This window comes from Bidens hawaiensis, unplaced genomic scaffold, assembly GCF_021521415.1.
Source record: "Bidens hawaiensis isolate Kalapana, Puna unplaced genomic scaffold, B.hawaiensis_p1.1 tig00022155_1, whole genome shotgun sequence".
NCBI classification, from domain to species: Eukaryota; Viridiplantae; Streptophyta; class Magnoliopsida; order Asterales; family Asteraceae; genus Bidens; species Bidens hawaiensis.
In genome coordinates this window covers 217,265-287,821 of record NW_027493433.1, presented here as the reverse complement: position 1 = coordinate 287,821, position 70,557 = coordinate 217,265, and the positions used below count along the sequence as shown (strand labels likewise).

The 70,557-nt window shown below is 34.8% G+C and overlaps 8 protein-coding genes and 1 pseudogene across 9 annotated transcripts; 2 read left to right on the top strand and 7 right to left on the bottom strand.

Annotated features, from left to right (window-relative positions):
• Positions 1 to 12,543: 12,543 nt before the first annotated feature.
• On the bottom strand, positions 12,544 to 22,052 carry LOC143564760 (uncharacterized). The gene is made up of 24 exons (XM_077051944.1): positions 21,944 to 22,052; positions 19,617 to 19,740; positions 19,478 to 19,540; positions 19,204 to 19,305; positions 18,944 to 19,115; positions 18,728 to 18,826; positions 17,707 to 17,850; positions 17,541 to 17,580; positions 17,378 to 17,435; positions 17,209 to 17,291; positions 16,246 to 16,344; positions 15,906 to 16,140; positions 15,605 to 15,675; positions 14,948 to 15,053; positions 14,707 to 14,849; positions 14,461 to 14,619; positions 14,283 to 14,386; positions 14,033 to 14,208; positions 13,708 to 13,897; positions 13,524 to 13,623; positions 13,284 to 13,452; positions 13,094 to 13,176; positions 12,911 to 12,987; positions 12,544 to 12,848 (listed from the first exon to the last, which is right to left on the bottom strand). Exons 1-24 carry the CDS (start codon positions 21,989 to 21,991, stop codon positions 12,677 to 12,679), a joined length of 2,817 nt encoding a protein of 938 aa, XP_076908059.1. The 5' UTR covers positions 21,992 to 22,052; the 3' UTR covers positions 12,544 to 12,676.
• A 4,331-nt stretch (positions 22,053 to 26,383) lies between these two features.
• Positions 26,384 to 28,665, top strand: LOC143564759 (serine/threonine-protein kinase STY13-like). Its single transcript, XM_077051943.1, has 2 exons — positions 26,384 to 27,337; positions 28,271 to 28,665. Exons 1-2 carry the CDS (start codon positions 26,442 to 26,444, stop codon positions 28,608 to 28,610), a joined length of 1,236 nt encoding a protein of 411 aa, XP_076908058.1. The 5' UTR covers positions 26,384 to 26,441; the 3' UTR covers positions 28,611 to 28,665.
• A 2,584-nt stretch (positions 28,666 to 31,249) lies between these two features.
• Positions 31,250 to 33,844, bottom strand: LOC143564766 (protein FAR1-RELATED SEQUENCE 5-like; annotated as a pseudogene).
• Positions 33,845 to 35,292: 1,448 nt separating this feature from the next.
• Positions 35,293 to 39,794, bottom strand: LOC143564758 (YTH domain-containing protein ECT2-like). 2 transcript variants are annotated; one of them, XM_077051941.1, is made up of 8 exons: positions 39,649 to 39,794; positions 38,302 to 38,339; positions 38,050 to 38,218; positions 37,889 to 37,971; positions 37,349 to 37,819; positions 36,679 to 37,257; positions 36,382 to 36,594; positions 35,293 to 35,810 (listed from the first exon to the last, which is right to left on the bottom strand). In XM_077051941.1, the coding sequence occupies exons 1-8, from the start codon at positions 39,719 to 39,721 to the stop codon at positions 35,586 to 35,588; spliced, it is 1,851 nt and encodes a 616-aa protein (XP_076908056.1). In that variant the 5' UTR covers positions 39,722 to 39,794; the 3' UTR covers positions 35,293 to 35,585. The 2 variants fall into 2 exon arrangements, with proteins under 2 accessions (XP_076908056.1, XP_076908057.1); XM_077051942.1 differs by having other exon boundaries at positions 38,302 to 38,336.
• Positions 39,795 to 43,144: 3,350 nt separating this feature from the next.
• On the bottom strand, positions 43,145 to 44,276 carry LOC143564747 (beta-amyrin 28-monooxygenase-like). Its single transcript, XM_077051932.1, has 3 exons — positions 44,195 to 44,276; positions 43,832 to 43,872; positions 43,145 to 43,462 (listed from the first exon to the last, which is right to left on the bottom strand). The coding sequence occupies exons 1-3, from the start codon at positions 44,274 to 44,276 to the stop codon at positions 43,163 to 43,165; spliced, it is 423 nt and encodes a 140-aa protein (XP_076908047.1). The 3' UTR covers positions 43,145 to 43,162.
• A 3,172-nt stretch (positions 44,277 to 47,448) lies between these two features.
• LOC143564746 (beta-amyrin 28-monooxygenase-like) lies at positions 47,449 to 50,795 on the bottom strand. Its single transcript, XM_077051931.1, has 3 exons — positions 49,925 to 50,795; positions 48,415 to 48,602; positions 47,449 to 47,749 (listed from the first exon to the last, which is right to left on the bottom strand). Exons 1-3 carry the CDS (start codon positions 50,670 to 50,672, stop codon positions 47,450 to 47,452), a joined length of 1,236 nt encoding a protein of 411 aa, XP_076908046.1. The 5' UTR covers positions 50,673 to 50,795; the 3' UTR covers position 47,449.
• Positions 50,796 to 54,205: 3,410 nt separating this feature from the next.
• On the bottom strand, positions 54,206 to 56,231 carry LOC143564745 (prefoldin subunit 1-like). The gene is made up of 6 exons (XM_077051930.1): positions 56,189 to 56,231; positions 56,052 to 56,105; positions 54,895 to 55,000; positions 54,801 to 54,807; positions 54,578 to 54,662; positions 54,206 to 54,431 (listed from the first exon to the last, which is right to left on the bottom strand). Exons 1-6 carry the CDS (start codon positions 56,210 to 56,212, stop codon positions 54,318 to 54,320), a joined length of 390 nt encoding a protein of 129 aa, XP_076908045.1. The 5' UTR covers positions 56,213 to 56,231; the 3' UTR covers positions 54,206 to 54,317.
• Positions 56,232 to 59,495: 3,264 nt separating this feature from the next.
• On the top strand, positions 59,496 to 63,210 carry LOC143564757 (putative serine/threonine-protein kinase PBL17). The gene is made up of 5 exons (XM_077051940.1): positions 59,496 to 59,765; positions 60,980 to 61,115; positions 61,670 to 61,806; positions 61,896 to 62,019; positions 62,683 to 63,210. Exons 1-5 carry the CDS (start codon positions 59,595 to 59,597, stop codon positions 63,114 to 63,116), a joined length of 1,002 nt encoding a protein of 333 aa, XP_076908055.1. The 5' UTR covers positions 59,496 to 59,594; the 3' UTR covers positions 63,117 to 63,210.
• Positions 63,211 to 63,924: 714 nt separating this feature from the next.
• Positions 63,925 to 68,958, bottom strand: LOC143564756 (TORTIFOLIA1-like protein 2). The gene is made up of 7 exons (XM_077051939.1): positions 68,256 to 68,958; positions 67,673 to 67,867; positions 67,506 to 67,608; positions 66,866 to 67,446; positions 64,938 to 65,543; positions 64,082 to 64,247; positions 63,925 to 64,006 (listed from the first exon to the last, which is right to left on the bottom strand). The coding sequence occupies exons 1-7, from the start codon at positions 68,904 to 68,906 to the stop codon at positions 63,999 to 64,001; spliced, it is 2,310 nt and encodes a 769-aa protein (XP_076908054.1). The 5' UTR covers positions 68,907 to 68,958; the 3' UTR covers positions 63,925 to 63,998.
• Positions 68,959 to 70,557: the final 1,599 nt, after the last annotated feature.

The following is a 70,557-nucleotide window of genomic DNA, read 5'->3' as shown; positions in this document are numbered from 1 at the left end:
AGGGGTTAGACCCTTGGAAGATGGTTCTTCTGATAACCTGCAAAACAGACACCGTGAGCTCGTCACTGAGAAGGGGGGGGGGGGGTTCCTCATTGGCGCCATCCGTGCAGATTGTGGGTGAACATTGATAACATGATCATGAATCATGTTGGTGATATAAATATCCCAATAAGACCATATACAAAGATGTATCTTCGAAGATGTTGCCGAAGATGCATCAGGTATGGTAGCGGGTACAAGTGATGCATCTCCTGTGATAACAAGGCAAAATAGCAAGAAAAATAAAATGTTCATGGGTGGAAGCCAATATTATGAACACATACAAATAAAGTTGCATTATATTTATACACACTATACACACCAAAATGGTAGCATGTTTCTCATAACTATTTAGAATCAAAACGTCGTAGTATCAAGAAAAATAATATCTTCATAAGTAGAAACAAGTAAATGAATTACTTTTTTTTAACAGCCAAGGAATAAAAGCCGGGCTACACGGGGTAACTCAATGGCAAAAGACAACCCATACACCCACGATCGCAAAAAACAATGGGTAGCCCTGGCCCATCATCTCCAGTTTCGGAAAACCTTGTTGTCCGAAAGGCCCAATGTGGAAAACCCGGTTGTGATTGGATTCCAATTTGAGACCTCTGGCCTCCTGCCCAAATCTTCACTTCCCCTCCAATATTAGTTGAAAATGTAAGAATATCTCTCGAAAACTCCTAAAACGTTGATCTAGATCTAAAAACGAACTTAAAAGCTAGATCTTGCGTTATAGCTTAGATTAGTAGTGTTTGGTGTAGCTCCCTATAATCCAATCCTCGGCGCGACTCATCATGCCTCAAGAGGCAACCTAAACGTTCTACTCGAACATGTATATGTATTTCCTTGACCATTATCATTACAATTGGAGCTCGTATAACTAACGGGTAGGATTGACCCAAATCACTGTAGACATAGATAATCATAAAAATATCCTTTTACAAACCTAAATTAACAAAATAACCCTTGCATATACGTCTCACACCATCCACCTGTGAGTGCCCTCAATGCAGGCCGGCAATGAGGTAGGGCTGGGTGGTTGACCGACCCCGGCACGATACCCCAATAGGCCTGATTTTGTTTTTTTTTAAATCGCATATATTGTTTTTGAAAAAAAAAATATGTATTTTTAATGTTTAAACCCAATTACTCAACTAATTTAATACCCAAACTTTTTTCCGCCTTCCGCCCAAAGAAATTTCACGTTCCCCGAGACGGCCCTGCCTCCATGCTACAAATGAGATAGACAAGAGGTTTGAAAATATTTTGGGATTGAGTTTTAAAACACCTTATTGGCTTATTAAGGTAAAAGGTGTATGACAATCACAAAAATCTGTTTTTTTAGCTTTTTGAAAAGGTTAAAAAACATTTTTCTAAAAGCTCCAAATCCTATTTTTTAAAAATGGTTTTTTGAAAAAACTAATAAGACAATAAACTTTTTCAAACTCAATCCCGAACATGCTCTAACAATTATTCATGTATCCATATGAATGCCTATAAAAAAAGAAATTAATAAAATGAAAGTTCATAACATCTTGGAATTTATAAAATCTTGATTCAGATAGTCAAGAATGATGGAAAATACATAGTTTCCTTAATTTGCAGCTTTATAAATAAAGCACGCATCACATTACTCATGACCAATCATGTAATTTCTGTGCTCCTTCCGGAAATTTATCAGGATGTCTTGTCACATAAAATCCATCTTCTTTGACAAACCAATCAGTTGTGATGTTTATATCGAAATTCCTTTCCGTTTGAGCAATAGGACTCACCTAAACGATAGTAATAAACATCAAAAAAAGCTCTCCTTGAATTCCAGTAGAAATGAGCATAGAACCGAGTTCTTAAAAAGGGGTGCAAGCAAAAGCTCCAGTTTGTCTGATTGCCAAATGCAAGGTGATGGTATCCAAGATCGTCATCCGCTGATTGCGGGTGAACAGTGATCTCACCATGAATCAAGTTGTGTATGTAAACACTCCGATAAGGCAATAAGCAAACCTTTATGTTTGAATCCGACATTGGAGATGATGCCGGAGATGCATCGGGTTTGAGAACGGTACAGGAGATGCATCTTGTGTGATAACGTGGCAAAATAGCAAGAAAAGTAAGATCTTCATGGTTAAGTAAATGAATTGTGAACATATATGAAGACAAATGAATTATACTTGTACACCAAAAAGACAGCATGTTTCTCATAATTAATTAGAATTAAAACAGTCAGTATATATGATGTATATTGACACAATTAACATAACGGTATTATAAGGTAATTAATTACTTTAGAGCAATTAATTATTCATGTAATTAATAAGCAACAATGTAACAGTTTTTTTTTTTTTTTTTTACATAATAATGTAAAAAGAATATTTATGCAACACCCTAGACCACTAGATTAAAGGCCGTTTGGTAATCTAATCAAGTACACTTGACTAAATCATCATTATATTATCATCATCTTACTACTCAGTATATCTCATCAATAGCAAAGCTATATGTGGTAGAGTCTGAGGAAGGTAAAATCAAAGATGTAGACAACCTTACCTCTATCCCATAGGAATAGAGAGGCTGCTTCTGGTGAGACCCCCGGTTCGATAGTAGTTTTGCATCAAGCCTTGGGCATAAGACACATAACACTCAGCCATCGGGACACCGGACAATTGGTGCATGTACCTTTGTCTTTCGGCTATCAACGCCACCACATGATGCCTGATTAACCTTCCGCCACTTTTAACGTTATTTTCATGAGATTAATAAAATAACGTCAAAAGTAGTGCAATTTCACTTTTGTCCATCCGAGATTTCACACATATATACACTTCAGTAAATATGTAAACAAATATAGCCTATGCATTAACATTTGAGGCACAAGCTGTCAAGCATGCCATTTCCCTTTTTTTTTACCAAATAGATTTAATTGGGCTAATTGAAGCTTGCGAATTAGACTAATCAATCAGTTGACAATAACAAACATTACTGAAGGTTCAATTTTGAATCAGAAAACATATTAGATCATCTGCAAATTGAATGAACTAGTTTAAGTGTGATTAGAACGTGATTGCCAATGATGAGCGTAATATAAATCAATGAGTGCAAGGGTATGCTGAATTACACTATGTAGAATTACGATTTGTTGAACCTAAAACTAATTACGCTATGACCAAAAGTAATCATCATTGAGCATAATTCAATCCATGTATTCAATTGTGAACGACCTACAAAAGTTTATTAGTTCCGAACAAAGCGTAACAGCTTGATTCTATTGCAATTGAGCGTAAATATATCAGCAACAATTTACAATAATTGATTCACGACTGAGCGGAATTCAATCACATAATTGAAGCTTAAATTGAAATTACAATAATGATCGAATTGGTTGTTCTGTAATTCATAGTTGAGCTCAGCGACGTTCGATTTTGGTTTTGTTTCAATATTTCAATTGATTTATTCATCAATACAATGAAATTAAATCGAGGAATTAGATTTATTAACAGGGGGGTACAAATAGTTGATTTGTAATCGATGAATTAGATTGCGCCAATGAATTAGATTTAGGTTAATTACGAATCTGTCACCGCGGAAAATTGAAATCGACGCTTAATAGGGTCACGTACGTATTGTATGATAAGCGGTTATTGTGTGTTATCCTACCTCGTAACCAATTTAACATAACGGTATTATAAGGTAAATAATTATCCAACTTCTTCTTCTTCTTCTTCTTCTTCTTAAAGCTAAACGCGTCATCCTTTCTTATTTGTTTTATACCTTTTTTAAAGAAATCATATACAAAATTTAGATTTCCTTCATAAGGGCCTTCTCTTTGGTATGTGTGCTGATGTAGCGGGACTTCAGTCGATATTGGTTGAGTTTTATCATATTAAAAAATTGTGGGGTTGATTGTGTAACTTATAAATGGAACTTGATGATGGCCTAATTGAAAAGTTGTGTGGTTAATTTGTAACTTAATGAATTTGTGGGGGTATCATATGTAAAAAAAGAAAGAAAAAATGAAAGAACAAAAAAACTTATGGGGTTGTTTGTGTAACATAGTAGAACTTTACGGTTACCATTTTAAAAGATTGTAGGGTTAATTCATCATCATCATCATCATCGTACTCAGTATATCCCACCAATAGCAAAGCTATGGTAGGGTCTGAGGAGGGTAAGATGTAGACAGCCTTACCTCTACCCCATGGGGATAGAGAGGCTGCTTCCGGTGAGACCCCCGGCTCGATAGTAGTTTTGCTCAAGCCTTGGACATATTACATAAGGCACATAGCACTCAATCATCGGGACGCCGGCTGATTGGTGCATGTACCCTTGTCTTTCGGCTATCAACGCCACCACATGATGCCTGATTAACCTTTCATCACTTTTAACGTTATTTTCACAAAATTAGTAAAATAACGTCAAAATTAGTGCAATTTTAGTAAAATAACATCAAAATTACGTCAAAATAACGTCAAAAATTAGTGCAATTTTAGTGCAAAATTAGTAAAATAACGTCAAAATTAGTGCAAAATTAGTGCAATTTTAGTGCACTAATTTTAGTGCAAAATTATGACCAAAATTACGTCAAAATAACGTCAAAAATTAGTGCAATTTTAGTGCAAAATTAGTAAAATAACGTCAAAATTAGTGCAATTTTAGTGCAATTTTGACGTCAAAATAACGTCAAAATTAGTGCAATTTTAGTGCAAAATTAGTAAAATAACGTCAAAATTGTAGGGTTAATTATGCGACTTATTTAAACTTGTCGAGTACCATATACAAAAATGTGTTGATACAATATAATATATAGCTTCTTTAACTTGTTTTGTCAATGTACAATACGGCATTGCATTAACATGATATTACATTACTCATGATTACTTACGACCAATTATGTAGCTTGGTCGCTTTTAATGGAAAAATTTCAGGATGTCTTGTTATATAAAATCCATATTCTTTGACCATCCAACTACACGTTTGTTTTTTTAGTAATGTCCTGTCTATTTGAGCAATACATCTCACCTAGATGAAAGTAATAAACATCAAAAAAGCTGTCTTTGAATTCCAATAAAAATGAGCATAGAACCGAGTTTTTAAAAAAGCTTGCAAGCAGAAGTCCCAGTCTGTTTGATTGCCAAATGCAAGTCGATATCCAAGATCGTCATCGGATGACTGTGGGTGAACAATGATATCACCATGAATCAAGTTGGTGATAGAAACACCCCAAAAAGACATTAAACAAACCTTTATGTTTGAATCGGACATCGGAGATGATGCCAGAGATGCATCGGGTTTGAGAGCGGGTATAGGAGATGCATCTCAAGTGATAACATGGCAAAATAGCAAGAAAAGTAAGATCTTCATGGTTAAGTAAATGAGTTGTGAACTTATATGAAGACAATGTGTTCTATTTGTACACCAAAAAGATAGCATATTTCTAGTAACTATTTAGAATTAAAACAGTCATAGTATATAATAATGTATTCACTATTGACTCAATTAACATAACGGTTTTATAAGGTATTTAATTACTTTAAGAATAAGAAAAAAAGGTATTAATTATTATTAATGCAATTAATAAGCAACAATATGTAACATTTTTTTTTTCTAAATGAATTATATAGGATAGGATGGTGTCAATGAGCTTTAGTTTAACTAGTATTAGGGGAAGTGAAAATATAAGCTGGAGACTATAAGGTCTCAAGTTCGAATTCGATCCCAACTGAGTTTTACCGCAGTGGGCCTTTGGGCGGCCGGTTTTCCTCGGAACAAAAGATTGTAGGCTTGGGTTACCTAGCGCTATTTGAGATCGCAGACATATGGGCTCGCCTCTTGCCATTGGATTACTCTGGATGGGTAAAGCTAAAATAAAAAGGAAAACAAAAATAAGAAGTGTGAGAAAGATTTATGACCAAATTAAAAATAATAAAAAAAAATCATAACTCAAAATATAAATAAAAAACGAAAAAAACATTAAAAACTAAAATGTTTCCCCTATCATTACCGTTCGAAAAAAAATTGACGAAAAGACACAATACCGAGATCAAAAACATAATGACAAAAATAAACAAAAGACACAATTATAACTAAAAAAGACACAATAGATCGCAAAATATAACACAATACTGTTGTCAGGTCGGATTATGGAGATCAGTCTTCTTCATTGTACCAGATACCAGCAGCAAATGATCCGTTTTACGGAACCCAGTCTTCATCGTGCCACGGGCAAAACGAGCATGCTGGGGTAAACCTAAATGATGATATGAGGATGCTGGGGTAAACCCAAATGACGAAGATGATTACGACGATAACTACATACGCGATGCGACAGTTTTGTATAAAACAGATGATGTAAGACACCGTGTGTTTTGTTTAAGTTAATATTATTTATTTGTACCTTATTTAAAAAATAGCGTAAAACTGTTTTAGATTTTTTAGACTCGCCAGGAGTTGAAGCAATGGGTCAAAAATAAAGGACAGGAGCATGGGTGTGTTGTTGTGGTCTAGAGGTCAAGGAAAAACTGTGTGGACCCTGCATGCAATCGTGGAGGAGAACCGAAAATAAAGGCCACGATTAGACGTACCGGCATCATTAAAAAATGCTGTTCGTTTAAGATCCTAGGCATGTATGACTCGAGGGGTGCATGTTGGAGGGTTGAAGTGGTAAACGAGACTCACAATCACGATCCGGTTGAATTTGAGGAGGGGTGCACAGATCTATTATATTATTTCAGGCCGCGTGCGTCGGGTACGGCGGAGATACCGATGAGGGTGCCATGATCCGACACGTCACGTGCGGAGATTTCTTTCCGCATGTTCGGGCTGGACGTCCACCTCTCCATGGAGGAGTTCGCGGTGGCTCTGGGCTTATACACAGAGGAGGAGGTACACCTCCCGATCTACACGCAGAGCATCCACCATATGCCGGACAACGACCTACGGGTATGGTGGAGCGCCATCAGCGATGAGGCGTTCGGGATATGCGAAGGCCAAGGTCTCGGCCATTAGGGACCCGCTGCACAGATACGTTCCTAAAGTGTATTTGTATTGTATTATATAATACTATATTATGTTATAAATTATATTATATTTTATAATATAATATTATTTTGATTTTATATAATATAATATAATCAGTGTTGTAAAAGTCGGATTCCAAGGTCCTCGGACATCAACCTTGCCGCTTTTTCCCAACTCGGCCACCATTACTCGCCAAGGTCCAACTCGGTCAAAAGTCGGAGTACTCGGGATTACTCGGCCTCCAAGGTCTACTCGGCCACCAATTTTTTTTTTTTTTTTTTTGTAAAATGCTAAAAATAACAACAAAACATGAATTTTTTGAATTATGTTTTTTTTTTCATATGAATTATGTTTATTTTAAAGTGAATTATGCTTGTCTTAACATATATATAATATCCAATAATTATTTTATGTTATTTTTATCTTGTCCGAGTACAAGTCGAGTACTCCCCGAGTACTCCGAGTACTCCCTCCAAGGGGGTTAGCCACCTAGCGAGTTTTACAACATTGAAGATAATATAATATAATATAATATTATATTATATTATATTATACAGGTATCTACACAGGCTGGTTGCAACGTCCGTCTCGGGTCGCAATCAGGGCGCGGAGCACTGCAGCCTCCGCGACCTGTTTTTATTTTACGTGTCTGCTGACTGGCACGACCTGCAACCTCGCTAGGGCGTTTGCAGACTACTTTGCCAGTTATTACCACAAGCAGACACGAGGGTCCTTGATGGGTGGCACGTACGTCACCAAGCTTGCGATCTCTCTAGGCCATGGAGACCTGATAGACAGGCTGGCTATCCCACCAACCCCTCCGCGCCCGCTGGACTGCAATCGTTGCACCAGCATGCACATTGTGCATTCGTTCGACGGGCCCAACGGCCCGTACAACCGACTGGTGGCCGGGTTGGGGGCACGTGCCCCTTACGTCCCGGTGCCTTTGGTCCAGCCTCCCCCCGCTCGCAGCAGCGGAGGTGCATATCGTCGATCAGCCTGTCAACGCGGGGGAGGGTGCCAGTGGAGATTTGTGACGGACATGAGGATCCGGACGCACATGAGGTACGTTTTAATATATTATCGTTTTACGGTTTCTTTTAATTCGTCTTTTAAACATATTTTTATTGTTTTGTTGTTAGCCGCCGCCATAGCACGTTCCACGCACATATCGCGCGGTGCGTTTGGATCCCGCCACCGACGCCAGGTTGCGGGGCGGTCACTCCGCACGAGGCAAGGGATGATGCAGATGGCGTGCCAGATTAGCTGGACGGTTTGCTATCTGGCGGCGCAACAGTCAGGAGAGCACTACCCCGTGCCCCCGCCACCCCCTCCCAGTTTTGACCACAAGGCGAGCACGTCTGGCGTCAGACGCGGACGGAGCGACAACGTGGACGTCGCTCGTGAGGGATCGGGGCCAGGCGCCGGGCAGACGACGATGTCGGTGACGCAGAGTTTAGGGCCCCCGACAACTTTGGCTTCGGGGACTTTATGTAGATTTTTAAGTGTTATTTGTTGTATTTACTTTGATTTGTATATTGTATTTATATAATACTTGTGTTGGTGTATATATGTGTTAATTGTTTTAACCGAACTTTTACCAAACGATCTGACTACAAGATGCAATTATTAATTAATATTAAAAACAATTTATTTTTTTATTAATATAATATAAAAAAACAAGTTATTTATTTTATCAATTTATTATTAAAAACATAAAAAACAAAATGACACACAACTTTACATGCAATTTTTCAACTTACTCGATATGAACCGAGTATACTCACCACTTAAACAAGACAAAACTTTCGGGTTTCCATATTTTGACCCTATCGATGAATATTTAAGCTTGTTGGATTGTTGAGATGATGGTCACTTACCATTGCTTAGTGACAATTGATATGTGTTGAAGTGAAGGCAACTATGGTTGGTGGTGGTGGCCGACGGTCAAGACAGTTGGAGTTTGAAGAAATCAAGAGGAGTTTCGAGATGCCGATAACGAAAGCAGCCAATAAATTGAATGTTGGTTTGACAATGTTTAAGAAAAGATGTAGGAAGCTTAACACAAAGAGATGGCCTCATAGAAAGCTAAGAGCATTAAGTCACTAATTCAAAATGTTAAGGTAAGTTGTTATAATAGTATATTGAAAGTTCGTTTGACAGTGTCAATTTTCCCAAATAAGCCCTGCAACTAAACGCCCTTTGCCAAATTTCAAATCTCTAACAACAATAATAAATAATAAATAAATAAATAATATTATTAATAATAATAATAATGATAAATAACAATAATAATAACAAAATAAAATAAAACAAAAAAAACATAATAAGACAAATTTTTGTGGGTTTTTCTAGAAAACCCATCAATACGCCGCGTATAATCCTATACGCGACGTATTGAGGGGTTTTCTAGCAAAACCCCTCGATGTCTCCAGAATTTCCGTTAATTAATGCATCCATTTTATTTATTATTTTTATTTAATTAATAACTATTGAATAGAGAACTTACATAAACTTTGCATATTTACACACCTGGTTTCGGGTGGGGTCATGTTATTCTATAAAGGAAGGTAAAATAAAAAGGATGAGAAGGATTTGAAGTAAAAAAAACCCTTAAAAAATTAATAAAATTAATAGAAAAAAATCATAACTCAAATTTTAATACAAAAACGAAAATTGTAAAAACACAAAAATGTTTCCACCGTCTTTCTCTCGTTCTAAAAAAAAGACACAATGTTGAATGAAAAAGAACATTGTGTCTTTTTGTTTATCCTTGTATTTTGTGTTATTTCGTCATTGATTGTGTTTTTTTTTCTTGACATTGTGTCTTCTTTTCTTGATATTGTGTTATATTACTCAACATTTTGTTATATTTTGTTCGTCATTGTGTTATGTTTTACGATCTATTGTGTCTTTTTTGGTTTATCATTGTGTTGTTTGTTCATTTTCGGCATTGTGTCTTTTCATCGTGTTTTTTTTCTGGATCGGGAGTGACGGGGGAAACATTTTGTTATTTTTTTTATTTATATATTGAGTTATGATTTTTTTAATTATTTTTTTTTTTTTGAATTTGTTTTGAAGGGTTTTTTGTATGGCCACAAATCCTTCTCGCGTTTCTTATTTTTGTCTCCCTTTGCATTTTAACTTTACCTGTTCTAGATGATCAAAAGTCATCTATATATAGGTGTCTTAATAAATGTGTGTATTCTCATTCTAAACACCATGAAGAGATTGTATTTCTTCATATTTCTTCTTGTTAGGACAACAAATGCATCTTTAGCTACAACAATCGGTCCAAAAGACTTTTGTGTGACGACTTCTTGCAGAGTTTTATCATGAACAAGATGCAAGATTCTTTCACAGTTCATCCGCAATCAGCAAATGACAATCTTGGAAACCATACACTTGCACCAGGTGAGAATTATGACTGGAGCTTCTGTCTGCGGATCACATTTAGTACTCTTTTCTATGCTCATTTCTACTGGAATTCAACAACGGCTTTTTTTGATGTTTATAAATATCGTCTAGCTGAAAACTATTGCAAAAATAAAAAGAAATTTCTTAAAGATCACATGTGTTATTGGATTGTCAAAGAAGATGGATTTTATTTGACAAGGTATCCTGATAAGTTTCCAGATGGAGCACAGAAGTTACATGATTGGTCATGAGTAATCGATGTAATGTAATGTACTACTAGAAAAAATATATATGAATAAATATAGTTGATGAAAACTATATATCTAACACGTTTCTTGAAAATTTCAAGGCCAGATACCATAAAGAAAACAAAATACTTGTTTTTTCTTGTATGAGTTTATTAACAATTTTTTACACATAAAAAACTAACATATCTTTCGTTCCTTCTCACAAAAGTTCTTTAACAATAATTCTTATAAAATTACACCATAAAAACAAGTATTTTGTTCTCTTCGATTTAAGTATGGTATTGCTATATATATTTTTTTAATTAAAAATTAACATGTTACGTGATTACCCATGTATGTGATATTGGCCATAACATGGACACCTATATATATATAGGTTGTGTATTCAATAAAAAGTTAATGCTACATTAATAGTAAAGATGCTAGACCCCCAATATTGCATATCTTTGTAAAATCAAACATTACATTACAATTATATTACAATTGCATTACAATTACATAACAATTACATTACATGCATTGTATCATGTCGTTCATGATACTAATGCGGTGTGTTCACAATTCCTCTCCTGATTCCATCAAATATATAGTCCTCAAACGAGGATCTGAAAATCGATACAAAAGATAACAAGTGATTGAACAAATATTCGAAAATGAGGAGAAACTCACTTAGCCTTTGTTTTTTCAAACATAGGGATGGAAATTGGATGGGTGTTAAACTGTTAATACCCGTCATGTGTTTTGTCATTTAATTATTCGTCACGTATTTGCCCGTTAATTACCGATCGGATATCAGATATACCCGCTAGTTTATTAAAAGTAGCTAGTTGGGATTTTCAAATTCATTTCTTGAATTTTTATATAATTTTTGAAACAAGCTCTAGTTTAGAACTGTTTCCAGGTACCGTCAAAACATTACAAAACAACAAAGAAAATTACATCTTTTGGTGCTTAATTGTCGCCGTCGTTATTTGGTGTTTCTTTGTCGTCGCCTGGGTCTTCGTGAGTGAGTTCTTCATAGCCAAGTGGTATCGATTTTCGTCGTGCTATTGTAATTGTTATTTGAGAACAGTTTTAGAGCACTTTTAGAATTTAAGAGAATAGAGTGTTCCAATGTTGTGATTAAACCAACACATTCAATATCTTTTTGTACTGCAGCTTTTTAAGAAAATCGAGAGTAGTATCATACCGTACTGGTACCGAACCAAGCATTTATAGTACCGGCACTGAATTTTTAAGAAAATTGGGACCAGAAATTATGGATCGATACCGAGCTCATCCCTACATAATATACTCTAAATCCATGGTATACCCAATGGGCAATTACCCGTTAATACTCGACGAATTTTGAGATTTCCTAAACCCATCTGAAACCCTACCCATTGTCATCCATAGATGACACCATATACTCTTCTAAGGGTTTCTTGCCATGATCTTGAGTGACCATACGGTTTCTTAAGATGACAATGGGTCGGGTTTGTGACAGGTTAAAGTAACGCACAGCCGTGTGTTACACAAAAATCATTTTCACATTATACTACAAGTGTGGATCTAAAGGGCACCTACCTCGCATCGGAAGTGAGCCTACGACAAGCCACCCATGTGGACTAATTCTAAGCTCGCATGTTTCATACGAGTCGCTTATCTTTTTTTACCCATTACACAACTTGAGATAGTTCAAATGAACTCATTAAGCAAACAAATGTTACTTCATTACTGGAGAAATTTCATAATTTCATGTAAACATATATATCACAAACCATTTTCAAAACAAATATATGAAACTATATCGCGATTCAATAGCCGGTAATTATTGTTCAATAAAAACATAAATATAACTTACTCGTGAATAGAGGCCTTTTTATATCATCTAAACAATTAAATAAAGTATCCAAAATTTACTAAAATAACAAGTATAGTCTGAAACTAAATAAAGGAGGATTACCTAAAATGTAAACTCAGTTAATCTTAGCCTTGGGCCGTCTTGGCTTTAACACGAACCATAGAACAAACAGGACAACCAAGAATGCAGGAATCGTGGTCAAGTCAAACTCGACTTTGACTTTTCTCTGCTTGGTGCAGTGAATCTGGTGCATGCCGGTTACTGTAGTGTTCACGTACTCCACAAACCTACAACATATAATATATCAATATTATGTTCATATAAAAAATCTTACCGTGAAATGACTAACCCTTTGGAAGCATCTTCCAGACTGGTTAAAAGTCTCAATGCATCCACAAAACGCAGTTCTCCCGTAACTGTTGAAATCTGAAGAATAATATATAGATAGATATCGTTTAATTATCACAAATTAAAAGAGCAATGTTATAACTTATAATATACAGATAGAACTTTATAAGATATAATGACTTACACTTTTCCAACGGTTAACAACATAGTTATATTTATCCACCAAATGTCGTTCGTGCATCCGAAAGGACTTAAAACTTTGTTCAGCTAGCATTTTGTTAAGAAGCATAAAACCTCAAAGCTTTTGGTTTCGGTTACGGTTATTTAATCATTTATATATTCAATCTAGTGAAACTATCAGCAGAAAAGGATACATGTGCGTTCCATCTTTAACCGGTTGATTGCTGAGTTGACTAGCTGTATAGTCTCCTCGAGAGTTGTAAGCATATAGCTGCGTGCAATTGAATCCAACTGAAACTGTGAAATATGCCACCCTTGAGAAGTGACTGAAAACGGGTTGCATCCGACAGACCACGCCCAGTCCTGAAACGTAACCACCATAAATTATTGCAAAATTAAAAACTGATTTAAAAGGTCAACATATGGAATGATACCTCGATTGCAGACTCATGAGCTTGGCTATAAACAAGATGAAGTGGAAGCAACCCAGCAATATGTTCAGAAACAGCAGCCACTGCAGCTTGTATTGGCCTCCTGAAAGTATTGCAAATATTCAATAATTAGGATTAGCGATTAAATTAATGTCCATAAAAATGTATAAGATTGCAGCAAATTGACCTCAAGTTCCACAACAGAGATTGACTGTTGCATTGTAGATGGCTTTCCCATGATGATGCCTCGGATTGGACAACAATAACCATATCCGAGAGTGCCTTTGCCTGATAATGTTTGTCCACTAATAATGGCTCCCCGTGTATGAACCAGAAAATTGGAACTTCTAACGTAGACCTACCATGGGCATGCGACCCTACCAAAAAAAAAGAAAAAAAAAAGGATTGCTTAATTTACATCACTGAAATAGCACGTAAATTACAAGCTGCGAGTTTAGAGGTTTCTGTGACAGAAGCTAAAAGCATCTAATAAATATCAATAGAATGAGAACCTTTAAGAGACCCATGATCACTTAGCCTCTGCAACTGATGTTGTAAAATAGAAGAATCAAGATATGAACGAACTTTTCTCCGGAATGTTCCATTAACAAGCAACATAGGTACAGCAGAGGCTCTTCTAGCAACAGAAAACGCCATTGCCAATGCGGGATCTTCTGAAAGTGGTAACCTACAAATCATACATATATCACATACACGTATATGCATATACATACATCATATATATGATGAAGATGAGCATACATGTGTTGACTGAACATAGGTTTCTGAGAAGGTAACAGTAAAGAAGAAAGTGCTTCGGTGATAGCATTTATATCCACAGGCAAAGACTTGATATTCCTGACTTTCTGCATTTCAAAAACAAAATTATAGATTAATTTGTATACATTATCATTTTTTTGTTCTATGAAAATAAACTCGCCTCCTGTGTAATGAAAAATAACTGGAAGGATACTTTCTCATAATGGTGGAACGCCCCGTCAGCAAGAGAAGGTGATATTATGTGCCTCATAGATCCCCATAATGTTGCACCCATATGTGCAAGAAAAGTGTCACGTGCAACCGTGTAGTTGTGGGTATCCTGAAATAAAAAGCTTAGGATACAAATATGATATCCTATTAAAATAAAAAAACTTAGGACACAAATATTATGTGTAACCAAGCATACCTCATAAGAAATGTCACTGAACAAATTCCAGCTTTCCATTCGTCTTAGAGCATCTATAGCCTTTTGTTTATGGCTTTCTTCAGAATCATCGTTTTCAAATGACTCAAGTTCCGTTTTTAAGTCATGCATTCTCTCATCAAGCTCTACATTAATTTTCAGTGAGTATATTGAACAAAATATTAACAAAAAGAATAATTACGAACATATAAAGTATAAAAATAGTTCATGTTATGTAGAATACCTTCACAAAGAGAGAGCTTTACCCTTCTTCCCCAACAATGCTTGAAAGAAAACAGCTCGTATATGTCTATCTCTGCTAAAAGGATATCTATGGCTTGATGATCTTTCTAGAAAATTCATGAAAAGTAGATGTTAGGCTAATAATACTCTTAAAAAGAAACTTTATTTCAACTAAAAAAGCATTCAGCCACGAATCTATATACTTCTGTAACAATCTTTAAAACATATTTATTCTTATCCATGTAATTACTTTATATAAACATAAAAAAAAGTAAGTAGATAAACATAAATTAATGTATCCAAAATCAAGTGTGTCTAGGCCTGTAAACGAAGCGAACAAAACATGTTCATGCACATGATCGTTCGTAACTTAAACTAGATTAAATTGTAACGGGAATAAAATTTTTAAATGAGTATATTAATGAACATAAACGAACAAAACGTAAGTCGTAAACTAACAAGTAACCAACATAAACGATTTTAAATGAGAACTTGAATGAACGAACAAGGAGCATTCATGTCCCATTTGCTTATTAAATAAATGAACATAAACAAACTTCCAGTCAAGCGACTCATCAATGGTCATTAAATGTTTGGTTCCTATACAGACCTAATTATATCATTAATAACATGAGAAGATTGAAGTTAAGATGCATACATCCCCAAATGAAGCAAACTTCTCCTGAATCACATCTTGCAAGTGATCTTCAGCCTCTTCTTCTGAAACTTCTGAAATGCACAAGAAAAACGCAAAACTGATAAATTAGACGTTATGAAGGTTTTATCAGTTTTTGAACAAAATGGCATCAGCAAATGAAGTACAAATGTTATGAACTTATGATCTTGGACCATGTAAGATGAATATATTACTCAGCACTTCTATGGATTAAAGGCCATTGACATGTCAGCAAAATGATAAAATGACAAAACGTAGCTACAATAAGGTAGTAATTTAGTACCTGCAATTGCGCCAATGGTTTTTTCCACATTAGGTAATGTGAGTTCGGTACGCACACCTTCGCCACCAACAGCGGGTCCCCAGGAGAAAGGACCCGCACTTAGATCGATAAATGCCCATCTGTCTTTTCCGATCCATGTATCTGTAAGACAGTCTGCATGGAGCCCGTTCAAATCACCAGATTTCAAATTCTCTTTTAAGCGAAGCTTCATGTCCTCGTTTTTCCCATTTAACAACTTTAAACAAAACATACATAGTACAAAATTAGCTTGCAGTTATTATTGATTTTCAGATAACGTGCCCTGTATAAAAATTGTGTATTTATGATATAAATGACAAACCTGGATAACTTTTGATTGAATGATATCGGTCACGTCTTTCTTTTGGTATAGGCTCTCGACATTGTTCAAAGCATTTAGGCAACTATGATACCATTCTATCTGAATTGTAAAGAATAAAATAAAACAACTCAATTACAAAACTTTGCTTTTATTTAGGCCTGTAAATGAACCGAGCGTTCAGTGAACTGTGCAGCAGGAAGTGAGTTTAGGTTCGTTTGGTTAATAAACGAGCGAGCATGAACAATTTTTTTGTTCAGTTGTTAAAATAAAGAACATGAACACGTCTCCTTCGTTTGTTTATGGTTGTTCATTGACGCTTATTTATGCTCATTCGTTTATGTTCATTTATGTTTGTCCGTTTGCGTGTATTTAAGTTTGTTTATATGATTCTATTAAACTTTTCAGACCCACTACAGTTTAGTCTAGTTTTATTATTTTTAGGCCTGACAGATTGATGTTCACGTGTAATTTTAATTCGTATTCGCTCACTTATGTTTGTCCATCTATGTTCATTTGTTTATGTTTGTGAACCCTTCGTTTATTTTTGTGAACGGTTCATTTATACTATTAACAAACAAACAAAAACAAAACACGCACAAGCTAATTTTCTCAATGAATGAAAGCGTTTGTTTAATTGTTCATTTTCAATCATTTGCTTGGTTAAAGTTAAAGAACGAACACAAACATGTCCCTTTTGTGTTCGTTCAGTTCATTTGCAAGCCTACTTTTATGTTATTCTTTTATTTTAAAAGGTAAACAACTGTGAAAAAAGAGTTTGCTAACCACTTTAGCTTTTAATAAAGTGTAAATGGATATCAAAAACTTTACAAAAGAGTGCTTGCTACTGCTTTTGAAGATTTCAAACATTTGCACACAGGTTTTAAGGTAAAAACACAGGGTTGACTGTTGTACTCACATCAGGTTTAAATTTCAATCTTTGTTAGTGCAAATATGAAAACTGACCGTGTCGGTTTCTTCTGTAACTGTCCAGGAGAATTTTGACATTGGATGCTTCTCATACAAGGGCCTTTTGATTTTGTCCATAGCTGCCATATACACAATTATACACAAATTTAGGCACTATTGGTCTGCATTTGTATTTTCAAAACAAATTATATAAATTGCTACACACCAAGAGCATTTTCTGGTATACTTCCTGACTGAAGGATTTTGTCTTGTAAACCCTTATTCTGCATGCAAAAATATCAGGGTCACTTGCTAGTTCTTCAGATAGAAATTAGAACTTATCAAATATATCTTAAAACAAGTTAAGGTACAAGAGTAATTGAAAGCACCTCCTTAAGAAAATTTATTTCACTATCTGACAATCCTCTCCTGTAAGATTTTTATAACATCAATAACATGTTTGCACAAAGGTATGTTTTAAAAACATCATTCTTAAATAAAGCATCTCAAAAGAAAGGAAGAACAAATAAGAAAACTAACTAACCAAATACGCACCTGTAGCCATATTTACCTCTCTTTGCATCTTTCTTAGGATTCAATATGAAAATATTATACGCATTTTCTAGGTCAAGATATTCCACAAGACTGGTGAAGAGAATATCCATCATATCCACATCCACTTGCCAAAGATTATCCTCCCTTCAAAGAGGAAAAGTTGATTTTGATGGTGCAAAGTTTTCATATGTTATAAATTACTGTGCAAAACAAAAATACTTCAACTTATCTAAAGACCATAGGAAAGAATCTAAATATGTTGAGAGTACATCTATAGAATCCGAGTTCACTACTTAGAGCATTGAGTGATAATTCGACCATAAAACGAGAACAGAAAAACTAAAGTACAAAACAAAAAGAATCCAAGTGCTGCATGAAAAAAAGAAAAGCTTCCAACAAAACTCTTAACCTGATGTTAAATGTATTCATGGTAATTGGGACTCGATAAGCTAAAATGCATACGAGTACAGAATATAAATAAGATTACACATAAACCTCTGTGATCTTAGTGTCTTCATGGCACAGTGTAATATGGAATATTGGAATTTAACGCTAACATTTTGGGATCTTGTTGTATCTTGGCCTCTATGAAATATTTGGTATAATTGTACAATTATAGATAATTAGACACTATTTTTTGCATAAACTGATGATATCTGTGATTGTTGTCTATCTTGCAGTGACCACTTGGTAACTTGGATGGCTAATTGTTTATCAAGTATAAAACATGGATGCAAATTCAGTGCAGGTGCAGAAAAACATCTATATGTAATATCAAACAAATATACACAGTTATGCAGTTGTGCAAATAAGAACTTCAAACCAAAGCTCTGAACCAATTTATTAACCAAGTTGGTAGAACTATTTAGAACTAAAAAGTAATGCAAAGTTTTCAAGACTAACTTGAAAAGTCTCATATGTAGCCACCGACAATTTGCACTCATTTGATTTGTTATTGACATATAGTGTAAGACACATAAGATAAAGTTATAAACCAGTATATGTAGAATGTGACACATACCTTGTATGATTAGCATCATCCTTACGAGAGAGGACACCAATAGCATGCTCAAAAAGAGAATTGACTTTCTCACTCATTTGGATAGCATGAACAGAGAAGCTGCATAAATAAACAAGAACATGCATTCCCAGAGGGCAAATTAGTAAATAACAAAAGACGCAATCAACCCTACACATGTTAACAAAAAAAACAAGAGAAAATGAATAAAAACATTACTTGTAATTGAGGTGACTGACAAGTGGAAAATGATGCTGATGATGACTTCTATCTATCCTGTTTTTGTAGAATGGAGCAAGAACTTCTTCCATTTGTGGAATCCTAGTATGTTCAAATATATGATCAATTTTCATGAACCATCGCTCAAGTTCTTCAGTACGTAGCTTAAAGGCTGTATCGATAATCATATCACAAAAATATATCATAAGCACCCAACTTTATATATGAAATTGAAGATAAACTTGAACACTATAATATACCTTGGTTGCCACTCCCTTCAAAACCTATGAAGATGAAATTTATTGGGACTGGAAGATACATATGTTCAACTTCCAAAAGCTGTAGATAATTGGCAATATTCCCTGAAATAAATGAAGAATGTCATGTTTTTTTCTTGCATAATAACAAAATTAAATGCAATACAATGCAAATTTAAAAGATGCGACACTTTAGATTGATGATTAATTATTTTTCATGGTATCTCTACAATAAAAAAAGGAATCCCAATAGTAAAGAAAGAAAGATAATGAGTACCTGCCTTGGTGTAATTAAGAACACTAGATTCTTCAACTGTTGCAGTCTTCAAATCATCAAAATCTACATGTATGATTCAGATATAATTAAAAACTTAGAAGGTATCGAAAATAATATCTATCAGTAGATGCATGCATACCACTTCGTATGACAGATTCACTCCAGAACTTGCTCTTCTCTTTGAGATTAAACAACGAAAATACCAACGATCGCTCAGTTTTACGGGTCCCGGGAGAAGATCCATGTGACCTGCCTGCTATTAACTAGTACAAAGGTTACACAACGATATTATCAATATTATTTCAATCACTACATTGAATTACATAACAATACACAATCTATGGATTTATGTGCCAAAATGGCCTATGAGGTATTACAGCCATTATGACGATAAAAGCAAAATGAGTGATTGTCAAGATGATTTTCCACTTACAATACTAAATAGTTAAGGGGAAGGATTATGAGAGAACTGGAGAACTCCATACTACATATATGCAATACATCATCATCATCATCATCATCGTACTCAGTAAATCCCACCAATAGCAAAGCTATGGTAGGGTCCGAGGAGGGTAAGATGTAGACAGCCTTATCTCTACCCCGTAGGAATAGAGAGGCTGCTTCCGGTGAGACCCCCGGCTCGATAGTAGTTTTGCATCAAGCCTTGGACATAAGGCACATAACACTCAACCACCAGGACACCAGCCGATTGGTGTGTGTACCCTTGTCTTTCGGCTATCAACGCCACCACATGATGCCTGATCCACTTTTAACGTTATTTTCACGGATTGGTAAAATAACCTCAAAATTAGTGCAATTTCACTTTTGCACACGCGAGGGTTCACACATATATGCAATACATATACTACATATATGTGCAGTATATATATTACATATATCATATACAGTTAGCAGTATATACCTATGTTATCAAAAGCCCTTCAGGCGTGTGCTTAGGCCCTCAGGCAAGGCGAGGAGCAAGGAAAGCGCCTGGTCAGTTTTTTGTCAGATTCAGGGCAATTCCTGAAAATTTCAGCAAACATTTGCAAATTCTGAGCAAACTAGTCTGAAACGTCAGACATTGGCCCGGAACCAGCCTAAACAAGCCTAAAACATGTTTAAAACCCCAAAAAATGGTACATTTATGCAATACGCCTTGTTTATCACGCCCTAAGCTTTTTAAGCGCCTCCCGCCTAGGCCCAAGGCTCACCCTTTACTACTACATACATGCAGTATATACTGCTACATATATATGTGTAATATTAATATCACATACATAGTGGATATGCTGCGACCATGTTAGGTATAGAGTTCTCTAATTCTCCCACAAAAAAATGATCTCTCTCATGATCCTGTCCCTACCAGTTAATACATTACTTTAAAACACTACATTTCTCTCTTTTGTTTAATTAAATAATATTTTTTTAATACTTTTACCATTACAGTTTTCTCTCTCCACCCTACAACAAATTTACAAAAAATCACTACCTTTTCTCTCTCCACCCTATAATTTACACTCACAACCACTCAAGACCCCACCCTATAATTTACAAACTCCCCTCACACAAAGTTGGGGGGATAGGATGGGAATGCTCTTAATGCATTAAACATTAAAAAGAAGAATCCAAATCAACTGCCAGATCCTGAAATTTCAGCAAAATTTTGAAAATTCCAAGCAAACTGGTTTGAAACATCAGAAAATGGCCTGGAACCAGCCTAAAACATGTATCCCCCCCCCAAAAAAAAAAGTATATACTGCATATATGCACTATTGTTCCAAAACGTGTTGTTCCGGACACGTAAACCGCCCCATGGCAGACCGTCCCAGGCCCATCACGTGAGAGGTAAATCAGCTTCGCTCAGCGGCAAGGCGATTGGCTCTTAGGATCGGTTTCGGACCCACGACCTCTAGGTTATTGTTCCGCCCCCTTAACCAACTAAGCAACACAGAGAGGACGCATATATGCACTATATAATGCATATATGCAGCATATACTAGTACATATATGTAATACTAGTATCACAGGATATACTTCATATATGTTGTATAGAGTTCTCTCGTGATCCTGTCCCTAGAAGAATCCAAATCAAGTGCCAAGTTGAAATTCAGTAATTCTAATATTCAACTTCAAAATGCACAAACGAAACACAATATTCAAAACCTCCTCGGTCATCATAACACATGAATTTCACTTCGAATTCAATAATAAACGTAGCGGCGAGTAATACAATACCGCTACATATATATGCAGTATATATATATAATACTAGTACCTATATGTAATAATAATATCACATGTTATACTGCAGTTGAAATTCAGTAATTCTAATATTCAACTTCAAAATGCACAAATGAAACACAATATTTAAAGTTTAAACCATCGATCATCATAATTTGACTTGGAATTCAATAATTAATCAGTAACGGATAATGAATATGCAATGAAATGAGTGTTTTAAGTTACCAGCAACAGCAGCAGCAGCAGGTGAATTAACGGCAGCAAACGGATCATGAAGAAATTGGAGCCCTAGATTGAAACTATTAGCTACGGAATTGAATTGAAGCCTGTGATTATTGGTTATTATTATTTGTTGGGTTCTGACCGGGCAGAGGTGAACCAGTTACGAGTCCGAGTAAGTTTCTATGAGAAACTGAAACCCGGTTTGTACTTACGGGTTCGGGTTTTGTGCCTGTGACTAACGGTTATTGTTAATTTCATTTTAATAGGTTAACCGGTTAATAACCAAAACGAATCAGTTACACATGTGAGGGATTTTTCATTTAAAACCATGTTAGAGAATGTAATCGGTTATTGGCAATAACCGGTTTTGACCGTTTGACCAGGAGTAGGTTACCGTTACTGTTACTGACTATTATTCCAAAGCCGGTTAACCGGATTTGCATCTCTAGTTTCAGTTACAAACGCTTTCATTGATTCACTTTATGTTTGGTTTGGATATAGTTGGAGTCAAGTTATGGTTTCATTATTCTGAATATGAATGTGATGAACGGTTTATCTAAATAAAAGTTGGACTGAAAAATATGGTTTCATATTTTTATTATGTGACCTGACTTGACTTTGTTCATCCTAAATAGTTAATACTTAGCAATAGACACAACCTATAAAATTTTCCTAGACATGCACCATCAATCTCTCCTTTGCCGCATCCATAACCGGAGCCAAGCGTTATTGTAGCCATCACAAAAGGCTGGTCGTTTTTGTTGACATCAGATTTGAACTAACGCATAGCGTGTTCCGGTAACCGGTATTGAATGAGAGATGAAGCATCAATGATGAACGTGCTTTCTTTTTTTTTTTCTCATAAAACAAGTTTAATTTTATTTTTTGGGACTTGAACCCAAGATGTTTAGGCGTTTAAGAGATTTGTCTACATTACTGAGCCAGCGTGCCACTAACCCCAAAACAAACTGTCTCCGTCACTAACTCACTGGGCCACCGGCCCCAATACGAACATGAGCCCATGTTATGAAGGTGAAAAGGTACACTTTTTTATATATTTTTTTCGTCACACTTTCATTTATTTAATATATGTGTAATTGGTAAAAGCATCTCTTTTAGTTTTTTTTATAATTTAATAAGTTATTATTTGTCACGTCATCTGATTTTTTAAACCGATTCGACACCTGTCATAGTCCTGTTTTTCAAAACATTACGAGACAAATATGTTTCCCTTTCGGTCATGAGAATGCAATGGATATCGTGCATAATCATTATATTTCTACCATAGTGATTATGCTCCAAATACGTAGAATAAACTTGGACAAGTGCAAACTTAAAGTGTCTTGCCGGTGCCACGATTGTTAAAATAGTTGGATTTGAAACAAAACAATAAGTATGAGGTTGGTGTTGTGGTTTGGCTACGGGTCGACCGTCCTATGAGAGGACTGAAGAAAAAATATAATCAATTCTGAACGTGTTTTCTTTAATCTAAAAAGTATTCAAAGTTTTTATAAAATACTACACTCTTTGAAAACCAAGCTTTTATAAAATTTGAGTCAAACAATATATGGAAGAAAGTTATCAAAAGAAGAATGCTTTTAAATCAAAACCAAGTCAATAAATTGTGTTTGAATAAACAGGAAAGTTATATAAAAAGTTAAAACTGATACAAAGTTTCTTTCCTTTTTCTAGAGAATTTTTTTCAACATTTTATAGTCAAAACTCCAACTCATTTGGTTGGTGTGTATAGCACATAACAAAAAAGAAAAGTCACTTTTTGGCTTATTGAAATGAATAATTTCAAGAGAGAAAATTGTATGTGTTTGATATGAACCCGTCTTAAGCCGAAGGGCCAAAGAAAATAAATGGTAGAGGACGTTGAAAGGTTTGAGTAACCGCAACAATTATTAATAAAATTGTGTCTATTTATAGGTTCTTGTTATAGTTTCTACTTTCTAGGGTATGGATGTTTATGCTTATCAAATTTAAGGTTTTTATACCTCTTCTAATAGGAGATCTAATCATTCTCGAATCGGATTAACTGGATACTAGCCCCTCTCGAATCGGGCCAACTATCCTTGTTCTTGTTTATTTCTATCAATTTACTATTTTATTTTCAGGGTTCTATCAGTGTTTTTCGGTCTATGCACGGCTTAACCATAGTAACTGTGACCAACTTTTAAAGCGATATCCTTCCAACGAAGAAGCAAATGATATCCCCATTTGGCGGTCACTACATAAGACGATATGATAGTTATATCTGCCAATCTTAAAGAAGCTGACGGTGATGAAAACTTATGATTAGAAGTGGTTGTGTGCTTTATAGTTTGTTTGGTTAGATCGCAAACGCATGATATGAATCTTCTTCTCCATGTAGTGTCGTTAGAATGTGAAGAAGATTGAGACGATAATAAAAGACCTAAAAATAGAAAATCATCTTCGTGTGTTACAAAACGAGAACGTTTTAAAGATAAAAAAACTAGGTAAAATGGAAATCAAACTAGATTCGCTGATAAATACTTTATATATAAAATATAAACTTATTAAATTTTGTAACATAAAATTATTAATAATACACTAATACATTTCTAGTTAGATACTTAAAATAACCAAACATGCAACTTTTTTTTTGAACGACCAACAAAATATCATAATATAAATAACCGTTACAAGCAAGATGCTAGCAACAAAAATACCCAGATCAAAGCAAACCTTAACACCATTACAACTTATTTAAATTAAAACTACACCACCTCTCCCACGTTAGACCCGACCACTTTGATCTATTTCAAACCCAAATAAGCTCAACCCTTTAATCACGACAATCATACTCTTTAGTTGCATCGGCTTCCTTTCAAAAGCAACGAGTTTCTCGCCTTCCAAATACACCAAACTGTGGTAAGACAAACCTCGTAAAAAACCTTCACTCTTCGTTTAGACAATAACGAAAACTTGTGTAACCCCAACAAGTCACGAGTTGAAAATGCAAATATTGACGGTACCTTGCACCAACTGGTTATAACTTATAACACTCCAAACCGATTGCGTAAACGAACACGACACCACCAAATGTTGTTTCGCTGATTCAACCTCTTCTTCACAAATTGAACAGACAACCGACGCCAACGCTACATTCCATTTAGCCAAAGAGAATAGAGACGGTATCTGGTATCCGGTACCCTTTCCATTTCCACCCTCCGTACAAACATAATTACACCAACAATTAAATCGTTATAAAAATATCCAAGCATGCAACTTAAATAGTTAAATCTCTATAAAAAAATATCCAATTTAATGACATGATAATAACAGTGAATGATGTGATGCTGACTCCTACCCTTGTTTTCAAGAATATTAATAATTAACAATAATAATAATAATAATAATAATTATATAAACCAGAGAACCAAGACCAGTTGTTGTTTAGCTTTTTCTTTCTCTCTCTAGACTTTCATTTCACCATCTTCAATCTCACAATCAGCACCACCATTATCACAATCACAACCTTCAACTACTTCAATCAATCTGCAATTTCAAAAAAACCCTAATTTCACAATCTGTAAGTTTGCCTCTTTGAAACCCTAATTCGTCAAATTAACGTCAATTGATCACTTTTAGTTTGTGGGTTTGTAGCGAATTGATCATGGTTTGAGTGTTTGACTGTAAAGTTGCTGAATTTATTGATTTGGGTTGTGGTTTTTAGGTGCTGAAATTAGGGTTTTTGGGGTTTGAATTTGGGGGTTTTGTGTTTGATGAAATAATTGATGATTTGGGTTGTGTTATTGTGGAATTAGGTTTAATTGAAATTGAAAATGATGATTAGGGTTTTGATTTTTTGTATGGATTTTGAAATTGAGTTGATAATGATATTAATATGTTTTAGATACAAAGAGAATCATGTAAAGATTTAGTGAATATGAAGATAGGGTTAGGATATTTAAGAACTCAGTTTTAGGAGTATTTTTTGAAAGGAGTAATTTTTTTCAAAAAAAAAAGGTAAAAAAAACATGTTTTTTTAAAATTTTTTAATCTTTGGAGTATTTTCGTAATAAATAAATAAAACGGCAAGAGATTTTTTTTTTAAATCGACAAAAATTACCGTTATCGCATGTTACATATGTTACATGCAAATTTACATAGGCTGTTACATATGTAACACACATTTTTTTGTTTTTTTTTTAAATCTCTTGCCGTTTTTTTTTATTTATTTTTTATGAAAGTACTCTTAAAAGCGTATAGAAGCTCTTCCAAATTTTTAAATAGTAAAAAAGCATGTTTTTTGCGTAGTTCTCAAAGTTATCGCAACTGGGCTTGGTTCTCGAAAGAATTATTTATAAAGTCATTATTAATCTCTTCTTCCATGTTCTCAACATTAATGTGTTTTTAGTATGATTTGATATTATAACTGATTGCTGTTATGTTTCTGGTGCAGGATTTTTGGTTAAACGGGTCAAAGTTTGAATTTTTTTGCGTGTTGAAGGGGTAAAAAGGTAAAAAAAACATGTTAGAGGCTCCAAAGTTTACAGGCATGATGGGGATAAACAACGGGCATGATAATTATGACGTGTCACAAGGGTTCTACCGCAAGCTCGGTGAAGGGTCAAACATGTCAATCGACAGTTTCAACAGTTTACAAATGAGCAACGGTGGCGGGTCGGTAGCAATGTCGGTTGACAACAGTAGTGTGGGGTCGAACGAGTCTCACACGCGGATATTAAACCACCAGGGGCTAAAACCTAATAAAAACTACACAGCTGCCCAAAGTAACAACAAAGGTCGAGTTTCACACGGGTTAAGCGATGATGCATTGGCCCAAGCTTTGTTAGACCCGCGGTTCCCGACTCAAGGGCTTGAGGATTTTGATGACTGGACGATTGATTTGCGGAAACTTAACATGGGGCCCGCCTTCGCACAAGGCGCGTTTGGGAAGTTGTATAGAGGTACTTATAATGGTGAAGATGTTGCTATTAAGCTTTTGGAAAAACCCGAAAATGATTTGGATCGGGCGCAGCTTATGGAGCAACAGTTTCAGCAGGAAGTTATGATGCTTGCGAGATTAAGGCATCCGAATATTGTGAGGTTTATTGGTGCGTGCAGGAAACCGATGGTTTGGTGTATTGTGACTGAGTATGCGAAGGGTGGTTCGGTTAGGCAGTTTTTGACTAAAAGACAAAATAGATCGGTGCCTTTGAAATTGGCGGTTAAGCAGGCGTTGGATGTTGCTCGGGGGATGGAGTATGTGCATGCACTTGGTTTGATTCATAGAGATTTGAAGTCGGATAATCTTTTGATATCAGCTGATAAGTCGATTAAAGTTGCTGACTTTGGAGTTGCTAGAATTGAAGTGCAGACGGAAGGGATGACACCAGAGACCGGGACTTACCGTTGGATGGCCCCGTAAGTTTACATACATAGATATACCTTGGTTTTAAAAATAATGCGCGATGCACTCCAATGCGTTATGATCTAAAAAGATGTTGCGTGATGCACACGAATCACGTATGCATGACATTTGTTACTAAAAAAGTTATTTATAGATAATATTTTAGCTTTGTTTACTTTTAAACACTAAAATATAAGTGACATAAATAAATGAATTGAAACAAGGCTATAGTACCACCAAAGAAGTTTTATGTATAAGGTACTAGTAACCAATGCGGGAACTCGGTTCAACTCATAAATGCGCGCATCATCCTCCCATCATGGAATCACAGTGCATCGCTCCATATGATGTGCGCATTTTTTGAACCAAGATATATACATACGCATACATGCATGAACATACACAGAGACACATGAAGAGGTTCATTACTGAAGACTAAATTATTGCGAGAACAAAAAGAAGAAACCTAAATTGTTAATTTTTTCTAGGCAAATTGGGTTTTCATAATCCCAACTAACTGTTATTGGCTGATAATAATCCCAACTTCGTTTATTGCCACTGGTGGTCCCAAATTAAAAAAATTGGCTCTCAATGGTCCCCCGTTAAAAAAAACTTAACGGCGTTCAGTTTTTCCCGAATTTCAAACTGATTTTTTAGGGCTTTTGATCGGAAGGAGGATACGAGTCAATTGATGCAAAATGTCTATCTTATATACATAATAAAACCATTAAACTAATTTGTTCATACGCCTTTTTATTTCACTTTTAAGCGTTTACCTACACGTGTAGGTTATGTGTAGGAAGTGTACTTGCACATGGTACACAAAAGGTTCCATAAATAAATGAATTTTGTTTACATATGTATATATACACAATGACACGCCAGTGTACGTATGAACGCATCTTTATGCTTCCGTTACAGGAAACCGTCTAATACTATAATTGCAGGGAAATGATCCAGCACAGGCCATACACACAAAAAGTAGACGTTTACAGTTTCGGGATAGTTCTATGGGAACTAATAACCGGGATGCTTCCGTTCCAAAACATGACGGCTGTGCAGGCGGCGTTTGCAGTGGTCAACAAAGGGGTCCGCCCCAACATCCCGTACGACTGCCTTCCCGTACTGTCTGAAATCATGGTCCGTTGCTGGGACTCAAATCCGGATGTCAGACCGCCCTTCGCAGAGGTGGTTAGGATTTTGGAACATGCGGAGACTGAAATTATGAGCACGGTTCGGAAGGCTCGGTTCAGGTGCTGCATGAGTCAACCCATGACTACTGATTGATGATGATGATGATGATTTGTGAAGGATGAATATAAGAAAAAGGAAAAAATGTTAAGAGGTGATTTTATGTGTCATCTAATATGTATGTATTATTTTAGGGTAATATCTTTCTTCAGATAGGGTGAACAAAGGAAGAAAATTATGATAAACTTCTTGTTTTGTGGATTTATTTTTGGGTTATTTTGTTGAAAACTTTTTGATTGTGGTTTTGAATTAGTAGTAGTAATGGAGGAAATTTGTGGTGTATTTGTTTATATGTAATGATGATGTTTCTTGCTATATATACCTCTATATGGGGATAGTGAATATGGGGCTGTTATATACCCAAGTTAGATGCAAAACTATCAAAACTACGTAGTTTTGATTAAATCTAATTAAATCCCTTATTTCCCATTTTTCCTTTTATCATTCCAACCCTAATTTTCCCCATCGATGATGTTTCTTCTACACGGTGGCCATCTTCTTCTGATCCTCCTCTGCGTTTATGATTAAGGTTAGTGAAAAACAAATTCTAAATATATGACTAAACCCTTATTTCCCTTATTCCTCCCCATCAAAATCGATCCTCTAAGGAACACGATGGTTTGCTAACAACCTAATTAGATCAATGTTATTCAATCCGTCGATTAGCTAACAATCTATCTCCTACATCCAAGTTCGTTATGTTTCCCAAATTGATTCAATCAGGGTCGGCTTTATATTAGGTTAGAACACTCTTTTTTATTTTATTATTTAGTTCAAAGTTTTTTTATTTAAACTTTTGTTTATTTAATTGTGTATTTGCTATTTGTTTATATTGAGATTGGAGTCCATACTTATTCTTTTGTTTCTTCAAATTGTTGTTGCAGCAGATATGTAAGACAAATTATGCCAAAATTGAAGTTACTTAATTTCAGAGATCAAATCATAAAGCTATGGATAGTAGAAGAAAACCTACCACCTGTTTGCAGTAACGTTGCTTGGGTTGGGTCTAATGAGTTGAGTTCGGTGATAGCTAAAGTGGAATTTGGATAAAAAAGAGTCCAAACTGACCTTTTTTTCTTGTGTCAAAGTTGACCACATACAGACCTAATGGGAGTCTAGAATTTGATAAGAAACGTCATAACTTCTTTGTTTTTCTTACATTGGCATACTTATGATTTTAACTTTTAATGCACCAACAGTATACTTTGTGTTATGTTTTGTTTCTGTTTTTGTATTGTTATAACGAACTGGTATGGAAAAATGACTTCTTTTATACCTCAATGCTTAAGGACATGACAGCTGCAACAATGAATACAACCATGCAAAACATTACCAATTATCTTAACGAGCCGGGCTAAACAAACAAGCTCGACTCAAAACATGACGAGAGCAGGCAATGTTCAACTGGTGTACATTGATTCTGGTAATATTTGTTTACACAAACACCATAAATTTAATACCTCCAACAATAGCCCATTACCATGTACAATTTAAAGAAAGCACTTACATGTAGGGTTGAGCTCGGTACCGACTGGTACCGGTAACGAATACACCGATCCCGAAAATCACAAATTCTTGGTACCAGCACCGAAATATTCGCTTTGGTATCGATACCGTACGGTACCGTACCAATCCCAAAATTCAAAACTTTGGTACCGATTGGGTACCAACGGCACCAATCGGTACCGGTACAGATACCGAATTTGCTAATCCCAATTACATGTTCTTTAGCATTACTGTTTAGTCACACAAAAAGAAAGGGATAAATTGATGAGATTAAAACTAACATGGCCAAAAAAGGGATGAATCTGAATATCTTGTTGTTCATCCTAAATCTGAATTATATGAAATTTACTTGTAGTTGTTTTTGAGTCTTGAGACGCTTGTCTAATATAACACCATTTTCATTATATGCCTTGTTAACAGCTACTTGAATACATATTCAAGTCTGTTATATATATTCCTTCTCATTTTTGTAGAGCATAACAACATTCCACTGTGTATAATTGGCCCATAGCTTGTCAAAATATAGTGTATGAGCATATATAAACATCATCGATATCACATCATGATCCATAATATTCTGATTAACTTCATCATCGTGGCATATTAAGCTTGAAAATGCAGTTTTGGCCATTCAAGCAGGTTATCGTTTATGTTATCGTTTATGGCCCGTTTCATACTTATTCTGTATATTACAGACCCGTTTTCATCTAAATTGCTATATCACAGATCCGTTTTATCTAAATTACTATATTTTGGCCCGTTTAACATTTAACCTCTATACTTTGACCCGTTTCACTTAAATTCCTATATTTTGACCCGTTTCAAATTAAATTGGTCATTTCACCTGTAATTTTTGCTCCCTTCTAACCTGTTTAAATTAGAAGTTGCTGCATATCGACCTGCTTAAATTTAAAGTTGCTTCATATTGACCAGTTTAAATTCAAAGTGCTGCATTTTTACTGAAATAAAAATAGATCCACCATAATGAAAAAAAACCAAAATTGTAGTACTACTCAACTTATAATTAAACAGTAGAGTACTCAAATAACCATAAACGTTAGATGCATCTTCAAGCCTATTCATAAATCATCCTTCTCTTTCTAGTAAAGATTCCTTCTCCTGAAAGAAAAAATAAATTACGTGAATTATATTAATTAAAAAATTGGTCACTAATTATTAACAAACGCGGATCTTACCTTCCTTTTCGGGCATCCGCTAATGTAATGGCCCAGTTCCTTGCAGTAAGAACATTTTCTCTTTTTTGGTGCTTCTAGGGATGATTTGATTCTAGTTGCATTTTTGGGACGGCCTTTAGTTTTAGTATTAAATGGTGGATCACGAACAGAAATTTGAGGCATCGAATTCACTTGCAAACTTCCCACATTGGAATCTTCTAGGGATGATTTGATTCTAGTTGCACTTTTAGGACGACCTTTAGTTTTAGTATTAACTAGTGGATCACGAATAGAAATTTGAGACATCATGTTTACTTGTAACTTTCCACATTAGAATCCAGTGAAGCAATCTCAGGTTGTATTGAATTTGCTCGAATGCTTTGTTCTTCTAAAAACTTCAACAACATGGTATTTAGTTTTCGTATCTCAGATAGAGAGTCTTTTGCTTGTTCGGTCGCTTTTCTAAAATTTGATTGAACACACCATAAAGTTAATGCACTAACCTCATTCCCACTATGTCTGTCTTCGATCCCAATAGTGCAATCAGTCAACTTATATCTAGTATCAAGTGTCCACCTAGGTAAAATATAATAATCAGGAAGGGTTTGGACATTTTTTTTTCTTCAATACATATAAGATATGTTTGCATAACATCCCATATGTTTCAAACTTTGAACATGAACAAGTAACATCTAACTTATCTGAGAGACGAAACTTAACATTCCTCCAATATATTTTATCAATATTCAGTTGTCTAGCCTTACAGTTGATTTCTTCTAAACTCTTGCTTATTGTCTCATGAGTTAAATTGAAGGTAGCTTGGGTCCATTCATTCATGAATACTTTAAAGAGCTGTTTAGTGTAACGTGAACCTGCTTTTGCCTCTATCGGATTCACAAATGAAAAATTCGGCTTAGAATTCATGCACCCAAAGTCTTCATCTTCTTCGGCATCCCTTCGAGCCTCAACAGCTTTATCATATTGTACTACAAACTCATTCAACATGGTATTTGAATTCACATAACCATCAAAGAAAGAATGAATGCTCTCGCTTCTTCCACTTGATGTCATGCCAGCAAAAAAACAATCTTTCAAGAAGGCTTTAGCCCATAATTTGCGTTGCTTATACATCTCTGTTAACCAACTTCCACTTTCAAAATTATATTTAGCACATAAAGATTCCCAACGAGTTTCAAATTCTTCAATTGTATCACTTTTTTTCCATTGTTTGTGATCTTCCTCAAAGTCACTATAATGAACTTTAAGACCTCGAAGATGTTCGGTCTCATGTTTCTTAATATGCCATGAACAATAACGATGCCGAGTGTTTGGAAAAACTGTTTTGATTGCATTGCAAATAGCTTTATCTTGATCTGTAATTATCGCTAATGGGTGCTTATCAAACACGCACTTTATGAAAGTTTGAAATAACCATTCAAAGTATCTTGTTTTTCGTTCTCCAATAGTGCACCACTAAAAAGTATAGACTGGCCATGATGATTAACCCCGACAAATGGTTCAAATGGCATCTTAAATTTGTTAGTCATGTATGTGACATCAAAATCCACAACGTCCCTAAATTTTATATACGAGTCTCTTGATCTCCCGTCAGCCCAGAAAATATTTCGTGGAGCATTCAAAAGTATCTTGTTTTTCGTTCTCCAATAGTGCACCACCAAAAAGTATAGACTGGCCATGATGACTAACCCCGACAAATGGTTCAAATGGCATCTTAAATTTGTTAGTCAAGTATGTGACATCAAAATCCACAACGTCCCTAAATTTTATATACGAGTCTCTTGATCTCCCGTCAGCCCAGAAAATATTTCGTGGAGACCCATCATCAAATAAATCCACAACAAAATAAAGGTTAGGATCTTCTAGTAATTTATCTTGAAAATGTTTAATAAGCCCGTAAAACTCCTTACCTTTGTATTGTTTTCGTTGATCGGCTAAGACGTCGGAACATTGCTTTGATGTAACATCATTTTCATCTGGATTTTTCATGGTATTTATGACTTTCTTGATTTGACAAGGTTTCAACCCGGATTGACTTAGTTCCGCCATTAGAGATTTGCAAACCAATGAGCGGTGAAATTTCCCATGAGACCGGTGTTTCATTACTTTGGTTGGAGTAATAGTCAGTTCATGATTGTGTGAATCGTTAAAAATATCCACGAACCATTTCCCATCTTTACCTTTTGAAATCCGAATGCATGCTTTGCATCCGGTCCTTAAATCCCTACGACGTTTTTTAGCATTTTCCATGGAACTTTTACACTTCAAATCTTTAAAACCTTCTTTGTTGCATACATAGTATTTTTGGTAATGCTTATTTGTTGTCTTATTTTTATAAACCGTATGAATACGTATTCCAAATCCATGTGAAAACCCATAGCGATTGTAAAAATCATAAACATCATCAGGAGTATCGAAAACCATTCCCTTTACATCATTAGCCTCTTTCTTATACCTAGAATCAATGTCTCTTTCAACATTTGAATCGCTATTAATGACCAAAAGCCCTTCTGAATCAATACGATAAATTAGATTTGTTTCAAAAGCTTCCTCATGGACTTCTAAATCCATTGATTTGTATCTATCATACATTAACAAAAGATAAAACTGATATTTAGTTGGTGTGAAACGAATTAATAGTATGAAAAAATAAGCAAAGAAAATTGATATCTATAATTGAAGAACCATATTCTTCACATCCAACTAGAAACAAGAAAGTGAATATTATTTAAAAGTGATAATAATGATGACAAAACTATTCAAAAGAAAGTGAACCATATTCTTCACGATCCAACATGCATAAAATTGATATTCTAGTAATGACGAAAAAAACTCTATTCAAATGCAAATCAACAAAACTGTTTCGTAGTTCTGTTTACACATACATAATTAATTTAGAATTCGTTTTTCACTAACCTTAATCATAAACGCAGAGGAGGATTAGAGAAGAAGAAGATGGCCACCGTGTAGAAGAAACATCATCGATGGGGAAAATTAGGGTTGGAATGATATAAGGAAAAATGGGAAATAAGGGATTTAATTAGATTTAATCAAAACTACGTAGTTTTGATAGTTTTGCATCTAACTTGGGTATATAATAGCCCCATATTCACTATCCCCTTCGTATGTTATAAGTATTTGTTGTTATTATTTTGTTGTTGATTTTAATTCTTTTGTTATTATTAGGTTTTTTTCCTTTGTTATAATAAAACATTGCTTATTTAAATTGGCATTGTAGTTGATATTGTTTTATACGTTCTCATTTTTGGTATATTGGTATCGTTTCCTACGTTCTCATGTTAAGATTAGTTTGTACATGAACCTTCACACACACATATATATATTCGTGCCGTTTTACAACATTCTGATTGTGACTAAAACAAATCAGGAAATCGTTGGCGAGGAGCATACAATGTTACTCTTTTGTTGGTATGAAATCGCCCTTAATAATGAAAGTAAAAGTTAGAAGTAAAGTTTGGTTCTTGTAAAAATTGCGTTATTTTCTTATTTCAGATAAAGATTAAAGAACCATTTTTAGTTGGAACTTATTTTGACCCGAACCCAACATATACTTTTTAAAATGCCTCGTATGTCTGAGGATGTAAACTTAATTACTTAAATCAAAACCGAGAAATAGGAGAATCAATGTATGATGCATAAGGGACCCGGTTCAAAGTTATACCTATAAGCGGGTCCCTTGACTATAAACTTATAACTCGGGTTACACCATACCCGAGGTCAAGTTTAGCCATTTGCACCAAATAAAGCCACACAACAACACAACACAGCATAACAAAAGCTGAAAAAAAATAGCATAATCAACGTTACTCGTCTACGTTACATCATAAGTTTATTACCAAATAAGGGAAGAACTTATTTGCCTATAAACTCTTATTTGGTTATAAACTTTTAACTCGGGTTTGAACATACCCGAGAACGTCAAGTTTGATCATTCAAGAAAATAACAGAACCGAACCGACAAGGGCAAAAAGGTCAAACTGCCAAAAAAAAAAAAAAGATGTCTGGCTATCATATTTTCATTCATTCTTTCACTTGGGAATTGTACACTTGTTTTGGGGAGCAACTCAATAACACCACCCTGCAGTAAAAAAGACTACAATAAAAAAACACCTTCAAGCAAAGCCGCCGCCGCCACCACCTCTCTCAAACAAGGGGTGAAGAACCAGAAGCTTGCCGAAAGTCAAACAGTCAACTCCCAGTCTACATACAGCCTCCGCAGGATGCTGAAATTTATATCATATTTTTTTTACTAAAAACAAACGGTTTCCTTTGCATTTTTCTGTCAGGATATTTACTGTAACTCCCTATGTTCTTCCACATGCAGGGACTCCGCAACTTTATCAGCAAGTTCGGTTATTGATGTATCGTTGTTTTTTGTAAATTCCCGCTCTTTGGCACGCTTTTCCAGCAGATCTTTCTCTCGCTCGTCATAGTAACTGAAATCGTCTATGATTGATGTATCCGCATCATATTCTTTAAATATTTTCAATATTGCGTTACCGGCTTCGAATTTCACCTATACAAGAAAAATCGCATTACGTCATGAATATGATAACTCAATAACAGACTGTTGTTTGACCCGTCTCCGGGTCAAAACTAGAGGTGTAAACGAGCCAAGCTGCTCGAGAGCTACTCGAGATCTGCTTGCTAAAAGCTTGAGCGAGCTCGAGTTTAAAATTTTGCTTGTTCGAAAAACGAGCCCAAGCTTCAATTATGAAGCTCGAGTTGGCTCGCAAGCCAATTATTATTTATATAATATTAATATATAATTTTATAATAATTCAAGAACTCTTAGCCACCAATCATTTTATTAATTTATCTTATTGTTCTTATTTATTTAGAAGTTTTGAAATGATCCTGATCCTTATTATCATATATAAATTTATGATAAAAATAACTAAAAAACATATATTATGTTATATATCAAAAATTATAATTAAAGTATTTATATAAAATTATTATAATCGAACATAAACTAATTAATAAAAAAACAAAAACCCCACCTGAGCCCGAGCTCGAGCTTTAGAATATAGTTCAAGCTCTCGTAAGTTAAACAAGCTTGTAATATGCAAAGTGTAAGTAAATACCTCTTGTGAATCTCTGCTATGTGTGACGGGCTTATTGTCATTATTTTCAAGAAGTATATGTCGGAACCGACTATTTGGGACATCCTTAATAATATGCCACTTGACATTAAACTGGCCACTCCACCTGTCCTGCTTCCAATAATCCGCATCGTTCACAAAATCAACGGGCCCCGCCATTTCCGCCACCCCACAAAACTGCCCACTAGCATTCACCTACCAACAATTTTTATCCATTAAGATAAAATAATAACTTCACAGTAAACTGCATTTTTGTTTTTAAGAGTTAACGAATCTTACCGAAAAGAAGAGGAAGACGGGACAGGTGGCACCAGAATCCTTCGCTTCTTGATAAGCCGCGTCTAACTTTCGGTTTCCAAGTGGAGTACTGGCCCACACACTGTACTTAATACTTTTATGAACATTGTCTTCACCAAAAGACTTTATCACAAAGAACTTAGCGTTGTCATAGGTTGTCACAAAATCAGGTTGGTTGTATGGCCAGATACCAAGCCTAGAAGCAACCTCGTTTATACCCTCAGCCGAACTATTATTATTATTATTATTATTATTATTATTATTATTATTATTATTATTTTCATTGGTTGCTTTTGGTTTTGATGCCCTTGGTCCTCTGTTACGGTCATGCGGTTCACTAATCATGCTTATTGGATCACGCTCACGGTTTCTCCCGACTTTCTCGGGCACAAAACGGTTTAACCGACTAGCTTCCCCTTGGAAAAGAGAATTACTATTATACCCTCGGTAAGATCCACTCTGCGGGTAAGATCCGCTCTGTGGGTAAGATCCGTTTTGTGGGTAACGTCTTGTGGAGGATCCGGATACTGACCCGTAGCCGTATGTCTGTTGTTGCGGAATCTATATATCAAGAACAGATACGTACACGTTATATATGTATAGTGAATATGTAAAAAGTGAATAACTAAAAATATATATTATAAAAACAAACCTGACTGAAAATGTGCTCATACGAGCCAAGTGCACCAACGGGTGCAGGGTACAAGGCTGCTGACGTCAGCGGAGATGCATAACCACCCGTATCTGACGACATGGACCGATTAGGTGCTGACTCAGCAGACCCGAGGTCGCCAGGATATTTGTAATACCCGAGGTTGTTACCTCCACCATACTGCAAATAGTAACCGGATCCGGGACCCATAAAGACATTTTCAGAGAAAGCCTCTTGGCCACTGGTTGCTGATGTGGCAAGATCGGTTGGAAGACCAGACGTAACTTGAGGAGAAACGGGCTGTGAAAAGTAGTTTGGAGACATTGGGACTTGATGTGGTGAAAACAGTTGACCGTCGATCATTATTGGAGATAAAGGACTAGCAACCGGTGAATATTGACCATATGCCACCTGTGCATCGAACCCGTATGCGGGGTGAAATAATAATGATGCGTTATCATTGTACATACCCTGAAAAATGAATACTATATTAATATTTATTTATTTTATAATATAAAAAAAATTAGTATTAATTCTCACCGAAGGTACGACTTGCAAGTTATTAGCATGAACATAGTTTGAATAGTCTCCCCATGTAGCCGAACCATCATCATAGCCTGACGCTGAAGTAAACATAAAACGATGATATATTTATATTTTATAAAAAAAAATGATTGTTAAAGAAGATTAAAGACACTAACCTCCATAAAAGTAGGTTTGTTCTTGAGGAGTAAAGATATTGGCTTGATTTACAGGGTTCTGAGTTCCACTTGCGTTTAACGCTTCTGATTGGTTGGGAATGTTTCCTATGATGGATGCATCCGGAGACGGATTTGGAGGAACGATCCTTTCGTTTTTGGGAGAAAGTGGCTGATAATAGTATAATATAAATAAAATATGAAAAAGGGAAATTGATACAAGTTAAGATATGAAATTAAACGAGTGAAAAGTACCTTATCCATGTAGTTATCAGGCACGAGCCCGTCACCTGCTATAAGTGTGATAATTATTGAGTTAGTGATCCTACTTATATTAAGGAAACACAAAAGTAGTCTACTTAAGGGAAACACACCAAAGATCATATATGTTTGACTTTGACTATGTGATAATGCTGACATGGCACAATGAAAATATATATCATATATGTTAATCTAATTTGTTTTCCATACCATGTAAACAATATATATAAACCAAAAAAGTTGGACGGTTCAGTTTTGACGATGGTGGTCGGTTCGAAGTTCTATACAAACCGAACCATTAAACCACAAACCATCAAAACACAACAATACACCGAACCGTTTAAATCTCAAACGGGCCAAACCAGCAGACTTGCTTCGTTTTGAATAGTTCGGTAGATTTCAATGGTTTATGAACACCACTACATTAAACATTCACATCAACCAAATAGATAGTTAAATCAAACTCAGAGTCATCAAGTTCCGTAATTTAAAGCGGAAATGATAACAATCACTCGATCAATGCAAAACAACAAAAAATCAAACTTGGGGCACGATCCAAAACCAAGTCAAAGATCTCTTCCGATCCAGGTACCCAACAGTAATTCAGATTACACCTACCTCTATCAGCATCAATTGATAAAAAAAGCCCTAAATCAATAGTGATCAAGAACCCTAGATTCCCAAATTCTTCAAAATTCCCAAATCAAACCTCGTGATCGCGTAAAACCCATATCACAACACCAATCAATAACCCAATTAACCCAAAAAAACAATCTTGAAACCAACAATTAAATCAATTGGATCAATACCCATTTCCCCCAAATCACCACCAACAACATTCACAGCATTAAACTCACAAATTCATTAAAATACCCAAATCAAACTTCACGATCGCGTAAAACCCATATAACAACACCAATCAATAACCCAATTAACCCAAAAAAAAAAACAATCAATTAAACAAATTGAATCAGCACCCATTTGCCCCAAATCACCACCGACAAAATCCACAAATTCTTTAAATTTACAAATGAAACCTGGCGATCGCGTAAAACCCATATCGCAACAACAAACAATAACCCAATTAACCAAAAAAACAATCTTGAAACAATTAATTAAACCAATTGAATCAACACCCATTTGCCCCAAATCACCACCGACAAAATCCACAAATTCGTTAAAATTAACAAATGAAACTTGTCGATCGCGTAAAACCCATATCACAACAACAATCAATAACCCAATTAACCCAAAAAACAATCTTGAAACGAACAATTAAACCAATTGGATCAACACCCATTTCCACCAAATAATAATATCAATCAGGCGATTAACACGTACCAGCATGTAACGGCAAAGGTGAAATTGAAGCAGGTGAGACTCGATCTTGAACCGGTTGACCTTTATCTTCCATAACTTTGACCAATCGGTTCAATTCAAATGGGTGATTTTAATTAATAATTAAAGATCGGGTGGATTATGATTGATTCAAGAATTGGAATAAATCATATCGTGATTATTGGGGATCAAAAGAAATTAATTAATTAATAATCGAAAGGGTTTTAGGACAGTTTATATATATGTGTGTGTACACGTACTTGTGCGTGTAAGTATGACACATCTTATTCTTTTCCTTTTATATTGTTTTTCTTTTTATTTTCATCACTCAAAATAATAATAACTTAGTTCGTAATTTGTTCAATTCTGCGGTTTTAGTTTAATATTTTAAATTTGCGATTTTCGTTCATGGTGTTTCATTTCACTTGCAATTAAACCCGAATTCACTAATTCCGTTAAGTCTGGTCGTTAAACTCATCATCATGTCCTTCACGTGAGGGGCATTTTTGTCTTTTTTTTCCAAAATACACCCTAGCCCCTCCTGTGAGGGGGCTTGCGAATTAGGACTGAGGTTTATTTGGGGAGAAAATGGACAAAACTGCCCCTCAAGTGAAGGACACGCTGATGGGTTTAACGATCGGACTTAACAGGATTAGTGAATTCAGGTTTAATTGTAAGTGAAATAAAACCACAGAGACGAAAATCATAAGTTTGAAACTATTTGACTAAAACAGCAGAGTTGGACATACTACAGGGACCAAAACCGTAGCTTACTATAATTTGAAAGTTTAGTACTTTTTGTGTGAACTGACGGATACCTGTCGCAACCCTGGTTTGAAAAATAGCGCATTTGACCTTTGGTGTCTACAGTACCCTTCACTTTGAGTCGGACCCTCTAACCTCGTTAACTTTTACCACATTAAGGGAGAACCCGAATACAAAGCAAACCTGAAAATCATGAACGGCACGTGAATCAAACACGGCTAACATATTTGCAAGTTGACGCGAACACGACTCGTTTGACCTGAAAGTTTTTTGTTTCTTTATGGTTTTAACATATTAATACTTAAAATTTACGTTTTGCAAAAAAAGAAAAAAAAATTAAACAGATCAACCCACGAATCCACCGAGCTGACTTGAACACAGCTCGTTTGGCTAAACATGTTTGTAATTCAACTTGAAACTGACCCAAAGTCGTTTATACCAAAACCATGAATTTCGTGTTACGTTTGTGTCGATTTGAAAATTCACAGCCCTAATTTTATTTTATAAGAAAAAGTATCAATTTAGTTCGCGTTAAAATAGGTTTCGTCTAAGAACTGTCATTTCAGAATAAAAAAGTATTAAAATGGGTTCACATGCGCTATATTTACTTTTATAACTATTGGTGTGACGACAATTGTGGTGGTGATGTTACACCATAAAAAATATTGAACACACATCTAAAAGACGGTAGTTATAAAGGTTATACAAGATATACCGACATCAAAACATAACTTGAGGTACAACATTTTTTTAAACGTAACGGATTTTAATCATCCATTCCTCTATGTAACCCGACATATTGAATCATTTAAGCACGTGAGACGAATCTTCACCTAAATGTATAGCAATGAAATAAGTTAGCTAAACGCTTAGGTAATTATAGAGATGTTTATGTTAAGTATGAAAAACTTTTACTGAAAACCAAGAAACTCAAAAGTTTATAATACCCCTACATTGGTTTTTTATTGTCTAATGTAAAGTAAGCCTGACAAAACACACGGGTCGAGTTGACATGTTAAAACATGTTTATGTCAAATTGGATTTGGGTTCGGTTTTTTAGTAAAATGAGTTTAGATTAAAACGGGGTCTGGCCATAATAGCTCGCTAAGATGAGTCGTTTCAGACAGTAGCGGAACCAAGAATTTTCTCTTACGGTTTTGAAATTTTTAGGTGCTCGATTTTTTTCCAGCGTCAAAATTTCTGGGCCCGGATGGGTCGGGTCAGTCATTCGGCCAATAAATAAAACACAATATCACTATCATAACAAATGCACGTCTGAACCTGGTTGATATAAAAAATTGTCCGGTCATTGTTTTTGGCTATTTTTCTATTTAATTTTTATTTTAGTATTTTGTTTAATGTTAATTTGGTAGGGCTTATTAACCCATATTATTAATATTTTTGGGCTTTTTTTATAATCTATATAACATAGGTGGGTTATTATTGGTCAATTAATAACGTGTGTTACTAATTTTTGTAGTTTTATAAAAAGTTTTTATATTTTATAGAATATTATTCATTACTAAAAAACCTTTCTAACTAATTTTTTCATAATCAATGGGTTCGAATATTTTTTTTAAAATGATGTTGGGTTCGCTCGTTAAATCATACCTATAAGTTATATATGAAACCGAAAATTGGCCAGGTTTGACCGAAACCGGTGAATCACATGTGGCTCCGCCACTGGTTTCAGGAAAAAGAAAAAAGAAAAAAATAATATTAACAATAGTTCGTGTTTGCTCTTACAAGAGTAATATTAGTTAAAAGAGAGTTTAAAGTAGTTGATAATGACAATGGGGAGTGTTGACACTCGCTTAAACCAACATGTGGAGGTTGAAGTTGGTAGCCATTATGTAATTTATGTTCCCTCAACTCTTCAATGGCTATCTCAATGGGTTCTGAATCCATAATCAACACTAGCTGCTCTATATTATCACCAAATTTGAATGTGGTTTCATGACTCATGACATCATGAGTAATTGGTAATATTAGGTGTTCTAATCTACAAAATATACATGTTTAGTTAGATGGTGAAATGTTGAATTTGAGGGGTTATGGAGTAATTGGCGAGAATAGAAAGTATTCACGGTGGTGGCAACAATGATGACAAAACGGTGGCAGCAATAGCAAAGACGGCACGGAGTGGTGGTGGTGGATGTGGGGACGACAGTGGCTGAAGTGGGGGTGGCGATTGACTTGTTAACATTTTATGAGTATAACATAAATTTTTATGCAAAACAAGAGTACTTAATCTGTTAATCATGTATATACAACTCCCACTAGCATCTTAATCTAGCGACATCAGGTGTTTGTCCCTATCAAAGCGTCAAGTTCCTCAACAATGTATAAATATATCATGATTTACAAGAGTGCATGTGCTTCCCTAGTTCCCTCTAGTCTTGCAAAGTACCAATATGCATAATGCATGGCATTCTATATATATGGTTGTCTAGCATGATATACATTTACTAAACTATAAGCTTTTGAATAACTCAACCATTACCATATTATTTATACATTACCAAATTACTCACATAATAATTACATATTATGAACACGTTCGTATTATCGTGATTCGTGATCCATTAAATCATGAATCATCCAAAAGAACACTATAATCAATTCTGTATAAATTTATGAAGTGATTTGTTTTAACTTTACCCTATATGTATCCACTGTGTTAATGGATCTCTCATGACCTTTGTTATTGTACATCAAACACAAGTCTTTGTTTCTTATGATGACAACATCTTCAACCTTTATGTGGGTAAAGTCGAATGGGAAGTCCCTTGGCCGGGCGAGGCATTGGGTTAACAATCACCTGTTCATTAGGAATAATTCTCTCCCATTTGAACTTTGTTACAAGATGATGCATGAACACAAGTATTTCTAGCCGTGCATACTCTTTTCCTGGACACGTGCGTGGTCCTCCTCCAAACGGCACAAACGTGTATGGTGCCGGCCCTTTGACTTCGAATCTTGACAGGTCAAATATCTGGGGTTCCGGGAAGAACTCAGGGTTTTTATGTGTCGAGTGTGCGCTCCAATATAACTAAACATAGAAAATGGAACAATAGTTCAATCTTTGTTAAGTTTGAACTTTAAAGGTATCTTATCTAGAATATCAAGACATATAAAGGTCATGCAACCACATATCTGACTTCACACCATCAGACGACCATCTACAAATTACTTAGACGAGCGTTTTGACCCAAAAGAAAAAGCAGTCTTTGAAAACTATTGGACAGAACGTTCGTTCGGCCAATATCCAAATGACCGTTCTAACCATAGATGGTCAAACTTTGAAATTTTTTGTCAAACGGTCGGCTGACCTTTATCTGGAAGACCCTTTGAAACGATATGGGATTAGATGTCAGACGGTATGTATAGTTGACCCCATATCTATGCGCAAGTAAATTACCTTCCAGCCTTTGGGGATAGAATAGCCATTGTACATGAAATCAGTAAGGCTGTATGCTATGGTGAGGGGCATCGAAGCCTCTCCACGGTGCCATGTCAATGCCACATCATCGCCTCGTAAAAAACGGGGCATCGAAGCCCGTCCTGCTATGATTAATGCCCCTTGGGCGCCCCAATATATATATATATATGTGTGTGTGTGTGTGTGTGTGTGTGCATGTGAGAGAGGAGAGAGAGAGCCCCCTTTCCGCGCCCATCTTCACGACCACCAGAACCCCTTCCACGCCCCCACCGATGGCGCCCCGCGGCGGTGTTCCACGCCCACCGCGCCCTCATCATCCATCCACCGCGCCCATAGTGTATAGTCTAATGGTTTCCCTAAAAGCACCTTGCAATGGTGGCTCTATTCTAAGAACTTCACATGCAACACTCCATGAGTACTTCATTTTTGACAAATCCTCCCAATTTAGGAGTTCTCTAGATGCTTTAGACCTTGCAATTTCCATTTATTCTGCATGTGTTTAACAAACATTGATCTATATTAATCTTTATATGTCTTTGAGGATCAATTCTACACATTATACCCTTTATTAAAACGTAGGCAAATTGGAAATAAATAATCCTAACTTTTGTGAATTGGACGATAATAATACCAACTTTAAAAATCAATACCAGCGGTCCTAAATTTTAACTATTTTTTCTCAATGGACCTCCATTAAAAAACATTTAACGTCATTAAGTTTTTTCCCAAGTTTCAAACCGATGTTTTATGGTTTTTGATCGAGAGAACGATACGAGTCGACCGATGTAAACTTATCTCGAAACGGTGATCCAAGCGACGAAACAATGTTTCAGTTCGGGTGTCTGAATTTCCAATTAACAAAAATCAAGTCATCTGAATCACTGTTTCGAAATAAGTTTTACATCAGTCGAATCATATCGCTCTTCCGATCAAAAGCCCAAAACATTGGTTTGAAACTTGGGAAAAATCTTAACTGCGTTAACTGTTTTTAAATGGAGGTCCACTGCGACAAAAATAGTTGAAAGTTGGGACCGCTGGTAGTGATTTTTAAAGTTGAGATTATTATCGGTCAATACACAAAAGTTGGTATTATTTATTTCCAATTTGCCTAAAACGTAAAACCTTCTACGTATACCTTTGTAGACTCCATTATAGATCTCGGGTAATTCGGCAAGATATTTAACGATAGAAGTGCAAGCCGAGCTCGTGGTGTCAAGGCCACCAATCAGCAGCACTAAGATCTTGTCAGCAATATCATATTCTTCCATAAATTTGCCATCTTCATCACTATATACAAGCAAGTGTGATAATATATCTTGGGTTGGTGTTGCTTTCCCTTTAGCCAAATCACCTTTCCTTTGCTTCACAATATTTATAAGTTCTTTTCTTATAAAGTTGGCAGCATTGATCCCTCTTCGAAAAGGTGTCCTAGAGAGATCGATGGGGATCGCAAGGATCCCCAAAGCGATGCTCTCGAATGTGCTAGATAAATATCTGACTCGTTCGGGTTCAACGATACTTAAAAAGATCTTGTGTACGTCATGGCGTCCATAACTGGGACATAACGGTGTACAAGTTTGTTTTCATTCGAGAATAAAAACTTGTTACCTTGAACACCACAAAACACTGCAGCATCCTCTAGCATTAGAGATGTCCGAAACACTATAGGTGAAAACTTCGACATGTGGTCGAATATGAATGCTTCGGGATGACCTTTCCATCCAGAGGCAAGAAACTCAGTAACTTTCTCCGATCACGGGCCACCCGGATCTACCAGGTGGAAGTGACTGTCCACCTTGGGTTGGTTTGAACTTGTAGATAAATAAAAAATGAATAGAGAAAGAAACCACAATCAGAGAAAGAGAGACAAGAGATGCATAGAAGATATCCATTTCTTTAGGAGTGTTTTGTGAGTTTTACAATGAAAATAAATACTATATATAAATATCATAGGATTAAATTCAAACCAAAGAACCACAGATGAAGAATCGTAAGTAAATAATAAGATTTTTAATTCAAACAAAAGAATGACAGATGAAGAATAAAACATTTAAATTGAGAAGAACTTATGATTTCAAACAAAAGAATAAGATTCTTCGGGTTTCGTGATTTAAAACATTTAAATCTCTCACGGGTTTTGGGGTTCGGGTTTTTTCGGGTTGGGTTAATCGGGTTTCGAGTATCTTATAAAATAGAAAACAAAAAACAAAAAATTTAAAAATCTGCAATGCTAAAATTAAAACAACATATTCTTCTACACTCGTAACGTAATAACCAAATAATAAACGAACATAACCCTTTAAAACAATTCAAAAGAAGAGTATAACAAACACCAACCATAATCATCTTCAATTACAGTTGCTAATAGTCATAATTCATAAACGAAAAACATATATTAACATTAAACAATCGATCCATAATAGGTGGAATAACAACAATTGATTAGGGTTAGATTCTGAAAACTTTAGTTGATAAGACTTAGCCTATTATATCTCAAAATATTGGTTTAGGGTTTATTCAGGTTGACCTGAAACCCATAAATTAGACCCAAGAACCAATTCGAACTACTTCGGTTCAGGTTTATTCAGGTTAGTCTTTTCTCGAGTTTGGGTTTTTCGGGTCAGGTTAGTTCAAGTTCGGGTACGCGTGTTCTGGGGTCGGATTTCAGGTTACGGGTAAAAATGACAGCCCTACAAAATGGTATTTAGAAGCAGGCTGGCCCAACCTTTTTAGAGGCCTGAAGTGAGTTTCAAAATCGGGGCCCTTTTAAGGATTTTTCTTTCTTTTGGTTCTCCTTAGTCACTCGGTCGGGGCTTGAGAACGACGGTTTATAAACAAAAGTTTTAAATAAAAGTTGTTTGAACTTGTATTAACACGTAGAATACGCTTTTATTTGCTAAATAAAAGCCATAATTCTCTTAGTTGTGCAATCCTTTTGTTGCTATAGATATAGATTCTTTCTAAGCAAGATTACATTTAAAAAGCAATCGTGCATTACAAATTTTATTAATAAAGAATACTCAAGAAATAGAACACATTACCTATTTTTACTAGGGCCGACCTGCTTAGAAGTAGGTTAGTTTAGCACTAAAAAGAAACACACACACACGGGTAGTTAACGATCTCCATCCCCATTTGTCTGCAGAGCAAGATTGAAATTCTTCAAACTACCTATTCTCAAACTCGTTTTATTTTTCTAGGCCATAACCGACCGACTCCCACTTCATTCGTAGCATATAGATTCCAATTTGATTTTATTTAAATTCCATTTTTTACCTTAAATAAAACTATGTTTTTTAATCCATTAGAAGTTAAATGGATTCTATACCTTGGAAAATATAATGGAAGAGTGTCAAGTCATAACTAAGTAGTCGGGTATACAGTTCAGTCAGAGTCCAAAACCGACCCAAACAGACTCACGCACATCCTTGCATTAGAGATCAAGATCAAATGCAATATTATTAAATCACAAGTACGAAAAACTATAAGAAACCCATACGATCTCGACTATGAAACAAAGTGCTAAACAAGGTGTATGTTATTACATATTTTGAAGCACAACCACAATGTTTAACTCGATATGACCAATCACCAACTTCAAATTTTATGCGGGTAGATACGAATAGGAAGACCCTTGGCCGGGCTAGGCATTGGGTTGAAAACGATATGCTCGTCAGGAATAACTTTCTCCCATTTGAACCTTCTTACAAGATGATGCATGAACACAAGTATTTCTAGTCGAGCATACTCTTTTCCCGGACACAAATGTGGTCCTCCTCCGAATGGTACAAACGTATAAGGTGCGGGGCCGTTTCCTTCAAATCTTGATGGGTCAAATTTTTCGGGTTCTGGGAAGAACTCATGGTTTTTGTGGGTTGAGTTTGCACTCCAATATAACTATAAATGAAATAAAAGCAGTATTAGGAATTTAGGGTGAAACCATATTTATTGAGTTTAGATGCATCTTATTTCAGAGTACATAACCATTAGAAATTTCACAACAATTATATTTAATATCTCGTCTCGCATGTGGCTGTCCATAAAAAAGCCAATTTTAAATAGAAAACTGTAATAACCACAAGAACATATATACTGTTTTGCTTGAATATGATAGGTAAGTCAAGTATCACATATAAGTGCATTATTCTGTTCTCGCATTTCTATATATATATATATATATATATATATATATATATATATATATATATATATGTTTGAAGTTTATTCTATATTAAACATGCATATTTGATCCTGCTTTCACTCATCAGTTTCAAACTTACATCTTTCTTGTTCACTGATGTGAGATTATAATTTGTTGAATATATTAAAACAAACAGATTATCTAAAGTTTATTAATAAGTTTGTATCACATGGTAAAATAATATTTCATTTAAAAAATATATATGCATAAAATTTAAATACACTAACAAACCTAGAGAAAAGAATAGTTTTTATGCTAAAAAGATTTGGTAAAAGTCTGAAATTAGTTAAAATTCTTGAATATTACACAATAAAATGCAAAATACTTGGTTTTAAGTTTTAACTGTGGGTGTGTAAATTACCTTCCAGCCCTTGGGGATAGAGTCGCCATTGTACATGAAATCAGAAATGGCTTCCCTAAAAGTACCTTGAACAGGGGGAACTAATCTCAGAACTTCACATGCAACTTTCCATGAGTATTTCATCTTTGATAGATCCTCCCACTTCAATAGCTCTCCTGGTGCTTTAGATTTTGCAATTTCCATTTGTTCTACAATATATATGTGCTTCATTTGTCAAATATCATAGATAAATATGATTCATTTACATACCTAATATAAATGTGTGCTAATGTGAGAAGAGTGTTAAAAGACATAAAACTAGTAAAAGTTGTATTGAATCATTCTTGTTGAAAATTTTGGACTCTAAGTCACAAGTCAGGTGGACTTAAATAACTAATATTGACATATAGGCCATAGTTAATTATGCTTCGTAATTACATTATGTTTCCTGCAATGCTAGACCTGCAATGCTATATGGAACAGATTGTTGGGCCATCGAGAAGGCACAAGTGCGGAAGATGGAGGTAGCAGAAATGAGAATGCTACGTTGGATGTGTGGGCACACAAGGCTAGACCGAATAAGAAACGTTGTGTTTCGCGAGAGATTAGGGGTGGCGAACATAGCAGACAAGATAAGAGAGTGGAGATTGAGATGGTTTGGACATGTAAAGAGAAGACAGACGACGAATCCTGTTAGATCCGTAGAAAACATTACTATAGAGGTGAGGAGGGGTAGAGGACGACCGAAATTGACTTGGGATGAGAGGATTAGGCATGATTTGATAGACCTAAACCTCTCCGAGGACATGGTTGAGGATAGGAATTCGTGGAGAAGTAGAATTAAAGTTAAGGATTTTTAGAGAGAATTGAATACCTTAGGGCTTAGACTTAACTTATTTAGGCCACATACCATAATTGTATTTCCCTTACATATATTATTATTATTATAATTATTATTAGCTTTTATATAGCTGTTAAACTTTGATCTTATTATTAATATTATTATAATTAGTAGTAGTTTTTATATAACTGTTAAACTTTGATTTCCTTTATTTTGCTTTATTTTCCTTTATTTTGCTTCATACACATGTACTTAGAGCCGAGGGTCTCTCTGGAAGCCACCTCTTTATTCCTTTGGATAGAGGTACGGTGTGCCTACATCCCACCCTCCCCAGACCCTATTTATAGCTTTGCTGTCGGTGGGATTTTACTGGGCATGATTGATTGATTGATTGAATTACATTATGTTTCCTAATTGTATTGTAATTAAAACTGACAATCTCTTAGGTAGAAAGTTATGTTAGTCTATTAAGTTGTAGTTAGACGTTCAATAGCAACCGAGTTATGGTTTATCAAGTAAGACACGAGTTTTGTATAATAAGGATTTTTATGATATATTTCCTCTACGATATTTAAAGTTATTCAAGATTCATTTCGTGTGTGTTTTCGATTTAGTGAGTTACATCAATATCAATATGTGTGTATATGTTTTGAGCAAACATTCTAACATTTAGAATTCAAGCTTCTATACCTTCATAAACTCCATTGTATATCTCAGGCAACTCAGCAAGATACTTGACAATAAAAGCAGTAGTTGAAATTGCGGTATCATGACCGCCAATTAGCAACGCTAGTATCTTGTCAGCGATATCGTGTTCTTCCAAGAACATGCCATTTTTGTCTCTAAACAGAATCAGATGTGACAATATGTCTTGGGTTGGTGTTGCTTTCCCTTCATCCAAATCAATCTTTCTTTTCTTCACAATAGCTACTAGTTCCTTCCTTAGAAAATTAGAAGCATTGATTCCTCTTCTAAACGGCGTCCCAGGAAGATCAATGGGGATTGAAATGATCCCAGCAACGATGTTCTTGAACGGGACAGATAAATATCTAGCCAGTTCGAGATCATCAATGCTAACAAAGATCTTGCACGCAAGCGAAAATGCAAAATTCCTAGTGAGTTCATATGTCACAACTTCTTCCTTCCCATCCCATCCATTAGCAAAATGTTGTTGTGTCACAACATCCATAATCGGGACATATCGTTGCAAAGCTTCGGGCTTGATGAAATTCGGAAGCATCTTTCTCATTTTATTCGTTTCGGTCTTGTAGGTTTTGTTAGTTGAAGGAAAGATCTTGTCAACCGAAGCCGGCCACCATACTTGTACAAGTTTATTCTCATTAGAAAGTAAAAACTTGTTACCTTGAGCACCACATAACACTGCTACATCCTCTAGCATGAGAGATGTCCTAAATGTGGTAGGCGAAAACTTTGACATACGGTCGAATATGAACTTTTCGGGGTGGCCTTTCCATCCAGTTGCAAGAAAGTCGAAACTTTCTCCGATGATGGGCCACCCCGTTCGACCCGGTGGCAGTGATTTATGGTGTTCACTTAGTTTGGTATGGTAGAGGAAAAGGAAAAGGTGAATAGAGAAGGACATAACAAGAACAAAAAGAGAGAATATAAGCAATATTGAAGATATCCATTTTGAAGGTTCTTCAAATGGTTACACAACTTTTTGTTGGAGTGCATGTGCTTTGAAATCAAAACCAAGAGTGGTTCATTTATAGACTCAAGGATTTCATTAGGCATGCAATCAAAAAGTTAATACAGTTTGTTTAGTAAACACAAATACACAATGAAATAGTTTTATATGTAATAAAGTTCTAGTATGTAATTGGAAATTATTTCATATATGTCAATAACTTTATCTCAGTTTAATGCATAATATACATATATATAGTATTTTAATTTGTATTCAATAGTATAATTATAGTTGATACATTGTAACCTTTCATTTGTTAACATCTCTTATATTTTTGTATTCACACGTATGAAATTATGGGTGTCAGAGTTGATCATTTTGCAGGCAATCTCATCTCTGTAAGAATCAGGAATTCCTCACGAATATGCAGGCTAGAAAAACATTATTTGCTGCTCTACGAGTTATCTAAAAAAATATGTGTAATAAAGCCTGAACCAAGATTTTCAGATGAACTAGGTAAGGTATTAGTATATCTAATACGGATTACCGGTTGATGTCCCTTTTTGTATTTGTAAATTTTCCGGCCAGTATCTTGCTAGACTGTCGCTTTTAATATAATTTTAAGTAGTTCAAAAGAAAAACTAAATTTCCGATCTTATATGATATCAAAAAGAAAAAAAGAAACGTTTAGTTTCAATAATAAACAAATCCAGGATGTGCTTTTTTATATACTTACCACTAGTTTGATATTAATAACTCAAAACTCATAAATAATATTCGAATTTAAATTTAATTTTTAAGGGTTTAACATAGCATTTATTTTGTGATAGTTAAGTGTAATAAATATTAGTATGTGCAGTGGCGAAGCTTGGATGAGTTCGTCGGGAGGCGGACTCAAAATGTATTAAAAAATTCATAAACGCGCTCAAATTTTAGGTTGAAAACGGGTAACTTTACACTGCGTATAAAAGTTTTCGGGTGAAAACAGGTATAGTTACACCACTGCGCCAAAAAAGAGGGGCCCGGGCCACCCTGGGCCCTAGCTAAACTTCGCCCCTGAGTATATGTTCACATTATATTATTAATAGTGTTATAATTAAATCTAAATCATATATAAAATAAACGATAATCCTAACTTCGACAAACAGCATTTGACAGTCTACGTCCCCACGTGTGACAAACTGCAAATTGGTTTGTCGCGTGTGAATGATAGGTACATTATAAAGTTACCGTCTAAGTAGTTTGGCCACGTTAACATTTAGACGACCCCAAAACACGCATTCGTACACATATCCAAATATGGCAAGTAGTATCTTTCAACCATGGTCCATAGCAAACTCCCACAATTAATTATGAGTGTAATTTGAATGTTTGTCATTACATGTTTTGACATGTTATAACATGTATTGGGTATACTTGGTGTATTGTCTATTTTTGACATGTACTTTGCTGACTTTATGGTAACTTATATAGTCAATACTTCTATAGTTACATAGCATTTGTAGTTCCTGTTGTTGGAATAAATTATAGCTTTTAGGGTTGGTTGTATTAATGGTGGCGAAAGCTATGCCGATGGTTATGTGTTTATGTACTCTTAACACGTAGAAGCTTTTTAAAACTGATTAAAATTGGCATAGAAGAGAAGTATAACGTGCTTTTGATGGCAAGTTACTGCGAAGTTGGGAAAATTACTACATAAGACTAGTTGCTGTCGTAGCAAGTTATGTGTCATTGGAGAAGACAAGTTGGTACTAAAGTAACTTACTGAAGAAACACTAAGTTAACCTTGGGTAGGACTTAGTGTTTCTTCGCTTACTTATACAGACAAGTTGCTATTGAAACAACTTACCAATGACGAAGGTACTCTACATGTCATAGAACAAAGAAGTCATTACAAAGTACTCTAAGTCAAGTTTTCAGGACCTAATTGAGAGACACGGGGAGAGAGACCGTGACTGACTATAACTTTCTACTTATTTTATCAATGTTTACTACGTGCAACCACTAGAATTTTGAATGCAAAAGACGTTGAATTATTCATACGCTCATAGCTACTATTTAGCTTAGGAATCCATTGTTCTTCTATTGTAATCTGTAACTTAGCATTACGATTACTGTGATTATCGATTGAAACATTTGATCTAGAAACCATGTTATTCTTTTTTATTTTGTTCCTCTTGCGTGCTCACTCAAACAAAATAGTAAATTCCAAATATTAACAACTATTGGCAATCTAACAAATCGATTAGGGTATTTAGTTTACTGAATTAGTAGATCATCCGATCCTAGCATGTATCATAAGTTGACTCGTGGTAAAGTATATCTGATAAAGACATGTTATTGTCAGATCAAACCCTAAACCCTTAGCATAAACAAATAATTATACAATGATCGATAAAGTGATGCTTCGATTATAACTTTTTATAACTAAATTTTATGGTTCGGTTATAATTATGTATGCAAGTGTAATATCCCAACTTTATTAACATAACTGTAATATTTTAATTTGTTATAATAAAGATCGCATTTGTGATTGGTGTATATCTATTCTACCAATTATTAAAATTAGAGTTGGGGACCAATGGTGTTCATCTTAAAACCTAGTTAATGGAATTTAATAGTGACATTCATAAGTGTAGAATCATCACATGTGGTGTTCAAAACATGCTGGAATGTCATGAACATATAGCTTAAATGAAAAACGCAAATTGGATTTTAATAATCCCAACTTAATGCAGTTGACCGATAATGATCTCAACTTAAAAATAAATGTCACCGTTCCCAACTTTCACACATTTGTTTTCATTGGACCTCTGTTAAAAAAACTTAACGGCGTTAAGTTTTTTCCAAATTTCAAATTGATGTTTTAGGGCTTATGATCGGAGTTAGATGACAAAGTGAACAACCCTCAAAATGCAATTGACCCGTTGACTTATTTGAGATGACCCAAATGAATCTTTGACTTATTTCAGATGACCCGAATGAACCCATATACAACTTAGTTGAAGAACGAGTCATTATTGCCTCCTATATAAACAATCATATGGTCATACGACTCATACCCAATGAAACGGTACCCACTGAATGCACGTTTAACGGAAAATTCAGTTTGACCCGTTTAACAAAAAGTTCAACAAAATCAACCCATCTTAGAGAAACATGTCAAAATTATCGCACCTACCATATGCCATAAACATAGGGTTAACCTGTATACAGAGTTCATCAAATACTAGTATGAGTGTAATGACCAAATATTTCTGGCAAATTTAAGAGACAGGTTATAAAAATTGTTTGCAACAAAAATTAACTGCGGATTTCAGATTACAAAAAGCGGTTCAAAATTGATGAATTTGGTTCTAGCACAATCACAAGCAATGTAACATAAAGACTTCAATACATTATCTGAATTTCATGATTATATAATCACTAAAATGCTTACACGACAGCCATTGACATAATTTGGCGAGCAAGGCCCGGATCTTGTTGCAAAAGCTCCCTCAAGTTAGTCTCCACCTCCGCCAACTGTTTCTCGAGATATTCCTTTGAAGTCTGTTCAGATTTCAACAAAACTTACATGAATATTTAACTAAAAGGTATATAATATATGCACACACCCAAATCACATATATTCAGTTTTTAAGAATATGATACTGTTTTTCATGTAAAAAAATGAAATCTTTGACTGATAAGCAAACCTGTAAAGAGGCGAGTGCGGTTTCACTGTCACTGAGCTTCTTTTCTTGTTCACTCATTAGAAATGGTTTCGGCTCCAAGACGAATCTGATCATAATGGAAATACGTAAGATAATATATATGGTAGTGGCAAATAAAGTCAACAGAAAAGTCTATTGAAACATCGATTATCTCTGAATGAAGAACAGTATAGCAGTAAATGTGTAAATGTTATCTCGTACTCACGTTCTTCCTGCAAAACAAAAAAGAATACATGAATAAATATTCATAACAATTTCATGAGTAAATTATTGGATGTTATAGCTTTAAAGCTATATACCTATAGACTTGTATGTGTTTGTGTCATCAGATAACTGTCGCAGTTCTTCCAAGGTTAAATACGCACGTTTCTTTTCACTTTCCTTGCCCCGCATCTGGTTTTGAACCTGAAAGACAAAGAATTAAATCTTATTCATCAGATCATCAATCATTAACCCTATCATTATTCATCATCTCCATCTTCAAAAACTTGCAATTTAACAAGTTGTATTCTTCGGATTAAATCTTATCACTTGAAGTTACACGCTAAAATAAGTAAAGAACGTATTTTTTTATAATTCCCCTAACCCTGCAAATCATCATCTGGTAAACCTCTAGGATCCAATTCTTATAAATCTAATCTAACCTAAATCTAAGAACAAATAGAAAATATGAAATGAGAAAATTGGGATTATAATTTACAATTCGATACAATGAACCTAGGGGTGCAAACAAGCTGCTCAAGCTCGGATCAATAAAAAGCTCAAAACGAGCCGAGCCTTTACGAGCCCGGCCCACCAATAAAGCCCGTTTTGTTATCAAGCCAAAGCTTGAGCCTTGTATGATAAGCTCGTTTAAACTCGTCGAGTCTAATGTACTTTTAAATTCAACCTCTTTTGAACTTCTATGTATGGATTTCATACTGACAGCCAAGCTCGAGCCGAGCTTACAAAATAAGGTTTTTCTCAAAATACATAAAAACAATTACGAACTTATATAAACTGATTAACAAATAATAAACGAGCCAAGCCCCAGCTTGAAAAAACAGCTCACGACCCGGGTTCCAGCTTTAGTAAAAAGCGCTCGCAACGAGCCGAGCTCGAGCTCGAGCTCTCGTAAGTCAAAATGATCCGAGCGTGAGCTTCGCTAGGCTAGTTTACACCCCTCATTGAACCTAACCTAACTAGGTATTTATAGTGATTGACACTTGATACCAGGGGCGAGCAATAACCGAACCGTAACCGAAATTAACCGAAAATTGGTTATCTATTATTTTTAGTTACTAGCCAAAATTAACCGAACCAAACCGAAAACCAAATAAACCGAACCGATTAACTAACTAACAAACTAATCAAATCAATTAGCTACTCAACAAGTTAACAAACTAACTGTAACTAACTACCTGTTTACTAAATTAATTTCATTTATGGGTTTAAAACCGACGAATCGAAAGCTTACTTGTTTCAATTTAGCGGTTGTTTCGATCATGCGACCTTGAATCTCAACGAACGCCTAAAAACACAAAATAATAAACGGCGATTAGTAATTAAACGTTGAGAAGAATGCGAGAGTTGAATATTGAAGGATTCAATTACTGCTTTGTTGGTTTCATCGGCCATTTGTGTTGAATTTGGTGAGCAATTGATAATAAACAAACCCTAATGAAAGATGTGTGCTTGATTTGATTAATTTGGGTCTGGTTTTAGTTTGGGAGAGTTACAGAAAGAACCTTGCAGTTTAGAGTTTAGACCAACTTGCAAAATGCCTCCGGGCGGAAAATCGATCCGATGTAACCGAATCGAAATCAGGTTTGGTTTTACGTTTTTATGAGAACCGAACTTATGGTTTTGGTTTTGCATTTATAAAATCTGAAAATAACAAACGGAACATAATTTATTTATTTTCATTTTTTAAGTAATTTATAAGAATTTAATAAATATATAACTTGAATATTTTAGCTCACATGTGTTTAATCAACTAGTTATTAATTAACAAGATGATTTAGTCTCAAATTCATTATTTTGGGGTTTTTTTTCAGCTTAAAATTTTTAAGCTCAAATGTAAAACCGAGCAAATCAAAACTAAAAACCGAAACTGAACATTTTTCAAAAATTTAAAAACCCTTTTGGTTTTCACCCATAACCAATCAAACCAAACCATGCACACCAGTCAAAATCATCATTATTCAATGAGTTAAGTTATGTTTTAGTTCCTTTGGGTTGGCCTAAATTGTCACTTCAGTCCAAAGGTTTAACTTTTGCCTAAGAGACATTCTATTTTATCGTTTCAGCCAGCTCACTAACCAGATACGTCTATTCATGTTGTTTGAAAGAGAGAACATGTAGATACCCAAACTTTTTTAGAGTAGTGTACTTTTACGATGGGTGGTGTTGCGAATGTTCGTTTATGCCACCTTGGCATACTTGTAAAATGATTCAATTGTGGTGGGAGGATTAAGTTTAGGGTCTTGTTATCTATGTCCCATGCTTATAAAAACAATTTAAAATTTAAATGTATATTAATATGTTTAAGATAATACAAGTTTATTTACAAGATTGCACATATAAGATAATTGTTATAGTGCAAATAACCATAACAAGCAAAACATAGTCTTCAAGTCCTCTACAAAGCATCTTATCATAATCCAATGTGGGGTTGTTACATGAACCACACATATACACTTCAGTGGAAAGTTAAGTGAATACAACAAGAGTATAAAACATTAAAACCTCCAAAATCTTAAAATCAATTTTTAATTAAATACCTTTACTTGATTTTGTCAAGCAATTTGATAAATAAAGTATCAAACCAAAACATTTTTTGAAAGTTTACAAAATCATACCACCCTGCAACTTAACTACATTTAATCGTGTCCTTTTACTATAATTATACTTTTAAATCACAGGTCTATATAATAGCTGTGACACAATCTGGTATTAAATTTATTTTAAAAAAAAACAAAACAAAAACAAAAAAAGCATCCTTTATAATTTACAAAATATCACATAACTATGTGACAAGAACCATGACTAACTCATGTTCTTTAGCTTTCCATGCGTTTCCCTCTAATTATAAGATGTAATCATGGTCTTACTTTCACAATCTCTCTTTTAAAAATAAATAAATAAATAAATAAATAAAACGCGACACAACAACGTACTAAAAGCGCGTCTTGCTTGCGAAAACTCTCTTCTTTTTAAAACGCGACACAACCACGTACTAAAAGCGCGTCTTACTTCCACAAACTCTCTCTCTTTTTTTAAAACGCAACCCAACCACGTACTAAAAGGTATGTGTTTCCCTCTAGTCATAAGATGTAATCGTGTCTTACTTCCACAAACTGTTCTTTAAAAAAAACGCAACACAACCACGTACTAAAAGCACGTCTTATTTTCACAAACTCTCTTTCACTTTTTTTAAACGCGACGCAACCACGTACCAAATGACGACGCACATTTAATTAAACTATTATTTTTATCCCAAATGTGACACAACCATGTGACAAAACTAGACATATACAAGTCACAAGTCAAACAAGAACAGTAATAACAAAACTTTAAAATAAAAAGCCGTTGATACAATTAATAAAACTAATACTATTACACATGTACTGTACACAATAATATTATTCCCTTATTAAAACCACATTCTTGATTTTGTAACAGGTGATAATATTAATAACACCATATACCGATTATTTTGTCAAATAGGCTGACTTTTTCATCGTTCTCACAAACCCACAAATCTAAACCTTCAATTAACAAAACCCATTCTTTATCAAAATTGATCAAAACCCAGTGTTCTTGAAAACAGGGTATCTTGCAGCTTATTGCAGTGAAACCTAGATCGGATATTGAAGATTAACTGTGATTTATGATTATTTGTTGATGTTTTACAAAACCCAGATGGAATATTGTTGAATTTGTGGAGATTGGGTGAAAAAGGTGGGATCTTGATCTTTGAGTTTGTGATTTTGGGTGTTGGAAAGATGGTGGTAATGTGTTGGTGAGTGGAATTTGAATCTGGGTTTTGGGTTTGGGTTTGATTTGAATCTTTTGAGGTGGATTGATTTGATTAATGGGTACTTGTTTTAGCTCTGAGTATGATGAACAGCATTCTTTGCAGACCAAGCCAGGTACTTTATACTTTTTTTTTTTTTTTTTTTTGTGGATTGTTTAGTAGATTAGCTCTAAGATGGGTTGAAGATTGCTAGATTCAGTGATTTTAATTTTAAAAAAAAATCATATTTTTTGGTTGATTAATCTTTTTTAGTTATTTGTAACTGATTCAACTTGCATAGAGATTGCTATGAGTCCGGGCTATATGATGTCATACGAGCCATATGATGTCAAATCAATCCTGCAAACTAGAGCATGTATGATAGGGTGAAAATGGGCTATATGATGGCATACGGGCCTTATGATGTCAAATCAACTCTGCACGCCAGAGCCTGTCACGTCACACGGGCTGTATAATAGTGCAAAAAATGGTCGTGCGGGCTTATGACTTTGTTAGAGGTCACATCAGTCATTTCTTTGTCAGTATTATTTGCCACTCATACGACCCATATGGCCATTTTCACCCTGGCATACGGCATCCATGTCATACGGCATCCATGTCATACGGCTTGTATGGCCAAACGGCCCGTATGACATGTATGACATGTCTGTAGTATCTGGATAGTTGTGTCAGTGATATTATTTATGTTTGTTTTAAACTTTCAATATAAACATTTGTCATGTTACATTTTGGTTATATCTACTTGCCTTAGATGCATATTATAAATGTGAAAGTTAAAAATCATATTTGCATGTATTTGAAACTGCAGGTAATATCCAACAATCTTCAAATAAAGATTCATTAAAGATACCACCCAAACAGAGTATTTTGGATTCACCTAACATACAAAGTCCTAGCAGTTTAGTGGTGATCACTAAAGACGTTAAAGATCTTAGACAGAATCCCGGGTATAGCAATCTTGATATATTTACGTATGACGAGATGCGAATGGCCACCAAATTATTTAGGCCGGATCAAGTTTTAGGCGAGGGTGGATTTGGAGTTGTTTATAAAGGAGTTATAGATGAGAGCGTGAGATCCGGTTATGCTAAAACTGAAGTTGCGGTTAAGGAGCTTGATCCCGAAGGAATACAAGGTGATAGGGAATGGCTGGTATGTGCTTCCAGTCGTGCTTGTTTATTATTCTTGCATCGAAAGATTTGTTAAACATTACAAATTAGCCTTTATTTACAAACGGTTAGTCAAAGTAACCAACGCATTAACTAGTCTTGAAATGAAAAAGAACATGTGATTGAAATTTAATATCCGGTTAATATAACTAACAATATAGAGTTGACTATAACAAAGAATGAAAACCAAAAGGCTTCGTAAGTGATTTTAATGGGAGTTGCGGATTCATTCTTGCTCTTTTTTTTTTGTTTTTTGCATTCCCACCGACTAAGCAGTTAATGCGGAAAATACCGGATATCGGTCAAGGACCAATATCTGAGATATCGGTTATCGCAGTGAGATGTCGGTGGAATATCGGTAATTTTAATATCATGTAAAATTTATATATATAGCAATTTAACACTAATAATTTAGTATAGTCTTCTACCATTAGTAGATTAAACTTTTGAAACTTGCAAAACACAATCATAGCAAGTAAGAATTGATTAAGACTTAAAAACTAACATTAAACACAAAAGTTGATAATTAAGACTTAAAACACTGATATCGGGAATATCAGTGATATATTGGCCAAATATCTGTCCAATATCGATATTATCGGTACCGATATTCTAACCGATATTTTGACTGATATTTCACCAAGGACTGATTTCGACGATATATCGGCGATATCGACTACATAGCCCACCGACCCGCATACGAGTCGACCAGTTGGTTAAAATAACTACGTTATAGTCTTAATTAAATAAAGAATTAAAAATGCTAAGCTTTGCCTAAAAATAAGTAAATGGTTGCGCTACATGCCATAATTCTGTGAGTCCTAGATTATTTTTCCCGCTTAGGTGATGGTTAGATTTAAATAAATATATAAATAAAATCTTCTATAGAAATCATTAGTTTGACTTTAATCAAATTCAACCATATCTGGTTTCCTTTTGGCTGTAACAAACCATCGGAAATTTCACAATCTTCATTTCTAGCTACTTAATATTTCATTTATTCAACTCGTATAATACACGGGCTTTAACCTAGAGCATGTTTCAACAATGATTTTTTTTTTTTATGTTTTATAATAAACTCAAGATAACAATATATGTTTAATAATAGTGGCGAATCTAGGATATATACATTCTTTTTTACTAATTCACTACAATAATATGATTTATAGTTAAAATAGATTCTTGTCTGATTTACAGGCTGAAGTCAACTACTTAGGTCAACTGCAACACCCGAATCTTGTGAAGCTTATTGGATACTGTTGTGAAGAAGATCATCGCCTTTTGGTGTATGAATATATGGCTTCCGGAAGCTTAGAGAAACACTTATTTCGCAGTGAGTAGCTAAATTATTTTAAAGCTTTTAATATCTTAGTACTACTCATAGGCCTGTAAACAAACTGAACGTTCAGTGAACCGTTCGGGGGAAATCCGTTTATGTCCGTTCTTTTGATAAACAAGCGAACATGAACACAGATTTCTGTTCATTTAATTGAATTAATGAGCATGAACACGTTTACTTTTCGTAGGTATTTGTTTATGTTCGTTTGTATTTTTGTCATGTTCATTTGTGTTTGCTTATGTCCGTGAACCGTTCGTTTAGAAGATTACCGAACGAAAATGAACACGCTTATTTTCTTAATGAACGAACACAAACAAGAAAATATGTGTGTTTAAGTGTTTGTATTCGTTCATTTGTTCATTGGTTCATAGGTTCATATTAACATATTTATACATGTAGTTTTTGTGAATTTTTCACAATCCCATATTTTTAGTGATGATGTCATATTTGCTGTTCTTTATTTGAGTCACAAATAAACAAATATTGTAGAAACTTTTGATAAAACTCATGCTTTAATTTATTGAAATTTTTATAATATATGTGAAAAGGAGTAGGTGCTACATTGACTTGGTCAAGAAGAATGAAGATTGCTTTGGATGCTGCAAAAGGGCTTGCTTTTCTCCATGATGCCGAAAGGCCGATTATTTATCGGGATTTTAAGACATCAAATATTTTGTTGGATGCGGTTAGTCACTCACTCTGAATACAGTTTTTGTCTTTAATTAGAAAAAAATTCAAATATATATGTTTTTTTAGTATGAAAATAATTTGCAGGACTTTAATGCAAAGCTTTCTGATTTTGGGCTTGCGAAGGATGGGCCTATGGGAGATCAAACTCATGTATCAACACGAGTTATGGGTACATATGGTTATGCAGCACCTGAATATGTCATGACTGGTGAGTCGTGTTTATATGCATAATATATTTTTTTATATGTGTATATAATGTGTATACATCCTAAAAGGTAAATTGCATGTAAAAGAAATTTACTTTAAGTTGATTACTATTTAAATATGTAATTCTTTTGAAATTTATTTCTTAATATAGAAACCGACTGAATGTATGTTCATTTTACATGCAATTTGACAAATCACAAAATTGATAATCAGATATTAATTTTGTTTATTGTGAAATTATTGTTCTTAGTCCTTTATGAACTTGATTATCTTGTTTTAGGTTAATAAATTAAATATAGCCTCAAATCATTCAACTACAGGTTTTGATATTATTATTTTATTAAATCATGTTTGCTCTCAAGACAATAATTTTATTAAATCACATATTTTGAAAGTCAGTTTACATGCCATTAGCCCATTTGGAGGATTCGTTGACCATTCAAAAAATTTTTTTTAAATAAATAACTAAAAAAGTTTGTATGCCATTAATGTTTTGACCATCTAGAGATAAGGACAATGGCATCCTTATTTTCTGTCACATTTTAGAGGCTTTATGCTGTTAGAATTTAGATGCTAAAGATCTTAGAAAATGATATTTGTATGAAGTTTGACTTTTCAAAGTCAACTGTCTAATAACTACTTTTGAATTTAATGGCATTGGCAGGACACTTGACAGCCAGAAGTGACATATACGGGTTCGGTGTGGTGCTTCTCGAGATGTTAATAGGTCGACGAGCTATGGACAAGAGCCGACCTAGCCGTGAGCACAACCTGGTCGAGTGGGCCAGACCACTTCTGGTCCACAACAAGAAACTTGTAAGAATACTTGACCCGAGAATGGAAGGTCAATATTCAAATAAAACCGCCATTAAAGTTGCCAACTTGGCCTACCAATGTCTCAGTCAAAACCCTAAAGGTAGACCGGTTATGACCCAAGTGGTTGAGACGCTTGAATCGGTTCAGTCCCGTGACATTCTTCAAGAAGAGGTGCTTTTTCAAAGTGGGTCCGGGAGCGTCACACTTTTTGAGGCTGCTGATGTTAAAAAGAAGGAAAATCAAGTGAAAAGCGACGGTGAAAGTTTAGGAAATGAAGCATGATTGAAACATGTTTTGTTTTGAGAGTTTGTTGTAAAAGATCTAATTGATAGCTTGTTTTGGGTTATTTGTTAGAAATATGAAAATTTTCATGTTGACTTTTGTTAATTATTTTGACTTATAATATCAGTTTTTTATATTGAACTATATATAAATTTTTGTTTTTAAGTGTTATGTTTCTTGACATTTAATCAGTGTTGCAAAAATCCCGACCAGACGCCGATTAATCGCCAGTCCCTACTTCGCTGATTAATTTTGAGCTAATCGGTCAATGGTCAAATCAGGCCAAAATCAGGATTAATCGGACGTAAACGGCTTTTTCTGATGAGAATCTGACCAAAATGGGCGGTTTAAAGCGATATTCCGACCAAAATCAGAAGTTTTTGGCAAGATTTCATCCAATTTCAGACCAAAATTTGTTTATGTATGTATAAAATTAAATATTATATATAAAAATGTGTGTTTATAAATAAAACTGAAAATTATACATTAAAGTCCGATCCAATCAATCCTAATTAATCGCTAGTCCTCACCTCACCGCCAGACTAGCGACTAACAATTTTTAATATAACATTATACAGCATGCAAGTACATTTATGATTCTTATATCATACAAATAGAAACACAAGCAGACTAAATAACCAACATAGTGGAACTGTTTCTTTAAATTAGACTGATTCTTGGTCAACATATTGACCCGGTCAATTAAAAAGTCAAACATTGGCCAAAGAAGGCCTAGTGTCCACTTCAAGTGGTTCATACAAACCAAACCAAACCAAAACATTACATGCCATGTAGCAATTTAGGCTTTAAACTTACAATTAACTAGAAAATTAAAAAAAACGACTCAAACTTTGACTTCCGTTGACCATATCCATCGAACGATCATTTTCCTGCATCGAAAAACGCAATGTATTCTTATAGGTCTTTTTTTTTCTAATTTAAATGCTAATATAATTAGTAATTACCCCAAGCCTGATGCAGTCTTGAAACCAACTGTGTTATAGATCTTCTCTCTGTGACATTTGGGAACTCCATGTGTACGGCTTCCTGAATCGCACCTAAAAATCGTCCCCTTGCTTTTGCGGTTAGTACAAGGCTGTTCGGTCCATGGCTGCTACTCAAGTCAACTGCCTGTAAAAACATCATTTATCATAAGTCTTGGTTTATTAAACCGAAAACTAACGTAAGATATACAAATGCTACTCAATCCTATGAAACTGAATATGTTAAATGTCCATTAACCGAAATAGTTGACATAACCGAAACCAACCCAAAACCGACGTTCAGTTTTATGGTTTTCAAAAACCAAAATTCATGTTTGGTTTCGGTTTGAAACCGAACCGAAGAGTAAAACAAACTGACTTTATAACCGAACCCGAAAAAGCAGACTTTTGTTATTAAATTTATGAATTTATAAATTTTTTTATGGGCCCAAAATTTTCGAGCCCAAATGACAATAGCCAGAAAAAAACCAAAACCGATCCCATTGTTAAAACAAAAAACCGACAGTTTTCAAAAACCTTTCGGTTTTTGGTTCGTTTGAATCCAAACCAACCCATATGATCAACGCAGTATTCAAAAGGCCCAAAATGTAGAAATATTGTAAGGTTAGAACCTTTTTCTTTCTAAAAAACTCCTAGTAACTAGTCAAATATGATAAGAAAAACAATATTAACACATTAATATTTTCAATCTTTGATTACAAAAAAAAAAAGATATTGTCTCATCAAACATAACCTTTAGGTGGTTCCAGCCCATTTGACCCATTTAACCCGTTAATTTTTTAGTTTGACCCGTAAACAGTAAACATAACCAAAGTACCTGCTGCAGCCAAGGTATTATTGAACCCAGAAACTGTTGTTCAGACAAAAATCCAGCCAAAGTGGTAAGAACATCATTTGCAGTCCTATTCGACAAACACTCCAAAACGGGCCCCGTTTTATCAAGAAGATCAACCAAAACCATTTCATCGCCCGAATTCATCGCCTCAACATATGCAGAATCCAAATCCCCTTGTGACAAATATCCCTTTATAACCCTGCAAACACTATTCTCCACTTGCCTAAAACTAGCGAACGAAGCAGGCCCGCTTTTTTGCACACCCTTTACTGGATTCTTGCTTATTCTTACCATGGGGTCCACCACACTGGACTTGGCTCTCTGAAATGTGGAATCTTCCCAAGATTCGGCTTTTTTTATGGGCTGCAGTGGTGATTTTCTAGTGTGTATTTCAACTGATGATCTTGGTGTGCATGTTGAGAGCCTTGGAGAAGCGGTTGTTGAACTTTTTTTTAAAAGTCGGGTGGCGGATTCGTAATGTTTTGCGCCATGGTTGATGTTTTCGGATATTTGGTCCACTACATCTTCTAAAGTTGATACTTTTTGTTGGATCATTGATAAGCTATCCATTGTTTTTGTAGCAAACACCTAAAAATTCATTTATCAATCATTTTTTTCGAACTCATAAGCTTGCATAAATAGTTAAATGCATTAATGCATATTATAAAATCTAACAAAGATCCAAAATTAGTAAATGTCATATTTTTGCAGGGTTTGTTCAATGTTCCAATAAAGTCACTCGTATTTTTTTCTGACTGCAAAAACCACTCAAGTTTCAATATTGTTACATCCTTGTGAAATTTTTCATAAATGTTAGTTTTTTTTAATTAAGTGACCTAAGTGGAACATATATGAAACTTGGTTACTATTTAGTGATTATCTTATTTAGGAAAACATTGTGAAGAAAAAAAGTCATTAAAAATAACCAAGTTTCATAAATGTTCCTTTTAAGTCATTCAAATTAAACAATTATGAAAAATTACACAACAATGGAACAATAATAAAACTTGGGGGCGTGCTCGTTTCAGAGAATTCGTGGGAATTCAAAGGAATTGGAATCTTAATTCGTGGGAATCCAAAATGGTGTGTTTGGTTGTCAAAGAATTGGAATGGGAATTGGAATTCGATTCCTTTAAACAAAGGGATTCCAAATCCTTCCAAAATGTGGAGGATTTCAAGGAAATTCATTGGAATCTTTTCTTGAGTTTTTTCTTTTTTTTAACAAGGACAATGAATAAAACATTTTAGTTTTTTTACTTTTTTTTTGTTTTATATTTTGAGTTATGATTTCTTTATTATTATTTTTGAATATTTTTTGAGGGGGTTTTTAATCTTAATAGAAAACCCCTTAAAAATTCAAAAAATAAAAAATCCATAACTCAAAATATAAATAAAAAACAAAAAATCTAAAAAAAAAACTAAAATGTTTCAGCCGTTATCCTCGTTAAAAAGAAAAAAGAAAAAACAGTTCTAGTTCATTTGTGGTGATAATTTGTCAAACGAACACATCAAGAATGGAATTGGATTTCAATTCCTTCCAATTCCTATTCGAATGTTCTGATTCCAATTCCAAATCCTATGCAAATTCCAATTCCAAATTCATTCCATTATGTGAAGCGAACGCGTCCTGAGTGGTTTTTAATGTTTTACGGTTAGAAAAAAGTACTGAGTGACTTTATTGAAACAGGATTGAAACTTGATTATTATTTCATTGTTTTAATATTTTATCTCTATTTTGGTACAACTTGCTAACTTGGAAGAATATCATATTATCATGTCTATGCTCTTATTTTCAAAGCTATAATTGGCTTTGAAGTTAATTTAGAATATAATTTTTCTTAAATCTTTAAATAACACAATTTAGGAGGCTGCAATATCAACTAATTCACAAGTAAATATGTCAAAATTACCTGCAACAAATCCAAAAGATTTGACTGTTTGGTTTCTATTTCAAGAAGCTTCTCTTTAATACAAACCATATCTTTTGCAGTCTGCACACAACAACCACTTTGCCCATGAATAATCTGACAACTCGACTCCGTAACCGTCGAATCAAGGCTTCTACAATCCGGATTCTTCGAAAAATACCTCTGTTCTTCAGTACTAACTTCTTCCTCCACTTGATGTAAACTTGCTCCATGTGATTTTACCAATTCGCCCTTCACACGCACATCCAAACTTATACCAGTTGCAGAAGAGCATTCCTGTTTGTCATCCAACGGCACGTATTCATACACAATATCTTGAGTCGATGTGATATCCGATCTGGTCCGTTCAAATGTTTTTGTGACGGAACTACCCTCGGATTCTTCATCATGAGTGTAACCTAAAGAAAGGTTACATTTTTTTGGAACACTGACTTCTACATGCCAATCATTTGCTTTATTTTGAGGACTGTCAACATAATTATGGCCACTTTTTCTAACCGATAAAGGAACTCGTTTTCGAACTGAAGTAGATTCAGCATTACTTGGAATGTCACTGTAATCACCTGAAATTATAGCAAAATGTTATAAAATGAATTTAACATATGTTTAACCATTACAAAACCTTTGATAGAAGATCCGGTTTCTGAAATTTCGGATGCATCGGTTCCTAGAAGAACTTTCCAGAGTTGTAACGCTTGAAGAACCGAATCCCTAACTGGTTTTACCTATATTAAGCATCAAATACCTTCATTAAAAAAAATCACAATGTTATTGCATAATAACACTAACCTTATCAAACCGACACATTTCAAGGGCACGAATGCAAGACGACTTCACATCAACCGAATATGATCCGTTGCTTGATGCGATTTCTGCTAATGCTTCCGAAGCAGCTTTTCGTGTTCTCCAATCACTATTCTTTAAAGCTTCTTGAATGCTTGTCATTGCAGCAGTTAGCATGTTTTGTGTTGAAGCCCCCCCTCCCTAAATTAAGATATCGTATTATTAGTCATAATCTGGTTTCTTTCATGTGTATATTGGTGTCAGATAACTAGTTTTGAAACTAGGACTGTACACGAAGCGAATGTTCCGTGGATCCTTCATGAACTAGTTGGTGGGAAGTTCGTTCATGTATATTTATTTAATAAACGAGCAAACATGAACAAACGTTTTTGCTCATTTAGTTAAACGAATGAACATGAATGCACGTCTTGTTCGATCATTTATGTTCGTGAACGTTGGTTCATTTAAATGTTCATGTTCGTTTTGTTTGTTTACAAGCCTAAACGGTTGTGTTTTATCAAAGATATGTGAATTTATTAGCAATCCAAAGCAATGACACCTTCGAAACAAGTGAAATTACAAGACTAACCTGAATAATACTTCTGTTCAACTCGATTATAGCCGGTTTTGCCATAAAATGCGGATTCTTCAGCATCTTTGTCGTCCTTATCAACATACGTTGTAATATAGGCAACGGTGGGTCCCGCGTATGATCAATCACTCGAGACAAACACAAAGCCGAACCAAACTGCACATGTTTATTCTGCTCACCAAGTGCTTCAAAAAGAGGCCTCACTAATATTACAAAACCACTCTCGGACTCATTATTAACGCCACATTTAGAAGCCAAAACACCCATCGTCTCAACACACGCGTTTCTCACAACAGAATCCGAATCTTTAAGTCTTTTAACAATGCTAGCAACCATTTTGCTAATATGTGGAATAACAAGATCATGATGGAAAGTTGTGAGTGTGCCCATGAGCTTTACGCACTCCTTACGAACCGCTATCTTTTGCTCTGAATCGGTATCTAAAATGCACGATAAAAACGGTGAAATCCCATCTGGAGTTAGGTTTTCTATTATTCTTCCAAGCTCATCAACCCCTATTTCGTATGTGTCCCTATCGGAAACCTTGTTTAACGCTAGGACGACGCGTTGTTTTAGCTCAAATATTACATGTTGATTGTTGACTCTAGTGGAAACTCCTTTGGATTTCAAAGGAGCATGCAACTTCATCTTGAGATTATCTTATTACAACACTAGTTGTTCTTACATTCCATCAAGCTGCAAACATATAATAAAACAAATCATTACAGGAGATAAAATTTTCCATAATTAACAAGATTCACTAGCAACTTATCATAATTGTAAAAACAGCGCTTAGGCATCGATTAATCGGTAATAAGTGTGTTACCAGTTAAAATTCAGCTAATCAAAAATCAGTCAAAATTGGTCAAAATTTCCGTCAAAATCAGTAAAAATGGGTCAAAACTGAAAATGTATTGTATATATTATTTTTGTATATCTTCTATATATAATACATATAAATAACGGGGGACGCGTGCCAGCTACACGGGCCAAATAAAAGTTGGTTTTCTCACCTCTCTCTCCTATTAAATATCGGATGTCACGTGTTGACTTCCAGTGAAGTTTAGATCTTATTTTCCACCTCTTTCTCCCATTAAATAATAATGATAATTTTCATCAATTTTGTACATAATACAATTACACCATAAGTATTATTCTTTAATTTTTTTATAAATCATATTTGTTAAATATATGAAATGTTATTTAAAATAAATAGTTTTCAAAAATATTCATTTAACCTGTGTAATACATAGGTTTCTAACCTAGTATATGCAAATACTTCAAAAAATATATATAATTAAAATGCCAATCCAGTTAATCCCTAGTCAGTCAGTACCCCACCTCCTAATCATTACAAGAGCTAAAACTTTCCGTTGTAAACAAGATTCACTTGCAACTTATAACGGTTGTAACCGATTAATCGCTAATTGGTGGGTTACCAGTTAAATTTCAGCTAATCGAAATATTAATCTGAAACCGGTCAAAGCAGTCAAAACCGGTCAAATTTCGGTTAAAATTAGTCATATTTTCATCAAAATTGAAAATTTATGTATAATTTATATACTATATTTGTGTGTGTGTGTGTGTGTGTGTATATGTAGTGTTAGGATTGAATACGTATAGATTTAACGTGTACAAATAACTAGAGTAATCATTATTACTCCACCTCAATTTTTGTAGTGTAATTACTCTAGATCCAAAATATAGAGTAATAATAATAATTAATGTTAATTTCATGTGTACCCGATCCGCCCTATATATACTTAAAAAATATAAAATATCAATTCGGGTAATCCAGATTAATCCCTAGTCAGTACCCCACCGCCCGACTAGCGTCTAGCCAAGTCTGCAACTAGCAAACCCTATTCAAGAAACCAACAAAAACACCTTTTTTTCATCTTTTTTCTACAAAACAGAAACAATTTAACAACTTGCAAACAATAGCACCATAAAAATGGTAACTTTAACTGAACCCATTCAATCATATGCAGTAAAACCCTATATTAAACAAAAAAAACAAGAACCCAGATGAAATTAAAAAGAAATAATCAGAATTAGATGAAATGTACCTTAAAATAATATGCTTGCAGAATGGAAGAAGTGAAGAACACATCTGGGTGTTAGAGAAACCGAAGGAGAGAGATAATATTATTCTTGTTGTTATTATTATTTATTATTATTAAGAAAATGTTGAAATTTGAAAGTGAACCTCAGTTTTCGCGCTTGTGAGATGAGAGTGTGGTTTTGAATTCAAAGTGTTTAAAGACTTGGACGTGGGTTCCAATGTGTGTCTTGTTGT

Bases quoted from the DNA above. Each gene is read 5' to 3' on its own strand.
- LOC143564760 (XM_077051944.1), bottom strand. From the start codon at position 21,991: ATGATCCGTTTGCTGCCGTTAATTCACCTGCTGCTGCTGCTGTTGCTG. The intron at 17,851-18,727 runs GTATGTGTCACA...TCCTCTTTGAAG, and splicing joins GATGATGCTAATCATACAAG to GGAGGATAATCTTTGGCAAG. The intron at 12,988-13,093 runs GTAAGTCATTAT...ATTATTCTTCAG, and splicing joins TTGTTAACCGTTGGAAAAGT to ATTTCAACAGTTACGGGAGA.
- LOC143564759 (XM_077051943.1), top strand. From the start codon at position 26,442: ATGTTAGAGGCTCCAAAGTTTACAGGCATGATGGGGATAAACAACGGG. The intron at 27,338-28,270 runs GTAAGTTTACAT...CTATAATTGCAG, and splicing joins ACTTACCGTTGGATGGCCCC to GGAAATGATCCAGCACAGGC.
- LOC143564758 (XM_077051941.1), bottom strand. From the start codon at position 39,721: ATGGAAGATAAAGGTCAACCGGTTCAAGATCGAGTCTCACCTGCTTCA. The intron at 37,258-37,348 runs GTTTGTTTTTAT...CTTGATATATAG, and splicing joins ATGAGCACATTTTCAGTCAG to ATTCCGCAACAACAGACATA. The intron at 35,811-36,381 runs GTATTTACTTAC...TTTCTTGTATAG, and splicing joins ATAGCAGAGATTCACAAGAG to GTGAAATTCGAAGCCGGTAA.
- LOC143564747 (XM_077051932.1), bottom strand. From the start codon at position 44,276: ATGAAGTACTCATGGAGTGTTGCATGTGAAGTTCTTAGAATAGAGCCA. The intron at 43,873-44,194 runs TATACACTATGG...ACAGCCTTACTG, and splicing joins TTTTAGGGAAACCATTAGAC to ATTTCATGTACAATGGCTAT. The intron at 43,463-43,831 runs GTAATTTACTTG...TTCTATGTTTAG, and splicing joins CTATCCCCAAAGGCTGGAAG to TTATATTGGAGCGCACACTC.
- LOC143564746 (XM_077051931.1), bottom strand. From the start codon at position 50,672: ATGTCAAAGTTTTCGCCTACCACATTTAGGACATCTCTCATGCTAGAG. The intron at 48,603-49,924 runs GTATAGAAGCTT...TATATATTGTAG, and splicing joins ATACAATGGAGTTTATGAAG to AACAAATGGAAATTGCAAAA. The intron at 47,750-48,414 runs GTAATTTACACA...TTTCATTTATAG, and splicing joins CTATCCCCAAGGGCTGGAAG to TTATATTGGAGTGCAAACTC.
- LOC143564745 (XM_077051930.1), bottom strand. From the start codon at position 56,212: ATGGCCGATGAAACCAACAAAGCA. The intron at 56,106-56,188 runs GTAATTGAATCC...TTGTGTTTTTAG, and splicing joins CCGATGAAACCAACAAAGCA to GCGTTCGTTGAGATTCAAGG. The intron at 55,001-56,051 runs GTAAGCTTTCGA...TTTGTCTTTCAG, and splicing joins CAACCGCTAAATTGAAACAA to GTTCAAAACCAGATGCGGGG.
- LOC143564757 (XM_077051940.1), top strand. From the start codon at position 59,595: ATGCGAATGGCCACCAAATTATTTAGGCCGGATCAAGTTTTAGGCGAG. The intron at 61,116-61,669 runs GTGAGTAGCTAA...ATATGTGAAAAG, and splicing joins AGAGAAACACTTATTTCGCA to GAGTAGGTGCTACATTGACT. The intron at 62,020-62,682 runs GTGAGTCGTGTT...TGGCATTGGCAG, and splicing joins ACCTGAATATGTCATGACTG to GACACTTGACAGCCAGAAGT.
- LOC143564756 (XM_077051939.1), bottom strand. From the start codon at position 68,906: ATGAAGTTGCATGCTCCTTTGAAATCCAAAGGAGTTTCCACTAGAGTC. The intron at 65,544-66,865 runs GTAATTTTGACA...ATGAATTTTTAG, and splicing joins ATCTTTTGGATTTGTTGCAG to GTGTTTGCTACAAAAACAAT. The intron at 64,248-64,937 runs GTACTTTGGTTA...ATGTTTTTACAG, and splicing joins TAATACCTTGGCTGCAGCAG to GCAGTTGACTTGAGTAGCAG.